The sequence below is a fragment of the Lathyrus oleraceus genome, chromosome 5 (genome assembly GCF_024323335.1).
Source record: "Lathyrus oleraceus cultivar Zhongwan6 chromosome 5, CAAS_Psat_ZW6_1.0, whole genome shotgun sequence".
Classification (NCBI taxonomy): domain Eukaryota; kingdom Viridiplantae; phylum Streptophyta; class Magnoliopsida; order Fabales; family Fabaceae; genus Lathyrus; species Lathyrus oleraceus.
Window position 1 is genome coordinate 572,206,864 of NC_066583.1, and position 72,089 is coordinate 572,278,952.

Below are 72,089 nucleotides of genomic sequence, written 5' to 3' on the forward strand. Positions count from 1 at the left end.
AATCAACAGATTGCAATAATCACAAAGAGTAACCTTCTTTTTCTTCTCAAGGATCTGACTATACCCTAGTCTCCTTAAAGACTTACAAAGAATAACCTTCTTTTTCATCTCAAGGATCCAACTATACTCTTGTCTCCTTAAGGAATCAAAAAAACAATTTGAATAATATTTTGTGTATTACAAGTTGTTTCTATACAAGCAAATTTTACAAAAATGATAATCAAACACTTAAAGAAAAGTTGTGTAGAAAAGTTGATAGTTTTTCACAAAGAAACAGACTTGTCAAAATATTATAGCACTGACATATTTCTTCAAGTCTTCAAGTCTTACTTATATAGCATAAGAAAAGACCGTTGAAGGGCAAAATGGGGAAAGCTCATAGAGCGGCTGTCCACTATTGGATGGTGAAATGAGTGATACTGCATACTGTCTTTCGCCCCCAAAATCAGTGACAAGTGTGATGTATAGTACCGTCCTTTTGCCCACGAAATTAGGTAGTGGAAAGGATATTTGATTTGTACTATGTACTATTTGATCACACAGTCATTTGATCTTATCTTCAAATTCATTGGCTTCTGAGGAAAATTGATGAAACATGAAATGAATAAACATAAAGGTGGATTCATAAACTTCAGAATCTTTAGTCAGAATCTTGATAACGTCAGTAGTCTGGCTTGAGATCTTTAGTATCTTTAGAGTCTTCAAAATCTAGAGTTAGAACCTTGATAACCTCAATCGTCTGACTTGAGATCTTCAGAATCTTCAACTACGTAACACAACTTCAGAAGCTTGTCATTCTTCAGGAGTTTGGTGATCAGAGTCACGTCCAAAAGCACGAACTGATAGAACGTTGCAGCAACAACATAACATCTCCTCAGAAGCAACTTTAGAAATGTACGTCATATACTCAGAATCAGAACTATCTGTTAAAGCTACACAATAACAAAATTTTAGGGTATCAAAATTGTTGTCACACAAATACAACATTGTTATCATCAAAACTCAAGATATAGATACATAACCAAATTGTGTTCTACCATATCCCCACGGATCGAAGTCGAGTTTGAATCAATTTTTCGACCCTACGGAATTTAATTATACATATGTCATTTAGCCTTAAAAAATTGTTAAAAATTGATTTAGTTTAAAATGTTAAAGCTATCTTTAGCGATTCATACATAAATATAAGCGTTAAATCTTGAAAAGGGTGGTTTAACGTCCACTTTCTACCAACTAAATTGTTTAAAACAATTCGATAAAGAAAGATCTTTGGGGGGTTGGCATGTCACATAACTCAGCACTTTCTGATTGTGGAAGGAATATATGGGTGCGGTAGTAGTGAGTGAGAACCTTGCATGGTATATACTTTGTGTGTATTTATATGGATTTCTTTACCACATTCATCATCGTTTTCGAATAAATACTTAGTTACTCTAATGTTTGAATAATCACTAGTACATAGTTGACCTAATATATGTTGGATCGTGATGTTATAACCCTACTTTATAATTTGTTTCTTAAAGATGAATTAAATTAATCCGACCTTTAAACTAAACCCTTTTATATTTATATAATTTAAAAATTATTTGATATCACGTTATTTTATTTAACATATAGTAAGTTATTTTAAACATATGTAAATACTAGCAATTAGAATATATATATCAATAATTACTCAAACTATTTGAAATTTTATATAGATAATAATAGATAATTCAATTGTTGAATTAATTTTATTTAATTTATGTAAAGAGTTATTAAAGTAAATCAAGTTTGATACTCCCCCCCCCCCCTCTCTCTCAAAATGTAGGTGTGTAGTGAGAACGACTTAATTGTGAGGTGAAGGAATAATTATTATTAAATCTAATTATGTAGCTAAAACTAAAATATTAATGCTCAATTTTAGATTTATTTTCATTTTTAAACAGAAACGATACAATATGTTATATATATATATATATATATATATATATATATATATATATATATATATATATATATATATATATATATATATATATATTGTATGTAATCTTTATATTATCACTACAATAAAAAGCATATTTCTAATATAATATTATATCAGTTAAATATTTTATCAATCTGAAAATAACAAAATTTCGATGATATCCCATCAATTAACATTTTGATCAAGGGATATATGTTTTATTTTTATTTTTAAAAGTGGGCTTTTGAACTATTTCCTCAACCTTGGATTTTGGACCAATAGAAAAACTTTTTTTCCCCTCGAAACTCTACTTTATTTTAATTTTAAAAAAATAGTTTTAGCTATCCCTTTAGTTGATAATGTTGGTACATAAGATGAAGAAGATAAAGATGGAGGAAGAGAGAGAAGATAAAATAACAAACTTTCACTACTCTGTTAAAACAGTTACAGCAAAATGGCTGCACACACACTGTACTACAATACTCAGTGGATACAACTGTTGACAGCTACAGTACTATATATAAACAAATAATAATATCACGTAGGCGAAATACTAAAATATTGAATTACCCTTCAACAACATCCCTTAATTCAGGATTTAACTAATCAAAACTAATAATACCAATTTCATCCCTTAAGTGGAAAAATTGATTAGTCTTGATCGCTTTCGTCAGAACATCTGCCAACTACTTATGGGTGCTACAATGCATAACTTCTAGCACTTCATCTGAAATTGACTTCTTAGAAAATGATACTTAGTCTCAATATGCTTGTTTCTCCCATGCAGTAGTAGGTTCTTGGCAAGATTGATTGCAGACTTGTTATCAATCATTAGTTTCATAGGCTTGTTTACCATGATCTTCAGATCCTGTAGTAAATTCATAAGCCAAAAAGTTTGACATGTAACCACATCACCTGCAATATATTCAGCTTCACAGGTTGACAAAGCAACGATTGATTACTTCTTGGAACACCAAGAAATAGGACTTCCCAAATACTTAAGCAAATATCCAGGAGTACTTCTTCTGTTAACTTTGTCTCAATACTGATCAGAGTCTGAGTAACACATCAGCTCTGAATTACTCTTCTCTCTAGAAGGGAACAAAACTCTATACTTCGGAGTCCCCTTAATATACCTCAGAATCTTGACAACATCTTGGTAATGAGACCACTTCGGTTTACTCATGAACCTACTAACAATTCCAATTGCATAGAAAGTATCAGGTATGGTATTACACAAATATCTCAGAGAGCCAACCAACTTCTTGAAAGTTGTAGCATCTACATCATCATCTTCAGAATCATAATCCAATTTGTGATTTGTTTCTGCAAGTGTGACAACAACCTTACAATTCAGCAGTTTGAATCTCTTCAGAAGCTCATGTTCATATTTTAGCTGATACAAAATAATACCTTTCTCAGAGTACATAAACTCTATCCCTATGAAATATGTCATCTTTTCTAGATCAGTTATTTCAAACTCATTCATCAGCACCTTATTGAACTTAGCTATCTCATGTTCACAACTCCCTGTTAGCAATATGTCATCAACATAGAGACACACCAGAATCATATTGCATTCAGAAGTATGTTGAACATAAACTCCAAATTGCATTTCACATTTTCTAAAACCTTGGAGCTTGAAAAATGAATCAATCTTCAGATTCCAAGCTCTGGGAGCTTGTTTCAGTCCATACAAGACTTTATGCAACTTGTACACCATCCCTTTCTGATTCTTTTTCACAAATCTAGGAGGTTGTGACCACATATACCTCTTCTTGCAATGAACCGTTCAGAAATGCATATTTCACATCCAGATGCATCAAAGGCCAAATCCTGTTAGCAGCTATTGCAATCACCAGTCTGATTGTCTCATGTCTCGCTACAGGATCAAACACTTCAAAGCAACATAACCCAGGTTTCTGTAGAAAACCTTTTTCCACTAACCTTGTTTTGTGTTTTCCAAATGATCCATATGGCTTCAGTTTCTACTTGAAAACCCATCTGATGTTGATGGATTTCTTGTCCTTTGGAAGCTCAGTCAACTCTCAAGTCTTGTTTCTTTCTATAGCCTTAAGTTCTTCTTTCATGGCCTTCAGCCACACTTTCTTCTTAAGCGCTTCTTCAACACTGACTGGTTCAGAGTCTACTAACATGGCTCACTAAATGACTTCTCTTTCAGAGTCTATTTCAGTATTTTGCAGCATGTCAAACTCTGCAAACCTTCTTGGCATGCTTCTGATTCTTTGTGGCCTTTGAACATGTTTAGAATCCTTCGAACGCTGGAACATTATCAGATGCTGGAACCCCAAAAGTACCACGTTCAGAGGCATGATTGTAACATCCTAAACCCCGCACATAATTTATCGCGTAATTTAAATATAAAATAAAACCACGTAGGGTGTCACACATTCATAACACACATGACCTGCTCTGTAACACGGGTTTCAACAGTAAATTTCAATACACACATTTGTAATAAGGATGTTTACACGACATTCCACTTATCTAAGTCATACATGGGATGTTTACACGACATCCATCTCATCTGATCGGTATTATATATTCACATAATAAGACATTCATAACTTGTCACTGCATGCTCACTTCCATTTTAAAGTATCATCGCATTGGAACTATCATCACAACTATGGAAGATAAAGCAAGTAATAAAATCTAGTCCCAACTTCAATTGTAATAAAAAAATAAGAGAGTTATAATCAATCAACTCAACATATTAAGAATTATCAACAACAAAATTAGTCTTATACCTTTAACATAATCAGACATAAGGAATAATATAAGCGTTTAACCCAACCCGATGTTACATAATCAGAGCAAGGTACCACTAGTAAAAGCGAAAAAATAAAGAAGTAATCCAAGAGCTATCTTCCACTCACTTCAGCAAAACTACTCTTAAGTATCTGCACGATGTCCATGTAAAGGCAACATTCAAACAGAAGGGCTGAGAATTCACTTTAATGATAACGATATAGAATGAAGAATAAAGTACAACATCTACACAATCATGCGCAACAATATATCATATTCTTACATCCAAATCATAATCAACAGCATACACGACAATTTCTCAATTATCATCAGCATCATACAAAACACATCTCAATTATCATTAACATCATATACAACAACATATCATCCAACAACACATCAATAACAACCAATGCAAATGCAACACTTATGCAATATACTCAACACCGACTATACATGCATGTGGTACCAAATATGAACACTCAGGTTCATCTCACTCCATGATCCCTACCATATGATCGGTTCCCTCTTGGAACCGGAGCACACCAAAATCGCTACCATCACCATAGGTAACGCTTCACTAATCCCCCATAGTAGGAATTAGCTACTCACACTCGATCCATCATAATGGGGTCGAGGCTCACCAAAACTCGTTACCATCAACATAGGTAACGCTTCACTAATCCCTCATAATAAGAATTAGCTACTCGCACCCGATCCATCACTATAAAATCGAGGCTCACCAAAATTGGACCGAAGCCCGTACACCAAGATGCATGACTCTCAAATAACATGCATCAACACAATAAGGTTCACCTAAAGGATCCACACACACATCTCATCATTTATACATCACATTATTCATCATGTAACAAACAATTCATGTTACCGCATGAATAATATCAACAAACAGAGGCCACTCATCAACATCTTAACATCATCGACATGACAACATAATTATCACACCACGATATTACAAAAATGCAACTACTCATCAACCAAACGTATAAACCAATACATTTATTAACATACTAGGCATGTTAATATTATTAAAACATATCAACAACCACTACCATGTTATAGGTATGATCATTATCTCTCTAACACTTCAAACGACATGAAAATCAGACTTACGGAATAAAAGTTATGACCAAAATCGTCGGGATATGTCAATAATTCATTAACCGAACGTATGAACAAAACTTCACCAACATATTAGGCATAGGAATAATACTTAAACAATTCACTTATCACTATCATGTTATATCTATGAGAGTTAGCTTTCTAATACTTCAAACACCAATCCAAAATGATTCACGAGTTGAAAGTTATGATCAAAACCGTGCACGAAGGTGTTACTAAAAAGTTGTTGTTTTCTAAAATTTCCAACACAATTTTCATCTTTTTCAACCCCAAAAACGTCCATGAAATAATCACCAAAATTATTTTATCCCTAAAACAAAGTTATATCCCTCTATTTCAGATATCTAACGCTTCAAATGGCACTCGATTTGGACTTACGGATCAAAATTTATGGCCAAAACGATTTCGAACGAAAAACACAAAAAAAGGCTCCCGCGTTGAGCGCGATCGTGACGCACAGAATGCAAAATTTTATGCGTTTTTCATCGTTGGAGGCCTTCCGGACCTCCGATTTCGATTCCATAAAAAGACAAACGCTCAAAAAATTACAACCCATGCAATACTCTAATTATCTAAAATTAATTTACAGTTTTAACACTATTAAATCATTTAATCATAGTTTTAGGATTATGCCTAAAACCTTCGAAATTGCAACAATGGTGGATATATGTTCAATCATAAAAACAGAAAAATACACGCACATAAGGACATGAAATCCATCATATAATCATCATATAAGAACCATCATATCATTCAAATTCAAAATTATGAATCAAAACACTCAATCCTAAGAGGATTAAAGGTTCCTCCATTCTACCCTTCTACCATACTCATTACTATTGAAACAAGTTCCCGCCCTTACCTGAATTCCTTGAAAAATTCTAAATTGAAACATTCACTCTCTTCCCTTGATTACTTTGCCTCTTGCCTCTTTTCTCCTTTTTCTCAAATGTCACGTACTGTGAAAATCTCCTTAAACCTAGGTTTCTCTTAACTTTTTATTTTTAGGGTAAACTTTTCCAAATCACCAACTTGGTCCAAACTTAATTATCTCATATTCCTTCCTCCCACTAACTTTGTCAATTTCTCATATTTGTCCCAATTATTCTATCTTCACTAACTAATAAGATAAAAATAAATAAAATATTATTTTTAATTATCAAAACAATTCTAAATTATTCTACTTACTTCTATACCTCTAACTCAAGGATACATGTTCTGCCAACACCCAGCCATAAAATAAATCATCAAAATCCATAATTCAAACAATTAAAATATAATAAAATATCTAATACAAAAATGGGGTGTTATAATGACCACCTTCAGAGTCTGGAATATTCTCGGAGTGTGAATCTCCACCAGAGTCTGAATCATCATTAGAATCTGGATCAAAATCATATTCATCTTCAGAGTTAGACTCTTTTTCAAAGTTAGACTCGCCTTCAGAGTCATTTTCAGAATCAATTTCCGATTTTGAATCACCTTCAGAGGCAGATTCTCCTTCAGAGTCAGAAATCTCTTCAGAAGTTAACTCAGGTGTTAACACTTCACTAGAGTTGGATTAAGATTTACTTCAATCTCATGTTTCTAATTCTTTCACAATGACATATATGTTGAGTTCAACCTTGTTAGTGACAAAACATTAGACCTTATAGGAACTTGTACTGTGGTACCCTACAAGCAACATAACTCTGCTTCTGTCATCCAACCTCATTCTCTTAGCATCTGAAATATGTTTGTAACAAACAAAACCAAACACCCTCAGTGGGAGCACAATCATTTTCTTAGTGTTATATGTGGATGACATATTACTCTTTGGAAATGATGTGTCAGCAATGCAAAGTACAAAGGTTTGGCTATCTGATAAGTTCTCCATGAAAGACTTAGGAGAAACATCATATATCTTAGGAATAAAGATTTATAGAGATAGAACCTAAAGGTTGCTTAGACTCTCTCAATCTATGCACATTGATACCATTTTAAAAAGGTAAAACATAGAAAGTTCCAAACGAGGCTATTTTCCTGTAGGAATTGGAGTTACTCTCAGTAAGGATAATTGTCCTAAAACTCCAGAAGAGAGAGAGAGAGCACATGAATAGAGTACCATGTGCTAGTGTAGTGGGAGCTATCATGTACACCATGACTTGTACACGTCCGGATGTCGCTTTTGCACTGGGTGTAACTAGTCGATATCAAGCAAATCCCGGTGAGGAACACTGGAAAGTAGTTAAGTCTATCATAAAGTACTTAAGAAGAACTAAAGACCAATTCCTAATTTATGGAGATTCTGAACTGAAACTAAAAGATTATACTGATGCAAGGTTTGCATCTGACAAAGATGATAGCAAATCTATTTCAGGTTACATTTTCACTTTAAATGATGGTGCAGTCAGTTGGAAGAGTTCCAAGCAAGCTACAATAGCAGATTCAACCACTGAAGTTGAGTATATAGCAGCAAGTGTGGCTGCTAAAGAAGTTGTCTAGATGAAAAAGTTCATATCTGAACTTGGAGTGGTTTCGTCAATAGAAGAATCTATACCATCATTATATGACAATAATGGTGCCATTGCTCAAGCAAAGGAACCAAGGTCACACCAGAAATCTAAGCACATTCTTCGAATATATCATTTAATAAGGGAAATCATTGAACATGGTGTTGTCAGGATTGAAAAGGTGGATGGAAAGGAGAATGTAACATATCCATTCACCAAGGCACTTGCCATAAATAAATGTTTTTGACAAGCACACGTTGAAAATAGAATTGAAATACATTATCAATTGACTCTAGTGCAAGTGGGAGATTGTTGTTAACAATTAGATATGTCTAAGACCTAATTGATCATGTAATAAAATTTGGAGTTAATAATATATTTTATCAACTTATTTATTGTTTATTCAAATAGTAAATTTGATAAATCCTTGATTAAAATTATACACTTTTTATCATGATACGGATTATGATAATGAGAAATAAGTTTTTTTTTATAAATCTAAATCGTTCTTGATCGTATAATTATTGAGAATAGGATATCAATAATTCAGAAAGATCAATATATATATATATATATATATATATATATATATATATATATATATATATATATATAATGGTCTTAATTGGATAAAGATTAATATATCTCATTTATTAATTTGCATATATAGATGATGCATATGTTGTTATGATCATTGAACTGGCTCAACTAAGATTTTTAATGGTTAATATTTATCTTAATTTATCAATAGAAAATTCTCAAGAAGAAATATAATAATTTTCTTTGACATGAGATTATCATAGTGATTAATAAGTGATTTATTGTATTTTGATTCTAGACACTTAATACCTTAGGGTGCTAGTTGAAAGGATATTGGATATGAGTAAATGCTTGTATAATTAATGAATAATCAAGATGAGATCCATCAACTCTTGGTAATGAGTTTGAGCTCTGTGATAAAATTAAAATCTTGGCAAAAAAAATTGAATGAAGAGAAGAAATGAGTTTCTTAAGTCATAGATATTAACTAGAGTTAAGCATAGCCATAACGAAGGAAGAAAATATTATACTATTTTTCTAGTGGTTCTTGAAAGTTAAATACTTCATATTATTCGGATATTAAGGAGTATTGCTAGATGCATACCTTAATTAATATATTAATTTGATTATTATATTATCGGTTTAGTATTGAACCTATCGGATCACACACAAATGAATTTTCTGATTTTGACTAAAGAATTATTTTATTACTCAATAATTAAATTATAGAATTTAATTAATAAAATAAAATATTCTAAAATGAAATATTGCTAACACTAAATTAAAATGATATAAAATAAAATTGAGCATATTTATTTGATTTGAAATGAATTATATATATATATATATATATATATATATATATATATAATAAATGTATGCAATTGTAAGCTTTGGACAAAATTCAGTATACTTGTGAATGTTTCAAATTCTTAAAATAGAAGTTATATATATACAAATACGATTATTATGTGCTATATATATATATATATATATATATATATATATATATATATATATATATATATATATATATATATATATATATATATATATATATATATATATATATATATATATATATATATATGTATGTATAATATGTCGTAATTATATGATAATTACATGTAAATAATGGTGGAATTTGAATGGAAAGAAAAACCATTTTTTTAATTAACACGTATAATTATTTGATAAGAATATGAGGTCTATAAGTACAATATACTATACACATTTTGTTTAAATTTATTTATTTTTTCGCTGGTCAAAAGTTGATAGTAGAAATTGGTCTCAGTATATATACACGTAGAGTTTTCATAAATTTGAAGAAATTTTCATGATTCAAGAATTGATCAACATATAGACTTTAGTACTCTATTTGAACAAAATTAATATAATTTAGTCGTAAAATAGATCCAAATATGTGTTCTGAACACAAGTTTACTTCAAAAACTAACTAATTCTTCACTTGTGGTTCATTCATTAGAATTTCATGTACTAAAATTTATTATTATTCTATTTAGCAAATTGTTGTAATAAATTATAACAATTAAGAATTTTGAGTGTGTTTTAAAATAATAAAAAAATATTTAAAAGAAGATTAATTTTTGAATTCAAAAATAAGCAACTTATGTGTGGTAGGTTTGAATTCAGAAATAAGTAACACTAGTGAAGAGTTGCAATAAGTTTGAATTCGAGAATAGGCAACACTTCGTAAAGTGTTGCAGAATGTGAAACAATGTAACATTTAAAAATTATTATTGTAGGCGAAACAATGAAACATTTAGTAAAAATGTTGTTGTATTCGAAACAGTGCAACATTGAAAAGTGCTGATGTAGGCGAAACAATGCAACATTTAGTAAAAGTGTTGCTGAAAATATTTGTTTCATCAAGGGTCGCAACCTTACGAAACAATACCATTTTTGCGTATAAATTGAGCATTCCAGATTCATAAAAACACATTTAAATAAAAGTCTATCTTTTTCACACAAAATTTCAAATTTCATCTTCTCTACATTCGAGTTTTCATCGGTCTTGTGCAAACTCGAGCATAAGTTGAATTATCTTGGATATTTCTATGTTTCAACTCTAAGACATTCGAGAATGTTTGAAATACTTATAAAAAAAAACAACATCATTTACGATTTTAGTCTCGATCCATTTAATTTACAATTAATTTTTCAACAATCTTATAAATATAACAAATAATGGTAACCGAAGCATTTTCAAGTATCAAAATAACAAATAAAAAACACTAAAAGAATGAATATAAGAAATTTCTATTATCGTTCCGGTATTGAACTTATCTACAACTTGTACACGACAAACTAACTAGGACATGTGTGTTCTGTTAAATCTATGGAAGATTGAAATAAATTAAAGTAGAATATATTTGTATCAATTTTGGTTGCAGCATGGAAACAATAAGTTAGCATTTTGCTTCTTCAATTATGGTTCCTTATATTTTTCGGAGGTAAGAAGCCGCTGATGTATATCTCATTGATGTCTTTGGTTTATTATCCTTCTCGTATTGTTTATGTTTATAATTTATTTACAGCAGTGTCTATTGAATGTTGAGTCACTAGTAAATTGATGAAAGTCATCACTTATAGGAACTTAGTAACTCAAAATTGTAAAGGAAGAGAATTATGGAGTATTATATTATTTATTTTTGAGGTGAAAAGTGTGTGATCTAATATTAAATTGTTTGAGTGAGAAACGTGTTTATAAAGTTATTAAATTAATTAAAATTCTGATTTTAAATTATGCAATTGAACTTGGTTTGAGATGCTATATGAATAGTATGTTTGGGCTCAATAAAATTCATTATTATAAGTCACATATAAAGATCATTTTAAGATGAATCATGATTTATATAGATTTTTGAATTTGGAGTCGAATTATTGAATCCCAAGATGTAAAATTTTGAAAACCTTATCACGGAGGATAAGAAATTCGAGATTCCAACAAATGAAAAAATCTCGTGAGGAAGATTTTCTATGGATTGTTGAAACACAAAATCGAATGTTCTTCATGGATTGTTGAAATACAACCCGAGCATAGGATAAGCAAGAGAGTCGGAAAGACTAAGGATCTAGGACCGAACAAAATTGATTCTCGACTTATTTCTTTTATCTAGTAGAAGGAAATAGTGAGATTTTTGTTCATAAGATTTCTATTAATCTTCAAGTGGAATATGATCCTAAGATTTATAAGGAAGTAGTAACTTCAAGAGACTTTTCCTATTAGAAGGATGTTGCTACCCAAGACGAAATGAATTCAACAATGTCAAACCATACATGAGAATTCGTTGATCTACCTAAAGGATCAAGACCTATTGGATGCAAGTGGGTATTTAGAAGGAAGTATCATAGTGATGATGCATTAGACACCTACAATGATAGATTAATAGGCAAGGGTTTTAGACACACAAAAAAAGTGTTGATTATTTCAACACATATGCACTAGTACCAAGCACAATGAAAACTAGAGTGTCGTTTGCATTAGCTTATTTGCATGATCTTATAGTTCATCAAATGAATGTCAAAATGACATTACTAAATGGAGATCTCAATGAGGAGATTTACAAGGAGAAACTGAAAGGTTATGTACTTCTTGATAATGAATAAGGCGTACAAACTTGTCAAAACCTTATATGGATTAAAACAAGCACCGAAACAATGACATTAAAATTTTGACTTTTTCATTGTAAAATTCACCAATTAAGGGGGAGACACACAACTTAGGAGGAGACAATATTTTGCCATCATCAAAATGAGAAGATTGTGAGGAATACATCTTATATCTATATCAATTTTGACGAAGACAAAGATTATCAAAGAAGAAAAGGATCAAAAGTGTCATGCACATCAATGATGAAGTCGATCAAGAAGGTTTAACATAGAAATTCAAGTGAATATTTGAGACAAGTGAGCATAACTAAGGTACTCATTGTAATTCATACTATATTACTTTAAATTACTTAGAATTTCATCTCTCACTTCATCTAAAAACCTTCTTGCATCATCATGTATGATTATCTAAAACACGTCTTCATCTAATTCTTGTGACAAGTGTTTGTACACAAAATTGTGTGACAATATTGTAATATTCTTTTGTCTCTATGTTGATTACATATTGATTATAGCAACGAGATGAATGAAATTTTAGAAACAAAGAGGTTTCTAATTTCCGCATTCAAGATGAATGATCTTTGACTAGTTGGCACACTTTGGGGATCAAAGTAAAGCGAAATAGTGGGGGTTATTAACTTAGTCAAACACATTATGTTGAGAAAGTATTTAATAAACTCAATCACTTACATTTCAAGAAAGTGGGTACTCTGTTTGATTCTAGTGTCAAACTTCAAAAGAATGATGGAAGAGTTGTGGCTCAGTTGGAATATGCAAGTGAATGCAATGTACTAGACCCGACATAACATTTACAATTAGTAAAATGAGTAGATTTTACTAACAATCCAAATGGTGAGCACTGGAAATCCATCATTGGAATTTTTGGCTATCTTATGGAAACTAAATTTCTTGGTCTCCATTATGGTAGATTTCTTGTAATATTAGAAGGATATACTGATGCGAGTTTGATATCAAGTGTTGAATATTATAAGTCTGCATTTATGGATATTTACACTAGTCGGGATGCAATTTCTTGGAAGAGTAAGAAACAAATATGGATCACTCTCTCAACCATAGAATCAAAGTTTGGGGCTCTTGCTTTCGATGGTGAAGAAGTTGAATGGTTAAGGTACCTTCTGTTGGAAGTTCCATTGGCTAAAGACAAATTTTCAAATGTGTTGATACTTTGCGGTAGTCAAACCACTTTATCTAGAGCATACAAAAAATGTATAACAAAAAGTCTAGGAAAGTAGGACTTAGACATTCTTTTGTGAGAAAAATTTATTAAGGATGTAATCATTTCATTTACATATATACAATCGAATTATAATTGGTTGATCCATTTACTAAGCCATTGGCCAGAGACTTAGTAAAGACAACCCAATCTTATGTTAATAGAACATTAACTTCAAGATTCAATGGGTAACAACAAGTCATTGATTTGGATGTTTGTAAGACATTTGATAATAATGTTGACTATTTTAAATTGAGGGTTGAGGTTTCCAAACTCTTAATGAAGTTCAATACCGAGAATAAGTATCTCAAGGAAAGTGATACAATATGAACTTCACCTATGTGAATTTAGAGATGGTGTCGTCTCAAAGTGAGAGCTGGAGTTTCTCTCATGAAAAAATCACGAAAACAGGAAAAGCACATGACCATAAATAAGTCTTAGGCGAGATATGTAAGGGAAAAACCATTAAAGAATGTGTGTAAGGCAACGCCAATCTAATCATATGGATTAATGGTTTAAAAGCATTGCTACCTAACATTCCGATTAGACTTTTGCGTTGTCCTCACTAAGGTTAAGTTTTAAATCAAAAGATACCTAATTGTATTAATATTCTTTATTTCTCTTTTTCTGGAATTAATCTTGTCATTATTAGAATAAGTGGGGGATTGTTGTAAATTATTAACAATTAATAATATTGAGTGTGTTCCAAAATGATAAGAAAATATTCAAGTGAAGATTAATTTCTGAATTCAGAAATAGACAATACGTGTGATGTGTTGTAGTAGGTTTGAATTCAGAAATATGCAACATTAGTGAAGTCTTGTAGTAGCTTTGATTTCAGAAATAGGCAACACTTCGTGAAATGTTGCAGAATGCAAAATAGTGCAACCTTTGAAACTGTTTTTGTAGGCGAAACAATGCAATATTTGGTAAAGTGTTGTTGTATGCAAAATAGTGCAACATTTGAAAAGTGTTGATGTAGGCGAAAGAATGCAATGTTTAGCAAAAGTGTTGTAGAAAGCGTGTGTTTTATCAAGAGTCGCAACCTTATGAAACAACACTAGTTTGACCTATAAATTGAGCATTTCGAATTCAGAAAAATACATTTAAAAAAATAGTTTATCTTCTTCACACAAAATTATGAATTTCATCTTCCCTACATTCGAGTTTTCATCGGTCTTCTACAAACTCGAATATAAGCTAAATTATCATGGATATTCCTACGTTCTAATTCTAAGACATTTGAGAGTATTTGAAATACTTATAAAAAAAGTGATATCATTCATAATTCTATTCTCAATCTATTTAATTTACAATTGATTTCCCAACAATTGTGATGCACTTTGTTGTACCCCTAAATTTATCCTCCCCTTTCTCACGTATGTATCTAATCACTTGATCAGGAGATGACTTACATACATCCATAACTCATCCACATGCATCATTCCTCATGGATCCAAAGGAATCTTGGGCCCATGAAGCTAGGACTCACACATGTACCAAAGTCCAAAGGCATGGGTTGATCACATCATCAGCATAAGGAATGTGAAACCTTAGTGAGGATAGTGAAGGCTGGATTTCAACAAAGGTATGGCCAATCCTCTGGGGTCTTCAAAGCCCTAATTACTCAAGACATGATGATGGATCCTATGGAGCCTCTCTGAATCCAGGCTTGGCCATCAAAACCTTAATGCAGGCTCATACATTGGAAAACTTATTGTTGAATGGTTTTGTTCAAAAGACTTGCTTGAGGAGTATGCCTCATGGAAACCCTAATCAAGGAGAGATTGGTCTTGATGGACTATGTGGCTTGGCTTTTCATCTAGTAGCATCCATAACCCTAATGTCACCCATTTTTCACCCATTGTCATCAAGGTACATGGTCTAGTCTTGGTGTGGTTTCATTTGGACATGGGTCTTGAATTTAATCCATCTTAGTCTCAAAGTCCTTTTGTTTGTCCATTTGATTGTTGGTGCATCTATGGTCTTGGTCATCCAAACAGCCAAAAACCTATTATGTCCTTGAAACTAAAGCATTTGACCTCTATTTATAGCAAAAGATGAGTGTTATTTACACACTTGAAAATACTTCCAAAATTGGCAATGCAATGTACATGCTTGCACGGGCGTGTACAGGCCCATGAAGTAACTCTACTAGGTCCACAATCAACTGAAATAAGGTCTGAATGAAGCTTGGATTGCAAGGCAAATATATTTGAATGTTTGAAGCATGATTCTTGCCAACTGATACAACCCTGTTTAAGCCATGCGCAAACCCCTTAAAGTTTGTCTAAAATGAATGAATTATGACTCTTTGGAAATCTTAGATTAAGAGGAACAACTCTTATGTTGAGCACTTTTCCATTTGGAACTTTTATCATGGTGAATTTTGAGGTGGAAGTTTGGAAATTTCAACATGTCAAAAAAATTTCTAAGTGTCAAGCCACATGTTCAATTATTCCACCTTGCCTAACTTTTTATGAGAGCTCCAAATGAGAAAAGTGTCTTCATCAAAGTTGTATCTCTTTCAACAACCTTCAAAATGTCACAAATTTGACATCATTTGGATTTGGGATGAGTGAGTTATGCATTTTTGAAATTGAGGAAAATCACTTGTTCAATGGTATTGGTCCAAAATGACCTATAATGTATCCTCATATAACATGCTTATAAAAGTTAAATTAGTTCATACTCCAAACATCAAAGTTGTAGTAGACACCTTGAATTAGATTGTTCAACTTATAAATCTTTCATCTCATAAAAATTGAGCAAGTTATGGCCTTGTGAAGTTGACTTTCAAATTAGGGTTTAGACAAAATGACCTATAATGTTTTAACATAGAAAATGACTTTCCAAGCAAAATTAGATCTAGACTTAAACATGAAAGTTGTTTGGAATGTCATTTAGAGTAATGTTTCTCTTGTAATCATTTTAATATGATACAAATTGTAGGAGATAGGGTCTAGGGGGACCCAGTTTTGATTAGATGAATTCATCTGGCCAACCACCATCAACCAACTTGCTAACTTGCAATTATCTTGACTTTTTAGGCTTATGGTAGATCATATATGCATAAGATGATGAAACTTTAAGTGTCCCTTGAGAAATTTGATCAATTGGTGAAGAAGCTTGTTGAAGAAGTTACTCAAGATACCTAGATGAACTAGGGTTTCCAAGGTAAACCAACTCCAAACTCTTGATCAAAATAACATGTAGAGATCATGGAGACTCATATATAATGCCTAGAGCAATTATGGATCATTCCTTGGTTGTGCTCTTAGCAATGAGGGTCTTAAACCCTAGATATGAACTTGACAGATCAATAGTGATCATGCCCTACCTACAAAAGAGTTAGGCAAATACAAAGACATATTTTTGGTATTTTGTTTAGTGAAATGATAAAATACAAGTATGATACAATCACATGGTGCTTGGTGATCTCTCCCAAAACAAACCCAATGAAAGAGGGGTAAGGAGGATGCCAAAGTATGATCCTAATGCTAATGCATATGATGAGATTGCATGAGGGATCTTAGGGTCAAAATTGGGGTCTTACAGTATGATGGGATGTCTGGTGATCTGGCTGACAAAGATGAAAACTTTGTAGAGAAAAAAGATCAATCTACTGACATAGTGAATATATAGGATCTGGACTCTGATAAAATTCCCATTGGTCAAAGACTGGCTCTAGTAATAGCTAAAAGGTTGAAGAACAGAAAAGGTCAAGCTATCGAATCCTCCAGCACGCCCTCCAAATCTCTCTAGAGAAGAAATAGTGTTATCCCTACAAAAAGATGGAGCAAGGTTGTTACTCCTATTTCTAAGAAGAAATCTCTTAAGAGGAAGGAAGTTCCTTCTGAGTCTAGTGAATTTGACCATGATGTCGAACACAATGTTCAGGACATCATTTCTATTGCCAGAAAGCAAGCTTCTAGGAAGAAGAATCCATCAAATATTCATGAAGTTCCAATTGACAACATTTCCTTTCACTCAATGGAGAATGTATAAAAATGGAAATTTGTTTATCAAATAAGATTAGCACTGGAAAGAGAACTGGGCAAATATGCTTTTGAATGCAAATAGGTGATGAGTCTGATTCAAGGATTAATGAAAACTGTAACCGGCTTTGGCAAGTGTTATGAAATGCTTGCTAAAGAATTTATTGTGAATATCTATAAGGAATGTGATAACAAGAGGAGCAAGGAGTTTAGAAAAGTGTATGTTAGAGGAAGATGTGTGGATTTTTCTCCTGAAATCATAAATAGGTTTTTGGGCAGAAATGAAGAAGAACAAGCTGAAGTGGAAGTCTCCGACAATTTTATTTGCAGAGAGATTACTGCTAAACAAGTAAAGGAATGGCCAAGGAAAGGGAAGCCGTCAGCAAGTGATTTGAGTGTGAAGTATGTTGTACTTCACAAAATTGGAGTTGCTAATTAGGGGGCAACTAATCATACCTCCAACATTGCTACATGATTCGGTAAGTTCATTTATATTGTAGGGACCAAGTCATGTTTTGATTTTGGATCATATGTATTTGATCAAACTACGAAGCATGTTGCCTATTTTGCTGTGAAGATGCCAATAGCCTTTCCCTCATTGATCTGTGGTGTTATACTGAGACAACACCCAAGTATTTTAATCAGTTCTGACAGTATCTGCAAAAGACATCCTCATCTATCATTACATTATAGGCTATTCACTGGGAAACATGTTCTAGATATTGTCATGACATCTGACCAGAAATCTTCCAGGCCTACTACTAGAATAGGCATCCTTGTTGATCTAAAAGATACCTGTAAGACCTTGGATGAAACTATCAAAAGTTGTATTAAGAGGAAGAGAATGCTTGAAATTTTGATAAAGGCCTTGTCTGATGAAGAAGGAAATTTGAAAGGTGATGGAACGTGTGAAGAAGATGCAAATGAAGAAGGTATTGATGCAAGTGATGATGAAGAAACTACCAACAATGATGAGGATTGAAGCACTCTGATTTTGGTTCTTTTGTATGTTGATTGCACTTCTGCTTTTTTTTATGGGTTATGCCCTTAATATTTATTCATTTTTGTAGTGATCTTGGTCTGTAACCTATCTTTTGATTGCTCTGCTAACTCTAATTTTTGCTTGCGTTTGTCAACTTTTTGGCTAAAAAGGGGGAGTAGTTGTGATGTAATTGTGATTGATTAGTTTTGTAGTTGTTTTGATTGTTTGTTAGCTTGCCATGTCTCTTGCCCACTAAGGGGAGCACATATGGAGGGGGAGCATCTCTTGCCCCTGGATCTGCTACTCAGGGGGAGAATTTTTTTGCCTATGATGATAGACTTGTTTCAAGTGGGCTTCCGGTGTTAGTAATGTTAGGAAAAATGTCTTGACATCCTGACTAAAGAGAATTTATTTTTCTCTTAAGCAGGTTCTTCATGTGAGAGTTTATCTCTTTGGTGTGAGGCAATGTTCTTTTCTACTGCGCCTGCCTCTGGTGTTTTATGGGGAAATGATTTTGTTTTTTTTTATGCTTGCATGGTGTTTTGCCGATGTAATCCTTACCCTTTTTCTTGTTGGTCTATGAAAAGGTTGTTTTAGCCCAAATTTTCCAAAGGGGGAGATTGTTAGGTCTAGTATGTAGTGATTGGCTGCATTTTGGAAAAATAAGTATTCTAGTAAGATGTTGAACAATATGTCCTGACATGTTGGTTCAACATTGGAGTGTGGCCTGTTTTAGTATCTTGTAAGATTTGTTTCCTTTTTTGGGATATCTGAAGATACGTTGAAGATTTAGTTCACGAAATATATGAGTCAAGTAGAGTGTTTTCTAAAAAGCAAAAGACTGTTTTTCCTTGACTTATTTACGAAGTAAAGATGTCAAAACATTTTAGAAAACATTTGATCTGATTGAAATCAAATTTGAAGAAGATTGAGCAGAGTCCTTAGATCTTATATGAATCAAGCCTAAAGACCATGTCATTCTATTTCTATTTATAGATCGTTTCTAAACCTAAGAAGGCATCGAAGCAACGCTGAATATTATTTGTGTTAGGGTTTAGTGTCTTTGAATTGTGTGAGTCATTCGAGTATCTCCTTGATACTTGAATTGGACTTGGTTTATTAAGTTGTAATTGTCAATCCCTCATAAGCTTTTAAGCAAGAGTGGATTATATTTTCTGATATATGTTGTTGTCCCTGTTGTATAGTTGAACGGAAGTGAGAGGGGTCTCATATCTAGGAGAGTCTTAGATAAAAACGTCCACAAGTAGAGATTATGTGAGAAATTTGTAAAATTCGAGGTTGTTTGGAACTTCAAATTAATTCTGTGTTAGTGGATTTCCTTCCCGGATTGGTAGCCCTCAGATGTAGGTGGAGTTGCACTGAACTGGGTTAATAATTGCTTATGTTTTTTTCTTTCGTGCGTTTATTTAAATCCTAATATTGTTTGTGGTGTGACAATGTGCTGACCCTGGTGTTGTGACTTCGTGTGCGACATCCAGGTTCTGCATACCAGAATTTCACTTAAGATTTCTAAGATGTACAAAGATAAGAAATCTTAAGACTTTATGCAATAACGGTTATAAATAATAGCTCAATGTTATGCTAAAGTTATTGTATTGTATAGGTGTAACCTTCCTTCAAATCTTCAGCTTCCTTTTATAGAGGCAGATAAAAGAGTCGTTGGACGGTTGAGCATAAGAGTTAACTTAGTGAAGAAGCATGTCAAGAGAGACGTTGGAGGATGTATCTGGTTAGAAACATTGTCCACTAAATAAAGGCATTGTTCATAACACCTTTCAAAGTACAAGGTATATACCAAAAGGTAGAACATACTTAATAGGTCACATAATCATTCCTTGAGCCTTGCAAAACAAAACCCTAGTTGGCTCTCTCTAGAAATATGGCACTTTGATAAGACTTGACTGCTTTGGGTAAAGTGTATATATCAGAGACACCTTTATCTTTCAGAGTTTATGTTGTCATCAGAAGCTGAAACTCTATGATCAGAGTCTGAACTTCAGAGACCGAACCACCTCATTCATAGTTTGAACCTTCAGAGTCATCAAATTCTGATCTTCCAGAATAAAAGATACTTTGCTTCTCCACGTAGGCTTTTAATAGGGTATATTTAGAGTTGAATACCAATCTTGTGATCATGCATACTTAAACATATGGTTGTATACCCACTTGTTCTTTAAGTACTTTGTTATTATCAAAACCCAAGAGATATGAACAAATCTTGTTCCAACAATCTCTGAGACCAAATTAGAAGCAACAACAGAACTTGATCTGGAAATAAACTTAGTCCTTAAAACTGAAAATGTGGGAGAATCAATTCCCGCGCAACCTAAATTGATTTCACCATACCTATATGTAATGTCTTATTGCGTCAATCTTTTTAATTTTACACTTCGATATTGATTATTTATGCTTGTTTTTTTGCCAAATATATGTCTCTTGTTTATTAGGGTGTCACACAATGAGGTAGGTTGTGGCTGTTTTTTGAATCACATGCTACTAGATCATGGTCTTTTTAAGACAATTTTATATCAGTTATTCATTTTATAAGATGTTAGAGAGTTCAATATTATACACATAATCATGTTCGGTATTAACGAATGTCTATGATTTCAGGAATTCAATATTGTACACGGACTCTTGCTAGCACTGTGACTCAGTGAGAGACCAAGCTCACCACCATGATTCATGAACAATCTCACTGAGCTCTCATTCGAGGTAAATCTCGTGTCAAATTTCTCATTGCATTCGACGATCTAAGCAATCAATATCTCAATAGGGTTTCCAGAGCTACATATATTATTTGGTGGACATGTTTTGGAGGTCACCAATAGGATACAAGAAGTTTTATCTATTCAGAAAGAGCTTTTGATAAAGGTTAAACACACCCAGGTTCGTTAATTTCCCCGCCTCGATGAAAATTTGATTAGGTTGGTGTTGAATTGATGGATTTGAATTTCTTATGCGACATAGTGAAGAAACCCGTGAATGATAGGTGAATGTGATAATATTGCTTTGTTGTGTTATTTTTTGTTGACATTATGTTTGTGTTTTGGTAATGGTGTTGGAACTGAAGCCAATACCAACAGAACTGAATGTGATGGCATGATTTTTTTATTAGAGGATTATATTATTCAAATATCTCTAATTGTGTTTATTGATTATGTGGATTTGTTGCAGGCTTTACCTGTCATGTTTTTAGGAAGAAAGTTGGAGGTCCCTTGTTAATTGTCATGTGGGATTTTGTAATGTAGCATGACTTAGGGCGAGGTCTATAAGAGAATCAATCGATCAAAGAGAAATAAAATAAAAAATGTTTTATAATTTTAGTTGTTAGAATGGAAAATGGTCTAATGAACCATAGGTTTTGATGCAATTGAGAATTTTGGTGGTTATCATTTTCTTTTTTCTTGATTGTGTAATTTTGTTGTTAAATGTATGTTTCTCTAAATGGATGTATTGTGTTCTCATATGGGTTAGTTTGTATGGGGGATACTGGTGATGGAAAAATAAAATGTTGAAAAATGAGATTTTAAAATTGGATTTGTGAGGTCATTGTAAGTTAATCAATAGAGTTGCCAACATGTTGATACATCATAATATGTTAATAACCAAGATATTACTATCCTGGTGAGTGCTTGAATTGACATACTAAGTTTACTACAAAAAATATTTCTGGACAAGTATGAGATAAGTCAATCTCACGATCAGGTTTTGATATATTTCTCTATCTATCACTTAACCAGCTTTTGAGGCTACATCTTTGTAGTAGTTTTATTGGGAATTTATGATGCTTATGTACATACGTTCTTTGGGTTATGGATCTCTATGTTTACTTTTACTTGACAAAAAATTTGTATGACATATTTTAGAATATTAGGAAGCCCATGCTACCATGCTTATCAATCTCTGGTGTTAATTCAAATATCATGCATGTTTACAACTCTTGGTATCAAAAGAAGTGAATTCATTTGAGTAATTTGTTTCCATATTGAACCATCTACAAAGGTGAATGTGTTGTATCCGTCTCAACCCCTTAACTAATTGACTTACGAGACCATTAAGGTCAGGCCCACATTAGCCATTTTGAATTTTGACTTTAGCGTCGGTTAAGCCCACGCTAAAGACTATTTTTTGAATTTTGAAGTTTGACTTTACCGTGGGTCAGACCCATGCTATTGAATTTTGTTGACTTTTGAAGTTTGACTTTAGCGTCGACCGGACCCTATAAAATATAATTTGGTGAGTTTTGAAATTCGACTTAAGCTTGGGTCATGCCCTCACTACTATATATTGTTAACTTATGAATTTTGACTTTAGCATCAGTCAACCCACACTAAAATTGATTTGTTGACTTTTGAAGTTTGACTTTAGCGTGTGATCAGGCCCACGCTATTGTATTTTGTTGGCTTTTGAAAATTGACTATAGCGTCAGTCAGCCCAAGCTAAATATACTTTGTTGACTTTTGAAGTTTGACTTTAATATGAGTCAGACCCACACTATTGTATTTTGTTGACTTTTGAAGTTTGACTCTAGCGCTAGTCAAGCCCATGCTATTTTATTTTTGTTTACTTTAGTTCGTTCTTTTAACATTGGCCTCAACTTAGCCTCAGCCTCGTCGCGGCTATCTTAGACATGACTCTCTTTGAATGACGCTAATTTGTTACCTTCTAGGCCATTTAGCATGTCCTCGACACCAACACTACACTGACGCTTAACCTGATGTAGCATCGATTTTTCTGCTTATAGCGTTGGAAACGGCCGATACTAAATACTATATTTCTAGTAGTGAAAATGACTACAGGTGGACTTGCAAACACAAGGGCCAAAGAACGAATCACTAAAACTAAATTTCCTATTACTAGGACAGTACTTCTACAACACAGGAAAAAGATAAGCTAACATAAAGGAAACAAATTAAAACATAACAAAAGGAGAGAATCCTTTCTAGCCAACAACAAACCCCATTCTACACGAAGTAAACTAAACAAACAAACAAAAACAATAGTTACTCAATTTGTCCTTAGTAGACTAGCATGTAAATCACCGCAAACAAATTATAAATGACTACATACGGTGAACTAAAATGAAACACTAAGGAGGGACTTTTAATTGAGCTTACAAACATTCAATTTAAATCAAATGTAGAGAGTAACTTCAGTAGGAAAAATTTGATGCATGCACTTTGAATTGAAACTAATATTTTCCTCCACTATCATTTCCAATGAACAATATTAATGTCAATCATCTTGCTACAACCTACATTTCAAAAAAAAGAAAAAATTAAATTATGAATTCAATATTTAAAAAGGCTTCTAATTCCTATTAATGGACATAGCTAACACATATTAATAGTCAAGAATCATTATGTTACTCTCTTATAAAATTATTTATAATTGAATAAGAATTATAGAGTAATACAAAATAAACAAAGGAAAGTGATGGTTTTTAATGGAAATTGGAGACTGAAGTTGAATTGAACTTTAAACCAAATAGCTAGTTTTATTATCATAGAAATTGAAAAATGCTGGCTGTGGGGTTCAAACCCACGAGCACTTATGTGCAGAAGATCTTAAGTCTTCCCCCTTAACCTCTCAGGCAAACCAGCCTCATATTAGAACTTGTTACAAATAATAAGATATCTAAATAAATTCTATAATATGCATAGTTCGATTTTCTGATGGAATAATCTTCAACTAAAAGCAAATTTTAAAACAACTTTAATATTACAATTCCACAAACCTAACAGAAAAATAAATATTTTCAACATCAAATAAAATTACCTCACATTCATTGATCATTAAAAATTGAACATTTTATATTATCTATTCTATTTTTATATTGGATCATGTATTACATAGTGGTCAATGCCCGAGACTCCACACAAATTTAAGTAGAAGCTCAATTAATCTTTCACCCTACAAAAAAAGTATTAGATAACCATTTTTTAATACCAGATAAAAACAAATCCTTGAATAATAGGAATTGTCTCGATCTACTAAGAATAAAACATGCATAAGCTCTCTCTAATTTACCCTTTTTAAAATTTTACATTTACACTAAAATATGCCTATATATGTAATTGATTAATACGCAATTCATGTCCAATGACATGTTTTTTTTTCACTCCATGACGAATTTTTTTTTCATCTCTATTCCTCCTCGTTCTTCTCTGTTGTTGACATTATTATCCATTTGTGCATATATGATTTGAAAAATGCTGACTATGGGGTTCAAACCCACACACACTTATCTGCAAAAGATCTTAAGTCTGCCCTTTTAACCTCTCGAGCAAACCAACCTCTTGTAGAATTTATTACAAACAATAAGATATCTAAATAAATTCAATAATATACATAATTTCATTTCTCGACGGAATAATCTTGAAATAAAAACAAATTTTGAAGCAACTTCAATATTACAATTCCAGAAGTCTAACAGAAAGAAATATCTTCTCCACATCAAATAAAATTACCTCACATTCATTGATCATTAAAAATTGAGCATTTTGTACTATCTATTCTATTTTTATATTGGATCATGCATACATACATAGTGGTTAGTGCCTCAGTCCACACAAATTCAAGTAGAAGCTCAATTAACCTTTCACCCTACAAAAATATTAGATAACCATTTTCTAATGCCAGATAAAAATAAATCCTTGAATAATAAAAACTGTCTCAGGGTACTAATGGATGAACCGTCTAAAAAAAATACATTCAGGTGAAATTAAACTCAATAAAAGAGTACATCAATCAATCAATCCAACTTCATCAATAAATTCCTTAAAACATAAAAAAAAAAGTATTCATCTCGCACAAAAACGAGCACTACCTCTTCAACAAAAATCTCAACAAACATACCACTTATTACTCTCATTTAAATATATGATATTGCCAAGATGATCTGGCAAGTCTCCATTCCCATCATTTTCATGTGGAGCATATACATTTGTTAAAGCCATTATTTCATAATATTTCCATTTTCAACCTTCACTAAGCCGTGATGAATACACATTGAATACTCCACATGCATCAAATTAGGGTTTCACAAAGTAAGAATCCCTCAATCTACCATATGATGTTTGTAACATAACCCCACATAATTTTATCCACACAATACTTCACACAAAAAAGTCATCTTTAATTTCCATCTTAGTTTTCCGTGTACAAACTAAATCTAAACATTTATCTCTAATCAAAACTATAACCCTTTCTTATACATCACACTAGTGAGCTCTCTAATATTATAACTCGCCTAAATATAATTAAACATTAACTTTCAAATAGCCAAATAACATAGTGCCATATTCAAACTTTAACCTTTAGCCTTTATCCTTGTCCCTTTTTTTCTTCTTTTTTTCTTTCTTTTTACTAAATAATACTCTTGTCTCTTTCTTACATATACATATTTCTCTTTCCTATACCACCTTTATCATGTTTTAAGTTAATCCATTAACCCTCATTTCCTCCTAACATCTTTTGCAAATTTGTTTAAATTATTATTTAATAACATCTAATGTTTTTAGTACCAAAAGAACCACTTCCGCTAGAAGAAGAATAACTTAGTTATTTGTCATGTTTCAAAAGAATTCAGTTTCAGGTTTTATTTCGATCCTTTGTATTCAGAAAACCATTATTTTCCTATTAGTCATCCTAGAAAACTAATTCATATTTGGCATTCTAGCAAACTACTTTTGCTTCTTGAGGAAATCTGGTGGCTAGATTTTGTACGTGCAAGTATACACGGTCAAATTAATCGCAAGTGATAAGAAAAAGTATCAATCTCATAAAGATTGTATTAAGTATAATGATTTCATACAAGAAGTTGTAAAGTAAACATGAGCAAAGGTAATAAAACAATGGTGTGTATCATGTGGTTAAGGAAGTGGAAAAATTAGAGAAGATAATTAAGGTTTAACACAGAGCGAACGAATATGTTGGACAATGTTCCATATAATGAATTCATCTAATGTATGATTTTGATATGTGTTTTCATGACATATGAGGTAGGAACACGATCTTATGGTGGATATCTATAACACCAGTAACATATGCAGTAAACTAAGGGGACAAATCTATAAACCTCACTTGAAAGGTTAATGCATGTCTTGGTTGCATTCTGAATGTCCTCTGTGATTGTAGCCCTTTATGTCTAAAGTAGTTAATCTAGTGAATATCTATATCCTACTTTTTCCAATCATATTTACTTATGAGTTCCACTTGTCAAAGGATCTCTCAATATTAATAAGCTTTTATCTACTCCCAAGGTGGCCAGACAAAGGAATAAACATATGACATAAATTCACATGAGTAAAATATATCAAAACAATTCATTCATAACATTCAAAAGATTACTAATTCATTAAACTTCACATTATCTAACAAAACAAGTTTAGCTCATAATGAGAAAAATAAGCACAATACAGAAAGATCTTAAGTTATACATTCCTAAACAAGAAGATAGAAATGATAAACCTAAGCGATGTCTTCCGTCACGCCTCCTAGTGACTCTCTATCTTCCTTTATTTCACTTTTGTAGAATTTTCCAACTTTCAGAACTCCTTTCTTCATTGCATTGTAGGTCTATTTATAGAGGTTTTCCAACTGCATATTATCTTTTTTTGGTTCTTGGGCCTTTATAATGATCAATTAACTTAATCCCAAAGAATAAAGCATATTTCTTTATGTCCTACTATGATAGTACACTGCACATGGGAGACAACATGACACTGTGGAAATAATACAACAATGGTACAACAGCAAGAGGCCTTGATGGCTTTTTCAGAGTTTTGCCTTGTAGCATTTTCATTCTTATCCATTCATTATCTCCTTTGTCTTGTAGCATTTCATCCTTATCCATTAATATACTTCAATTCAACCCTATTTTCTTCTCAAATCTCTGCCATGTCAGTATTAGCACTAAAGTTGAGAACTTATACCAGCATCTTCTAGCTCAAGGCCTACTGAATGGTGTTCACGGATTCCTGGCGTGATAGAACTCGTCGCCTGAGCTAATTCTGTACAAGCACAAAACACATAAAATTGACAAAAGAGAGCACCTAGTGTGCTCTATCCTAAATTAACTAAAGCAACATAAAACATAAATAAATGGAAATACTTAAGTTCTAATCTACCTTAAAGTTCAAGTATAAAAGGCTTAAGTATCTCACACAAAATGAGTTATCACACCCCAAAATTTGAATCATTACCTTTCCTCAGGTGATGCAACATATAACATCATAAAGAAATAACAACTACACAAAATCTTTAAATCACCAGCATATTTCATACAACTAGAATATTTCTCAAAGGACTATATCTAAACATTGGCATAACTCAATCTTTATCATATATTAGCTCATTTGGTATGTGTGTGTGTGTGTGTGTGTAACTCATCATGTTGCCTGTCATGCCAGAAGTATTCATTCAAGATAATTAGCATAAATCCTAGTATGGTTGCTCTATCATATGGTCCAAGATTTCATTTTTCAGTTTCAACAGGGAAATTAACTAGCTTTCTGTTTGTATTAGCTTTTTGGTTCATTTTGAACTTAGGGATTCTACTTGCATCACTTTTATTAGTAACTTTTTTTTGAGTCTCCGCATTTTCACTTGGCAGGATCTCACTTGTAATGAGTCCAACATGTTACTAATGGTGAAGACATTCATTATTCATCCAGTTTCTGGCACAAGATTTTTATTTATCACGTTCTTTGGCATTTTCAATATTTTTTTGCACACTTTTGTGTTTTTTTAACATTTTAGTAAATGCATTAGATCCTTGTGCTAGCCTTATTTTAATATTGTTTCCTCCCATAAACTAAATCCTACAATGAATTGTATTCCATACTTTAGAGTAATTCAAACTTCTTAACAGACTAACTACTTTTTTGACTACTTCTAACGTGACATGGGTACCTCACTAAATCATAATTTATGCATTGATTTCCTATTAAGACTTTGTTTCCAAGATTTTTCAACTTATCCAATAAAAAATCTTCTAAAATATTTTTGAAATTATACTGATTCAAGACTTGGTTAATCATCATTTCTCTCCTTTTTTTTAACACACATTAACACCGAAAAAAATTCATTCATTCAAAGAAAATTAAAATAAAGCAGCAGCAAAAACGTGTCATATCCCCAAATTTAAAGCAAGAACAATGTTCTCACAGTTAGCCTGATGGGTTATGGAACGACAAAACAAGACAGTAACTAAGAACATAAAAATTAAAATTAATCATGAAATGGTTGATAGGTTAAGTGAGAAATACCTGTGAGGCTACAAGCCTACTGGTTTTCCTCATTCCAGATTTTTGGGATTTTTCTCTTCTTCCACAGTTTCTCTACTTCCTTCATCCAACTTTGTTCAACCTCGGGAGGCATGACAGAGGTCGTCTCTTGGACAACAACATCCTTTAAGTTCAAATTCTTTTTCTTTAGTTTTGGGGAGAACTGTAATGAAATATTCATAAGTTACAGAAGTGGAATATTATGTTTTGTCATATCATAGGCCATCTCTAGAATTTCATACTTTTAAAACCAAACAGTATTGGGTGGCTTTGGTGGAGGCCTTCTTAAGACACCTTCCTCATTGAGTTCTTCTTCTTTAATGAGCATAAACTCCCCCAAAAAATGATCTTCCTTGGTTTTCTTTATCCTTTGAGGGAATGATGGAGGTGGTATTTCTTGAAAAAAATATTTTAAATGCTCTAGGTTCTGGCACGTCAAATGGTGCCTCTATAGTTGCAGGTGACATGACAGAAGACACCCCTTCTACATATCTGGATTTGATGAATCAACAGTTTATGTGACAATAATGGGTTATGTTGTTTTAGTTTCTAGAGTGTCTTCTTCTAAGATTTCATACAACTTTGGATCCTCATACTCCTATGAGCTTAGAGTAATAACGGTTTGACCAATTTGAATCTCCAAATTTTTTATACTCTCCTCTTGAGCTTGAAATTATGACTTTGTTTCTTGCATGAAAGTTATCAAAATAGACTCCAATTGGCTGGTTCCATTAATTGTCACACTTGCATTAGGAGCATAACTAGGGTGATTCATCCATCCTTAACAAGAAAAATCAGTGTCATATATCATGATATTTAGTGGTACAGTAATTGTCACATCAGGTGGCATCATAAAGGACTTCAGCATGTTGTGTATTTCAGCCAGTTGAATAGTCAAAACAGTGGTTTATTTGACCTTTATTCTGGATAAATCAACCTACGTATGCAACACTTTTGCACACCTATCGTGTCACTAAAAGACAGAAAAGATTAAATGCTCAAATGTAAATTTTACAAACTTCACTAAAAAATTAAAATCTTAATGAAATAATCCCCGACAACGACGCCAAAAACTTGGTGGCTAATTTTTGTACATGCAAGTATACACGATCAAATTAGTAGCAAGTGATAAGAAAAAGTATCGATCCGACAGAGATTGTATTAAGCATAATGATTTCATACAAGAAGTTGTAAAGTAAACATGAGCAAAGGTAATAAAACAATGGCGTGTGTCACGTGGTTAAGAAAGTGAAAAAATTAGAGAAGGTAATTAAGGTTTAACACGGAGCGGACGAATATGTTGTACAATGTTCCATTTAATGAATTCATCTAATGTATGATTCTGATATCCATTGTCATGACAAATGAGGTCAGAAAGTGATCTTATGGTGTATCTCTATAACATCAGTAACATATGCAGTAAACTAAGGGGACAAATCTCTAAGCCTCACTTGTAAATTTATTTGATGTCTTGGTTTCATTATGAATGTCCTCTATGATTGTAGCTTTTCATGTCTAAAGTAGTTAATCTAGTGAATATCTCTATCCTACGTTAATCATATTTACTTATAAGTACCCCTTGTTAGAGGATCTCTCAACATTAACAAGCTGTTATTTACTCCCAATGTAGCCAGGCAAAGGAATAAACATATGACATTAATTCACATGAGTAAAATATATCAAGATAGTTCATTGATAACATTCAAAAGATTACTAATTCATTAAACTTCACATTATCTAACAAAGTAAGTTTAACTCATAATGAGCAAAATAAGCACAATACAAAAAGATCTTAAGTTACACATTCTTAAACAAGAAGATAGAAATCATAAACCTAAGGATGACATTTTAATCACTTGTAATTTGTTAGTCAGCAAGCGACATCTTTCGTCACTCCTCCTAGTGACTCTCCATGTTCCTTTATTTTACTTTGGCATAATTTTTCAACTTTTAAAACTCCTTTCTTCATTGCATTGCAGGTCTATTTGTAGAGGTTTTCAAGTTGCATATTGTATTTCTTTTGTTCTTGGGCCTTTACAATGATCCATTAACTTAAGCCCAAAGAATAAAACATATTCCTTTATGGTGTTCTATAATAGTACATTACACATGGGAGACAACATGGCACTCTGGTAGCACTGCAGCAGTAGCAGCAGTGGTACAACAACATGCCTTGATAGATTTTTCAGAGTTTTGTCTTGTATCATTTTCATTCTTATCCATTCATTCTTTTCCTTTGTCTTGTAGCATTTCATCCTTATCCATTCATATTCTCCAATTCAGTCCTATTTTTCTTCTCAAATCTCTGCCACATCAGCATTACCACTGAAGTTGAGAACTCATACCAGTATCTTCTAGCTCAAATCCTATTGGATGGTGCTCACAGATTCAAAGCGTGACAGAGCTCGTCACCTGAGCTAATTCTGCACAAGCACAAAACACATAAAATTGATCAAAGAGAGCACCTAGTGTGATATATCCTAAATTAACTTAAGCAACATAAAACATAAAAAAAATACTTAAGCTTTAATATACCCTAAAGTTCAAATATAAAAGGCTTAAATATCTCACATAAAATAAATTATCAAACTCCTATGAATTTTCTGTCGTGGTTCCATTTTTGAAAACCATGAAAATAAAATATATTAAATGCACAATGGTTAAATAATGCTTCATATAGATTATTAGTTCTAAAATGGTTCATAACAATAATAAAAAATTAAACAAGTGGATGTTGAACAATAATTTGAAAATATTTTAGCATTTCGATCTCATCAAAATCTCTAGGCGAGCAAGAATGCTTGCAAGGTGAATTGAAATAGGGAGCAAAAGTCCTATAAAATTTTCAAAGTCGTGAAGCGAGAAGGTTGTTTCATGAGGCAGACACAATATGTCATGAATGCATCCTTTAAAGTTACTTCATATTTGACCTCTCATTGCTATTGAAAACACTTAATTTTCTAGATTTTGATATTGATCATCCATTCCTTCTAAATCTTTTAATATACACATTAATCCGATTTTCACATCATAAATTAGTCACACTACGACCTAAGATACCACATATATGTATTTGTAGTAGTCCTCATTGCACCACACCAAATGTTTGGACTAATAGACCATTTCATGTCCACGCGATGAAGGAAAAGATGTTTATGATATGGAATCCCCTTCAAAATGTTATGTTAGGGAGGTCGATGTTGTGGTATTCATATTCCAAAAAAATTATTATCTTGAATTGCACAAGGTTTTGATATAAGGACCATGATTTTTTGAGATGCACATGTTGATCTTAAGGGAGGGAATACAGTAATATTATAGTGCAAGTTTCTCTGAACACAATTTAATTTTTGGTCTAAGTACATAATGTCCCTGCAAGTTTAATGTGTAGTCCATGATGCTGCTTGTCATGCTAGAAGTATTCATTCAAGATAATTTTCCTAAATCCTAGTTTTGTTGCTATATCCTATGGTCCAAGATTTCATTTTTTCAGTTTCAGCGAGAGGGTTAACTAGCTTTCTATTTTTATTAGCTTTTTTGTTCATTTTGAACTTGGGGATTCTACTTGCATCACTTTTCTTAGTAACTTTGCTAGAGTCTCCATTTTTTTGCTTGACGGGATCTCACTTGTAATGAGTCTAACCTGTTACTAATGGTGAAGGAATCCAATATTCCTCCAATTTCAGGCACAAGAACTTTATTCATCATGCTCTTTGGCATTTTCATTATTTTTTTTTCACACTTTTGTGTTTTTTTTAATATTTTAGCAAATGCACTAGATCCTTGTGATATCCTTACTATACAAGTGTTTTCTCCCCTAAACTAAATCCTACAATGAATGTTATTCCATACTTTAGAGTAATTCAAACTTCTTAAATGGCTAACTACTTTTCTGACTACTTCTGGCATGACATGGGTACCTCGCTAAATCACAATTTGTGCATTGATTTCTTATTAAGACTTTGTTTTCAATATTTTTCAACAATCCAATGAAAAATCTTTTAAGATATTTTCGAAATTCTACTGATTCAAGACTTGGTTAATCACCATTTCTCTCCTTTTTTTAACACACATTAACACAGGAAAAAATTCATTAATTCAAAGGAAATTAAAATAAAGCAGCAGTAAAAACGTGTCATACCCCCAAACTTAAAGCAAGAACAATGTCCTCACAGTTAGCCTGATGGGTTATGGAACGACAGAACAAGACAGTAACTAAGAACATAAATTAAAATTAATCATGAAATGGTTGACATGTTAAGTGATAAATACTTGTCAGGCTACAAGCCGACTGGTTTTCCTCATTCCAGATTTTTGGGATTTTTTTTCTCTTCTTCCACAGTTTTTCTACTTCCTCACCCAACTTTGTTCAACTTCGTGGGGCATGACAGATGTCGCCTCCTGGACAACAACATCCTTTATGTTCAAATTCTTTTTCTTTAGTTTTAGAGAGAAATGTATTGAAATATTCATAAGTGACAGAAGTGGAATATCGTGTTTTGTCATATCAGAGGCCATCTCCAGCGTTTCATACTTTTTAAACCAAATTGCATCTGGTGGCATTGGTGGAGGCCTTCTTAAGATACCTTCCAAATTGAGTTATTCTTTTTTCTTGAGCATAAACTCCTTAAAAAAATGATTTTCCTTGGTTTTCTTTATCCTTTGAGGGAATGATGGAGGTGGTATTTCTTGAAAAAAAATCTAAATGCTCCAGGTTCTGGCACGTCAAATGGTGTCTCTATAGTTGCAAGTGACGTGATAGAAGACACCCCTTCTACATATATGATTTGATGAATCAACAGTTTGTGTGACAATAATAGGTTGTGCTATTTCAGCTTCTAGAGTGTCTTCTTCTGACATTTCAGACAACTTCGAATCCTCATACTCCTTTGAGCTTAGAGGAATAACAATTTGACCAATTTGAATCTCCAAAAAATTTATACTCTCCTCTTGAGCTTGAAATTGTGATTTGTTTCTTGCGTGAAAGTTATCAAAATAAACTTCAATTGGTTGGTTTCATTAATTATCACACTTGCATTAAGAGCAGAACTAGGGTGATTCATCCATTCTCCACAAGAAAAATAAATGTCATATGTCATGACATTTAGTGGTACAGTAACTGTCACGTCAGGTGGCATCATAAAGGATTTCAGCATGTTGTGTATTTCATCTTGTTGAACAACCAAAATAGTGGTTTGCCTGACCTCCATTATGCAGAAATTAACCTACGCATGCAACACTTTTGCACACCTATCATGTCACCAAAATACAAAAAATATTAAATGCTCAAATATAAATTTTACAAACTTCACTAAAAAATCAAAATCTTAATGAAACAATCCCCGACAACTGCGTCAAAAATTTGGTGGCTAATTTTAGTATGTGCAAGTATACACAGTCAAATTAGTAGCAAGGGATAAGAAAAGTCAAATTAGTAGCAAGGGATAAGAAAAAGTATTGATCCCACAGAGATTGTGTTAAGCATAATGATTTCATACAAGAAGTTCTAAAGTAAACATGAGCAAAGGTGTAAAACAATGATGTGTGTCACGTGGTTAAGAAAGTGTAAAAATTAGAGAAGATAATTAAGGTTTAACACAGAACGAACAAATATGTTGGATAATGTTCCATTTAACGAATTCATCTAATGTATGATTCTGATATGTGCTGTCATGACAGTTGAGGTCAGAACATGATCTTATAGTATATCTCTACAACATCAATAACATGTGCAGTAAACTAAGGGAATAAATATTTAAGCCTCACTTGTAAATTTAATCTATGTCTTGGTTTCATTCTGAATGTCCTCTATGATTGTAGCTTTTTATGTTTAAAGTAGCTAATATAGTGAATATATATCCTCCTATTTTCAATCATATTTACTTATGAGTTCCACTTGTCAAAGGATCTCTTAACATTAACAAGTTGTTATCTACTCCCAAGTTGGATAGACTAAGGAATAAACATATGGCATACATTCACATGAGTAAAATATATCAAGATAATTCATTCATAACATTCAAAAGATTACTAACTCATTAAACTTCACATTATCTAACAAAGCAAGTTTAGCTCATAATGAGCAAAATAAGTACAATACAGAAAGATCTTGAGTCAGCAAGCGACGTCTTCCATCAAGCCTCCTAGTGACTCTCCATCTTCCTTTATTTTACTTCTACATAATTTTCCAACTTTCAGAACTCCTTTCTTCATTGCATTGCAGGTCTATTTATAGAGGTTTTCCAGCTGTATATTGTCTCTCTTTGGTTCTTGGGCCTTATAATAATCCATTAACTTAAGCCCCAAAAATAAATCATATTCCTTTATGGTGTACAATGATAATACACTGCACATGGGAGACAACATGACACTCTGTGGCAGTGTTTACCGTAAAAGTTGGTAAACAACCGTTGATCTTACCAAAATTTGGTCACTTACAGGATCGATTAGATTGATCCTAGGACATGTGCTAATTGTTTAAAGTGAATTGTAGTAAATACGAATACTTCGACAGTATTGTGATGACAATAATGAGTGAACTATTTAGACAATAAAAGACTAACACAAATTAAAGAGAAAGATTGTAAAAGAAATGACGATAACTAGTAGCAAAGAAGAATATTTGAAATAAAGGAGTATTTCTGGAAAAAAAATAAAGATAAATTGTATTACTTCAAAGTAACTGACAATGGTGTAAAAAAAACGTACATTTCTTAATTTACGGTTCCTCTTTCACACGGGTACTTGGTAAATTTTACAGACTTTGTACACACTTTGACACACATTGATCCTAACACTAAGACCTTCTATTTATACTAATTGAAATAACCGTTTCCAACGGTCCCTTAATCACGTCGAGACAAATGGCACTTTGCATGGATGCAACTATCTACTATGCTCCACGTGTACCTTCAGCAGTTTCAGATAAGAACAAAGTTCCCTCCTTTATTTGAATTTTGAATCTCCAATCGAAATTGTCTTCAAAATATTAAGAATATTTCTAAGTCCTAACTGCACACTGGCCCTTCTTATCCAGGGGATTTCGAATAGATCTCCCTAATATCATATTCGGTCGAAATTATGAGCTAACAAATTGCCCCTCCAAAATTTTACTTTCGACACATAAGAGAAAAAGACATCTTTTGAGAACATATTTCGACGCCTTGGACAACTCTGGCACATTGCCAAATGTTCCAATGTTGCAAAACTTTTCAGTTTCTCCCAGCTGTTGGTGACGTCAGAGTCATCATTACCTTTTTCCTAACCATGTCTCTTCAGCCCATAACTGAATCTTTTCAATCATCACATTTTCTAGACTCTAGGAAATCGTGGGTTTAGACATTAATTACCACCACTCCATCACACTATCCAAGGAAGACATGTGTCCCACTAACTTATCAACCATCAATGTTGGTTTGAAGCGTTTTTTCTCCCAAGCATGCTTATAAAAGCCAAAAACTTACCAATTTCACTTTTTCCGCTTTCTGAACTTTCAAACACTCTAGTTATTCATCCTCAAGCAATCTTTAACCAAAACCCAGACTATCTTTTCCTTTTCCAACTTTCAGCAGAGATGGCAACCTCAAGCAAAACCCCTAAAGAAGTTAGCAAAGCTATCAAGACCAAGGCTGTCAAATCAAAAGCTTCCAAGAAGATTTTGGAGCTTACTCCTTTCACCATATTACCTAATCCAGTAATGATGGGTAATCAACAATATATCCCAGAATCCAAAACGGAAGAACAACGCATGATCTACGCTTCCCAGGTATTTATCCTTGTTTCTGTTTCTGGAAAAACTCATGCATTATCGGGGCCTTTGACTAATTTAGACACTGATTTTAGCAAGCTTAAAGAATACTTTCCCTCTTACCATAAATGCAAGGCCATAGGGCAAGCGAAAAAACCTAGAGTTGAACTAACCGCTGCTAAAAACCCAAACACTAGTGAAACCATAGATTTGAGGTTCATGGACAATGGATTTAGAGTTTTTCGTGTTACCCCCTCATTCAAAGACCCAACAGATTATTTGGAATGGTTAAAGAAAATAGATAAAACCAAAGCCCAAAACTAGAAAGACATGGGAATTTACGACCTGATAATGTAGTCGAAGGTTGGATTGAAGTATAGTGCATCCATGTTGGTTTCTTCACTGTATTTTTGAGATAGTACACATTACACTTTCCACCTCCCATGTGGCATGGCCACACCAAAACTTTTCGACTTAGCCGCTATCACTGGGCTAAAACCCACTAGAAACACGTACGACCCTTAGATTGATTATGAAGATACAATAGCTTTTTCGACCTCTAGAGCAGCGTATTCGACTCACATTGCACACTATCATGACAAAGACACTTACACTGTCTATGATGTGGAACACATAGCTTTCTTAGCTTTGTGGTTGTCTCACTCTATATTCTGCTCGAAGTCTCTGCAAGTTGCCAAAAAGTATCTCACCCTGGCGAACCAATTACATGCAGAACATAGTGTTTGCCTAAGTGAAATGATATTGGCAAGCCTTTATGAATCATTGAGTGATGGAGTCACTCAATTGAATAACTTATGTGAAAGAGGGGATCTCCCCCTCTCTGGTCCCTTTTGGTTATTACAACTCTCGCTTAATGCCACGTTCGAGGCAAGTCTACTGAATAAAGGCCTCGTTGATGAAGAAGTTGCGGAAGTAAAAAACAGAGGACAATCCCTTCGACCAAATTTCATGGGCTATACAATGATGTTCGCCAAGCGCCATGTATTTACTTCGAGCATGGCCCCCTTTGTTGCTAGAAAGTATGGTCCGAAATGGTTTACAAGGCCTTTCCCATCTCCCTCCAAAAAATGAGAGACAGAACCTCTACTAATTTGGGAAGCCTTTTTGACCCCTAGGATATTAACCCTTCGACTAAACCCATCAAAGGTTCAGGTTACTTTGATCGCCTATCAACCCAACCTTGTTACTCGACAGTTTGAGCTAATCCAGGCTCTCTCGAAGTGCCTGTATGATAAAAAGGGTAGCCTCCTTCTCTACAACACGGTCCATAATGAAACCACCACCCTTAAGCAGATAGCCAGATATACTGGCAGGACCCAACTCACTCCTCTCAACTTCGACCCTAACTTCCTATGCACTCGAGATTTTGGGAGATGGTTGAACATATACTATACTGAAGAGTTCTATGATGTCTCTTCCTTTATCCAACAATTTGACAAAGATTTTCTTCTTATGCAGGAGAGAACCAAAAAAGGTACTTACACGCTTATCAAATAAATCCAAGCTTTCCAAAATTACTTTGAAACTGCCTATAGGCATGATGATCTTAGTCGAACCATTCGCGAAACAGTTGTCACGCTCAAAGAAAAAAATTCAAAGGAAATGGAAAATCTGAAAATCCCTTTGTACGTTCCTCACGAGAAACGCTACGAAATGGCTTTCAAGTTGTTTCCCCCAAGATTTCCTCCACTGCCTAATTTTGACTTTAGAGTGGCCATTGCCCCTCCATTCCCAGACTGGTTTATCTGTGGGGACTCCATTAAGATCCTTCGACATCAGTCCCAGAAAAAAGCCCAGCGGGTGGTTACGACTAAGCATACTCTAGACAGTTTCAAAGGGCATCTTCATATAGGGATCAAAGATGTTTGCATCGAATCGGACATATATGAAGTTGTGACATTAGAGGTTTTTCTCGAATCAAACCCCTCTATTAGGATATTTACCCTTATCTTACACTAATTGCTCTATGTTATTTTCTTTTAACCACCAGGGTCCCACCCAAGAAACCAACAATCAGAAGGTCAGTCGAATTGAAGACTGAGGGGGGTAGCAACCCCACAAAGGTATATCTTCGTCTTGCCCTTTTTTACTTTTTGTTATGTTTAATGGTACTGACACTCCAATACTCAATTCAGGCTGCTCAAAAACCTCCTCTAACCCCCATAAAAATCCAAAATAAACCCACAGAAACCCTTGTCATAATAGATTCTGACGAAGAGGATCTATCACCTATGCTCGACCTAACCTCTAGGAAGAGAAAACAGCAACAAAAGATCATCGACACCTTGAGCCAGCCTCCAACAAAACTTTCCAAGAAAAGGCCTTCTGCACTTACCATCCAAGAGCCTACACCTAAAGACATGGCAAAGATAGCAGCGACTCAAAGTGAAAGTGATAACTCCAGCCCTGGGGTCGAAGGAGACAAGGTAAAACATACTTCCCTCTATCTTGATTAGTAGATTTACTGTCTTTCACTACTCATTTTTTGATTGTTTTGGTTTCAAGATGGCGCGGGCATTGTCGTTCGAACCAAAGCTACAACTTCCTCTGCGCCATCTTCTATAACAGATGTCTTAAATAGCGCTGGCGAACTCGCCTATCGACCGTCATTTAAAAAAACCTCCATGAGTGAAATCAATCAGCCCCTTTCGGGTGAGCTTGATACTTCACCACCAAAGACCACTACCCAACACTCTCACACCAGCGGTTCCGATCATGAAGCTAATTCGAACGAAGAAGAAGACGATGTAGTGAACCAAGATACCATGGTGGTGGATGAAGAAGTTTAAGCTGGAGACAATCCTGGAGACGATTCAAGCAATGTCGAAGGAACAGTCGATCCCCAACAAGAGGGTAACGATGGCGAAGATACAGTGATGGAGGAAGAGGACGAAGGTAACCAGACACCAGTCCCCATTGGTGACGATGATGGAGGCTTCGAAGAAGGGGGGAATAATGACGAGGGTGCGAAGACATAGGCGAAGGACAGGCTCAAAGTTAAACTCTTGCCGCTCCAACCATTGCAACTATTCTAATAGGGAGAGTTTCAACAAGTAGTACTAGGGGTCTCTCTGCAGAAGAACTAGCTATTCTGAAACGAAGTCAACCCCATGAATATCTAAAAGTTATGTTAAGCTACATGGGAAGTTCTTCTGAGAAAAGCCTTAGCACTGCTTCGACATCTGATGATCAACCTTCGAGTACGCCTGCGGACGAAGTGCTTTCAAAAATTAAGGAAAATATCTTTAAGGGTGACTTGTTCCTGCTCCTGTTGGCTGATCCTTCTTCCCCCTTAACCTTGAGGGCTCTTCTTAATCAAGTCAATTTGCTAGAAGCTTCTCCTGAAGTGGCTAATGTTATCTTAGAGATAGGCACTATGATCGACCAAGTTGTCGAAGATCATAAGTTATTACCTCAACTAACAGGAGATGGAACTGGAGTAGACAAAACAAAAGAATAAAGAGAAGATCGAAGGCCATGATCGTGATATTGCTTCATGGACAAAACAAATAGAAGAACTGCAGGCAAAAATCTCTAAAGTCGAAAGAAGCAAAAGTGAACTCCTGGAGTTCGATGATGCTTTGATGGCTAAAGAACTAGAATTCGGCATGAAGTTCATCGAAAAAGCTTGAAAACTTCAATATGAAATCAAACTTTTCCGGCCAAAAAGGTCTTTATGCGAGAAATGTCTGGAACTTCTCAAAGCAAAGTACCTTTAGATCAAGGCCAATCTTCCTTTTTAGTTTTAGTATCCTTTCCATTTTTGCCTATTTTGATGTAATGAGTATAAGTCTTAATTGTAATGAATATTAGCCCTTTGGGCCTTTAAATCAAATGCAAACCATTTTGGCACCTTTTACCATATTGGCTCTACTTAACTTATACACAATTACTCATTTCTTTTCTTTATCTCTTGGAGTGTTGGCCTATACTTTTTCAAACATTTCCCATTTACTCTTAAGATTATCTTGTCTTCATTAGGTTCCTCAATCTCATAGGCACCATTAGAGAACACTTGTAAAATTTGAAAAGGGCATTCCCACTTGGGTGACCACTTCCCTAAGGTCTTATCCTTTCGATCCATTGGAAGGACAACTTTCCAGAGTCTTTAGGCGAAAATGTTTTGATTTTTACCTTCTTGTTATAAGAGTTCTCTACTCTCTTCTTCTGCCGTTTTAATAACTCCAAGGCATTTAGTCTTTCTTCATCTAGATAAACTAATTCATCTAACATCATGTTCCAATATGACTATGATGAAATTTCATAACGCCTTTGAATTCTTGTGGATTGTAGGAAAATTTCTACTGGTAGAACTACATCATGATCGAAAGTCAATCGAAATGGGGTCGAATACGTGGCTTCCTTGGGAGAAGTATGACATGCCCACAAAATCTGATCTAAAGTTTTGTGCCAATTTCTAGGCTTCTTCCCTACATGCTTCTTAATCAAACCAATAATCACCTTATTAGCGGTTTCGACCTGTCCATTAGCCTGATCATAATATGGCATCAAAGTTAACAATTTGAAAGCCATTTCTTTAGCAAATTCTTGCATCTTTCGATCAAGTAAATATTGACCTTTGATCTGTTGTGACAGTCTCTGGGATTCCAAATCTATAAATGATATGTTTCTGGATAAAATTGATCACATCTTCCTGGCTTACATTTGGTAAAGGTATATCTTCGATCCATTTCGTAAAATAATCAATGCCCACCAGGATATACCTCTGATTCTTAGATGATGATCGTCGAATTTCCCCAATTAGATCCAAAGCCCAACCCCTAAATGGCCAAGGTTTGATTATAGAGTGCAATTCGCTCGTAGGGACATGTTGTATTCCTGTGTGTACCTGGCCTTCTTGGCATCCTTTTGCAAATTCGATGCAATCTTTCAGCATGGTAGGCCAATACATTCCTTGGCAAAATAAGAGTCATTTCAGCTTATGGCCAACTTGGTGTGCCCCATATGCCCCACTATGGACAGTCGAAGGGTCTAAATATGCCTTTGACTCACTAAGGCATTTAACAAAACTCCCTCAAGAGACTTCTTGAACAACTCCAATCCCAAAAGAAAATAACTTAACGCTCGATGCCTGGTTTTTCGATCAGAAGACGCTGTTGGATTCCGTAGATATTCCACTATTGGTTTCCTCCAATCTTTGTCTGTCAGATTGTCTATTGCCAATGTTTTGAAGTTTTCTTCATCAGCGTATCCCAGCTTTATCTTTTCTAAGTCTGATGGGGCTAATCTGGTTGATACAACTCTTCCTTTGACTTTGATGACTTTTTGTAGTTTTTCTTTTGAAATTTTGTATCCATACACAATTTGAGCCAAATCATTAGCCACTTGATTTTCCAATCGAGGTATATATCGAATTTTAGCCATCTCGAATCTTTTTAGCAATCGACTAGCTATTCTGAAGTACATAATTAAATTCTCCTTGATACATTTGTATTCTTTTGTGATCTGTTTTATAACTAACTCTGAGTCACCCATTATTTTGACTCGAGTTGCCCCCAATTCCAACAATATTTCAAGTCTGGCTATAAAGGCTTCATATTCAGCTTCATTGTTCGAGCAGAGGCCCTCCACTTTATACTTGATTTTTGTTGGAATTTTATTAGGATAAATCATTACAACTCCTATGTGTAATACCTCAATTTTGACCCTAAGATCCCCTATGTTATCTCATCATCTGCATTGGCTTTGGGATCACACATTGGCATCCTCCTTACCCCTCATTCATTGGGTTTGTATTGGGAGAGGTCACCTAGCACATTTAATTGTGCCATACTTTGTTTTTCATTATTTACTAACCAAAATGCCAAAAATATGTCTATGTATAGTTTGTTACTTTTGTAGGTAGTGTGTGTGTTCACCCATGCTCCATCAAGCTCATATATAGGGTTTAAGACCCTCAATGAAAGGAGATCAATAAAGAGATGGTTTAAATTGGTTCTAGACATCATATATGGATCCCCATGGTCTTCACATATCATTTTGATCGAGAATTCATCAAGAGTTTGAAGCATGTTTGCCTTGGAAGCCCTGATTCATCTGGGTATCTTGTGTGACTTCCTCGACAAGTTTCTTTATCATTTAATCAAATATATAAAGGGATACTTCATCTTACATAATATTACTCATATATGATCCTCCATGAGTCCCAAAGATCAAGACAATGTCAAGTTTACAAGATGGTTCATGGTGGTTGACCAGAGAAAGTCAATTGGTCAAAACTGGGGTTCCCTAGACCCTATCTCCTACAATTTTTGTCATATGAAAATTATTCCAAGATAAACTTTACTCCTTATGACATTACAAACAACTTTCATGTTGAATTCAAGAGCTATTTTTGCTTGGAAAGTCACTTTTTATGGTGAAAGATTATTGTTCATTTTGTCTGAACCCTAATTAGGAGGTCAACTTCCAAGGACCATAACTTGCTCAATTTTTATAAGATGAAATCCATTAAAGTTTCATGATCAAATTAAATATGTTCTTTTCAACTTTTGTGTTTGGAAGAAGTTCAAATTCAACTTGAAAATACATGTTCCAAGAGGAAACATTATAGGTCATTTTGGGTCATTACCATTGAACAAGTGATTTTCCTCAACTTCTAAAATGCATAACTCCTTAATTCCAAATACAAATTAGGTCAAATTTGTGATAAAATTGAATAGGTTTGAAATATCTACAACTTTGATGAAGGAACGTTTTCCATTTGAAGTCCATAGCAAAAGTTATTCAAGGTGGAAGAAGTGAACATTTGGCTTGGTACTTAGAAAATTTTCAAATATGTTTGATTTTCCAAACTTCCACCTCAAAATTCATCATGATCCAAGCTTAAAATGGAAAAGTCTTCAACATGAAAGTTGTTCCCCTTGATCCCGCCTTTCCAAAAAATCAAAGATCACCTCATTTAGCCAAAGAATGAAAGACTTGCACATGGGTTCTTTTCAAGGGACCAATTGGATGACTTTCACCTTCACATTTCAAATTCAAATGCATGGCCATATGACATTATTTCAGCATGATACACAAGCATTTTTGGACCTGAATACATCACTTGATGGGCCTATCACACACCCATGCAAGCATGCAATAAAAATTGCTAAATTTGGCAAAATTTGGAAGTGTGTGGAAATGAATCACATTGGCTATAAATACAACCCCCATGGCTCAGAATTAAGAACCTCATGCCCAAGCTTTGAACCTGTAATCCAAAACCTCACCATTAAAGGATAATCTTGAAGGTTTTCATTTGAAAATCGAGCTTTAAATTTCATTCTATTTTGAGATTGAAACTCCAAGAGTCCAAGCCTCTCTTTGATCTTAATCACCTCCTACAAGCTTCTGAAGTCAAGCCAAGCACAATTGGGACCAAGATCAAGCAAGGTTGAAGCTCCTTCGAAGGTAATTTTTCAGAATTTTCATCTCTTCGATTCCCTCAATTCTTCACTATTCTTTGTGATTTTTGGTTGGTTGAAGTCCTACCAATGTAGGCAACAAGATTGAGTTGCTTTGAGGTCAAATAGAAGTAACACGGTGCATGATCCTCAAAATTCAAATCCCTGTATCTTTTTATATACTTGGAATTGGAGAAAATTAAGGCCAGATTCGAGCTCCTGAGCATTTTTTCTTTAAATCCATGTCCTTGTTTTTCATTTTAGTGGTGGTTGGTGGTGGACTTGTTCGGTGAGGTCCACCAGAGAAGAAGACCGGGGCTAGGGCTTCGATGATGTGTTGGCGTGTCCAAAGCCATTGGATCATGATCTCACGTTTTAATCTTAGTCATCTGTTTTGATTACCAACCATGTCACGCGTTTGACTCAAGTGTTGGTGGAATGCGCGCTTCGGGCCATCAGATATGTCACCTCAATTAATGAGGGAGATCTGATGGCCTTCATTTTTTTAATTTCCTTTTTATTTCTTAATTTATGTTTAGTTGCTTTATTTTGTTTAATTCATAATAATTTCATTCTTAATCCAAAAAACATGGGACTTTCACCAAAAATCTTTAAATATTTTTTTCTTTTATTTTCTGAATTAAAATTATTTTTTGGATTAATTTTGATATTTTTCATGAATTAAATGTTTTTGTGCATATTTTAAATTGTTTAAAAATACTTCTGACTTTTCAAAAATAATGAAATTTTTTGTCTAAGGTCAGTTGACCTTGTTTGACCTAGGATAAATCTCTTGGCCATTTATTTGGAGTTTTTAAGAGGTTTTAGGTTTCGACCAAACTAATTTGTATTTTAATGCATTTTTAAATTGATTTTTAATTGATTAATTGTGTCAAAATTATATTGGGCCATTTTTATGGTCTTGTTATGTTTGACTATTTGTTTGGGCCTTGGTCAAGGTTGATTTGAGTTTTGTTGGATTAAAATCATTGGATTTAGGGGATTGATGAAATGTACATTTCATCTCCCAAAATGAATGAATGATTTTAATTTGATAAAATTCCTCCCGTGATCAAATTGTGTTTCTCTCATTCCCTTCCCCCTTCATCTTCATCCCCATTCTTCCCCATTCCTTTCGTTGACCAGTGAAATCTCAAATATCCTAAGGCTAATTGGTTCATCAATGACCTTGTGTCAAATGAACCAATACAAGTATGGATGAGATAGGTATACCCCTTTTGATCTTTTCTTTTAGTGTGTGGTATGTTTTAGGAGTTTGATTCATCATACCAAATCTCTAACATGCATTAACACCTAAATTTTTATTGTCCGACCTCAGATAGTTGTGACTTCTACATAAGTTTAATTATGATTGCTTCATATAAAGCTAAATTTGACCATAAAGGCATAACATTCTAGTAAGTAAGATTGTAAGTCTCCCATCTTTCATGGTATTGTGTGGAAAGTTGGCCTTTTTTCCTTCCTATGGAAGATGTCTTGGTTCAAGGATTCATGCTTGTGAATAGATGGTTGAGTGTTCTACAAAGAATTACTTAATCAATTAAAAAGCAAAACACTACTAACATTCAATTAATTTTGACTAACATTTGACTAACTCTTATTAATATTACTTTACTTTATACAATTTAATTTTTAGTCATTTATCATTCATTGCCATTTACATTTCATTTAACTTGTTTATGTTTATGTCATTTTTCACTTTGCTCATTTGAGCTATATCTTGTGATTGTATATACTGTTTGTCCATTTTGATTTTGTGTGTGGTCTTAGGACCTTAAAACACCTAATAAATAACAAAAATCCTAAAAAATGTTTGGTGGACTGTTAATCTTGATCTGAACTTCTGGACTTAGAACTAGGCAACCTTCCTTGTGCAAAAAGGACTTGGTCAATGCCAACATTCTGAAATCAAGTTATTATGAACTGAGCCTTCATCTGATGCAAGTCTTGGGATGTGTTTTAGTTCATCTGCTACATTTTCTTGATGTAAACTGTTATTTTGATCTTGTGTCTAATGCTTTATTCTGAGTTAACCAAGGAGTATTTCATTTGGTACATGAGAAGACAAAGAAGACTGCTAGCTATGGGAATCGCTTGCTTGGATGTGGCTATCTTTATTTGATGCCTTGATCTTTATGATGTCTGATATTGCTAATTGCCTGATTGATTATTGCTTGATTCGAAGTCCAAAGGGAAAATGGGTTTCTATATGACATTCTTGTCTGTTGGATTGCATCCCACTGGTCAGATCTTTTCAACTCTTAACTTTTAATTTTATGCTTAGGATTAGTCTCTTCATCTCCTCCCACTTCTTAAATTTCAAAATCTCTCCCCTTTTTAAAAACTTGCTTTGCTTGTGATTTTAAACTTAGACCTTATTTCAATTAGAAACTTTGGCCTTATGCCATTGAATTTTTGAACTCCTTTTTCTTAAATCAAACTTGTAAATAAATCTAATCATATGGACTTAAAATTTCAAAAAGACAAAAAGAACTAACAATTTCATTCAAACCTTTGGCCCCTTAGTGCCATTCTCAATGAAATTTTTGTTAAAATCAATTCACCAACTTTGAAGTTTTTACCACGAACTACGAGGTTTTGATCCATCATTTTTATGTTGGTACGTAGGCACAAGTTCGAAGGTCTTGTCAAACACAAAAATATAATCAATGAATTCTTTTCTCATCCCCACACTCTATTTTTCTCAAACATCTTTTATACCAAAAACACATACGCACATAAAAAAGGGCTCCCTAGGAGTACCTAGGACACTTTGGATGCTAACACCTTCCCTCTGTGTAACCAGCCCCCTTACCTGTAATCTCTAGCATTTTATTAGTTTTGATTTGAAAACTTCTTATTTTTGGCTTTTGTTCGTACTTTTCCCTTTTTCCTTTGGAAAAAATAAAAGTGTGGTAGCGGCTCTGGTTTTATTGATGTCAAGCTTATCCATAGCTTGATGGTCATGAATTTACCGCTACACTATGCTTGTTCCATCTTTGTGACTAGACCCATCGAAGTATAACCTCCAAGCTTCTAATTCGAAATAGTCCAATGCATTCGCAACTATGGAGTGGTCGACTATAAAATATGCTACCATTTGTCCCTTAACAGCTTTTAATGGCATATACATTAAGGAATATTCAGTTAACGTTTAATGCTCACTTTCCAATTCGACTGTGCAAAATTGGTTTAGACAACATATGTTTAATGATGTCGAAATGAGATGAAACATAAACATCAACAGGTTTTATATAGTGTTTAAACTTTGTACAAGAGAAATACAAGCATAAACACAATTTTTCAACTATGTTATACCCAGTTTCTGCATCATTTAAGACCCTACTGAGGTAATAGATGGCTCTTTCGACGCCATTATCATCCTCTTGAGCCAACAAGCTCCCTAAAGTCTTGTCAGATGTAGATATGTACAATCTCATACTCTTATTTCTACAAGGCGGTGTCAGGATTGGTGGATGACTCAAGTATTCTTTAATTTTATCGAATGCTTCTTGTTGAGCCTGCCTCCATTTGAATCCTTCCTTGTTTAGTCGAAGTAATGGTGAGAAAGCTTGCGTCTTCCCACTAAGGTTTGAGATGAATCTCCTTAGGAAATTGATCTTGCCCAGTAGTGATTGCAATTCTTTCTTTGTTGATGGCGCTTTCGCCTCCATTATAGCCTTGGTCTTATTCTAGTTTATCTCAATTCCCTTTTTGTGGACCACAAAGCCTAAGAAATCCCCTGCCTGCACACAAAAAGCGCATTTGAGAGGATTCATTTTTAGACCATGTCTTCTCATCCTTTCAATGGACCGTCGAAGATGGTCTATATGGCTCTACCCTGAAACAGACTTAATGACAATATCATCTATGTAAATTTGCATAAAAGTCTCTATGAAATCATGAAAGATCGAATTCATTGCTCTCTGGTAGGTTCCCCTAGCATTTTTCAAACCAAAAGGCATTACCACCCATTCGTATGTGCCTAAGGCTCCAGGGCATCGAAATGCTGTTTTTGGGACATCCTCTTCTGTAATAAATATTTGATTATATCCAGAGTATCCATCGAGCATGCTGACATACTGATGGCCTACAGCGGAGTCGACTAGCATTTCTGCCACCGACATTGAATATTCATCCTTTGGGGTTGCAGTATTTAAATCTCTAAAGTCTATGCAAATCCTCAAAGTACCATTCTTTTTAATAACATGCACAATATTAGCTAACCACTCGACATACCTGGTTGTACGAATGAAGTTACAATGAAGAAGCCTTTCGACATCCTCTTTGATCTTCGAGAGTATTGCAGGTGCAAATCGCCTTGGGTTCTGCTTGATAGGCTTCTTTCCAGGCTTGATTGGCAGCTTCAATTCGACCAGATCTCTGCTTAAACCAGGCATCTCATCATAGTCCCACGTGAAACAGTCTTTGAACTCCTTCAACAACTGGGCTACTTCGACTTTGAGTTGAGGGATAACATTGGCGCTAATGTAAGTTGGCCTTTTTATCAATCCCTCTCCCAAGTCTATTTTCTCATGTGGATCTTGAGACAACATTTTAACATTTGTTGCCAATGGATCCTTCTCGAAACCCAAAGGCTCGTCATCATAGATAGCGTCGAGCCTCTGGCCTTGATCTTTGTTTTGAACCTTATTAGGTGGCATTGGATCAAAGTCCTTTCCAGGACCTATTTGATGAGAATCTTTACTGGCTTCGACAACCATGTTTTTTACTTTGGCCTCCAAGGCCGATTGCTGCTTGTTTTCGGCTATGTAAGCCAAAAGCCTTTTTAGCACTTCGAACTCAATCATCAGCACTAAATTTGCTTCCCTAACCTGTGGGTTAAAATCCCGACGCTCCTAAGTACCCAAAGTCGTCTTTGCCTACCACTTCTTTGTCCCAACGAAAGTCATTGTAAGGGTGCAACGATAGGGAATAATAAGCATTATCGTCAGTAGTGAATGCAAAATCGGCCGAATCACATGGAGCGATATTGGTCAAGTGCTTATCGAACTGGCGTCTGTCGGTATGGTTGATAGGGGTTTTGAAGTACCCTTGGTCTGCTTCTTTATTCTCCACAATACCGTTTGGATGCCATATGATGATTCGTTGGTGCATTGAGGGTGGCACAGCCCCGACCCCATGTATCTATTCCCTTCCAAGTAACAGATTATAGTTGGCCTTCGTCTCCACAATCATAAACATTGTGGATCTTGTGACCGTTCCTACGGTTAACTCGACCTGGATGACACCAAGGGTGGAACCCACTTTACCCTCAAATAATTGTAAAGCACCATATTATGAGGTTTGGCATTTGTGTTGTACTTGCCAATTTTTCTCAGCATGTGATGCGGAATCAAATTCACGGTTGCACCGTAGTCCACTAAGATTTTATTAATGGGGACATCTTCGACCTTCCCAGTAATGAAGAGAGGCTTAAGATGACTCTTCATAGCCTCGTTGGGTCTCTCGAAAAAGGCATTTTGCTCCTCGACGCAACCATTATTCATCACGTAGTAGCATACTGGCTTATGAGCAGCCATTTCTCTTTTCGTATTATTGTCGGTATCTTTGACCTCTGTGATTCGGTCAAACTCCCTGGGCATCACAGACATCACACCGACTAAAATATCCAAAGAATCCTCTGATCTTGAGTCAAAATTATTTATCAACATTTCGTCTTCAAGATCTATTCGATCATATTTTTCTCTAGCCGCCTCTGCTGGAGTATTAAATGTTATTTTATCGAAGCTTAAGTCATCCTTTTTCCTTGCAGGCACATTGGTGATAGACTCAACTTTGTCTTTTTCGCCAACATCCCTCTGGGCTTTCCTCCTCCTTTGTTCCCTTCTCCATTGAGACCTTGTCATAATGGGGTTTTTCCCTTTATAATTTTCAGAGACATGAGAAGTTTTTTTATCGGCCTGAAATTCCCTACGATAAGCTAATGACGAACCTCTATCGACTTTGAAGCTCTGCCATTTTCCTTGGTCGTGTTTCTGGCCATCTACTGACTTTACCCACTTCCCATTTGAAGCTTCTGCGTTGGGTTTGAAAGAAATGGGTTTAGTAGCATGACCCTTTCGTTTTGCTTCACCAAGCTTCACCATCGGCCGTCTTGGAACATAATATCTCCTTGGGTCAAAAGCCCTTATAGGATGAAAAATTGTTGATCTTGAAAAACTTGGTGACCCCCTTGGTGTTTCGCCCTCCTTACTCCCTCGAGGTTTTGGGCCGCCTTTTTGTCGAACACAACACTACACCAGAGGCATAACATAACTTCTGATTGCTTCTTCTGGCACCTCCAGAGGAAATCCGACAGTGTTTCATCCTCTTTGGGGAAGGCTATTTTATTATATTCTTCCTGTTGACATTCATTGTCAACTTCCATGGAGGTCTCCTTGGATATGTCGACCATATTGACCTCCATGTTGACATCTTCAATGATGTCCAACTTCTGGAATTATAATTGAAGGCCATCAGTGGCCTTATCTATCTGCACGAAACCATCAGCGGTTTCCTTGGTGACTATCATCAGGTTGGAATCTTCAGTTATTCCAGCGTCGAAGACATTAGCGCTCTTGTTGGTGGAATCTCCCATAGCTTCCTGAATGAAGTCATTAAAGAATTCATGATCAAGATGTTCAGAAATCCTAACCATGATAGGTTCATTGATGAAGTCCTCAGTGACTTCGGTCATGTCGAAATCGTTAGTGACTTCGACCAGGTTCACTTCCTCTAGCTCCGTATAGTGGGCATCAGCCACTTGTAGAGGATCAGAGTCGATCTTCATCTGGCTCCGAGATTTGTCTCCAAACTTGAGTCTCCCTTCTTGGATAGAATTCTGCACAAGATCCCTGAAAAGAAAATATTGAGATGTTTTATAACCCAGAAAACTATGGTACTTGCAAAACCCTCTTTTTATTTCTTTGTTCTAAAGGAGACACTTTAGCACCTAGGGGTACTATCATTTGACCATCCTTAACTAACAAATTGAAGATTTCGTCACATTTTGTAACGTCGAAAGTATAAGTTTTCTTAGGAAGTTTATCATTCTTTTCTGGTTCAATAGGGTTTTTTCCATTCGACGGGGCCAAAACCTTGCACGCGTAAGATGGCCTTTGCTTTAACTCAGCAAGGTCGATTTCATTTTCGTCGAAGTGTGAAGGCCCGTTATAGGATCCTTCGCCATCATTGCTGAAATCGACATAAGCTACTCTTTTATTCTTATTTGCTCTAGCCTTTTCTTCCTTCAAGCATTCTAACTGTCGAACCTTATCAACCAGTTGGGCCGTATCTCTCAAATACTGGATATCTAACTTCTTCCTAATAAAATAGTCAGGGCTCCCAGTGACCATTTCGACAAGTTCATACTCTGGCACTTGCATAAAACGTCTGGCTTTGAGTAATCGAAGCCTATTCAGATAGTCATCAATTGGCCCAATAAACTTTCGTTTAATACTAGTCAATTCCTTCAGACTTATCTTAGTTTGTCCCATGTAAAACTGCTCATGGAACATTCTCTCTAACTGATTCCAAGTATGAATCGAACTTTGTGGTAAGGTGGTGAACCACGTGAAGGCATTCTTTGTGAGAGAACTTGGGAAAAACTTTATCCTAAAGTTTTCGTTGTTCGAAATGTATCCTGCCTCGATTAAATATTTAGCCACATTTTCGACAGTGGATTCAGTAGTATCCCCAGAAAACTTAGTGAATTTGGGGATTTTTGTTCTAGGGGGTGTTTCTGCCTGTAGGATATATTCCGACAAAGGTGATGTATAATTTGGCCTTCGAAGGTCCAAGTTTACCCCATTTCGAACCATAATCCTTTTGACCATGGCTTCTAGATTATTATATGTTGCCATATCATCATGTTGAATCTTCCGTATGACATTATCGACATTTTGGTTTCTATTCACCATTACTAACATTGGCTCCCTTTCTCTAGGGATTTATGGTTCGACCCTAGGGGGTCCGACTCCTACTTCCTGATTCACCATCTCTGGTTGCAATTAATTTTATGGGATTTGGTTGATAGTAGGGTCTTCTTCGAAGGTTGCTCCCTAGTTTTCCCTTACCCAATCCCTCGAAGGGTGTCGATGAGGTTGTGGTACACCCAGGAATTCAAACATTCGCACCACCTGTGCTATCAGCTGTTTATTCGACTGAGCCGTATTTTGAATCAAAGGATTCAATACGGTGGTCAATGTTTGGGCAAGCATTTGGACCATCTCATGGTTGCTTTCGTCCATCTGTTATCTCCACACTATTGCGGAATTATTAGTAAGGCTAGGTATTTGTGTCTGGTGTCTCAAATCTGAAGATTGGTTTTTTCGACCCACGTTAACCCCATACCCTTGTACTAGGGAGTTTATGTTAACTACTGGTTCTGAGAAAGTCGAGGCAGCGTTGTGTAAACTTGCCATCACTGAAGTTGGCAATATTGTTGTTCTCGACCACCAAATGATATAGAGAAACCATGGGGTACCGAAGGCCTATTTAGAACATTTCCAATCGGTGGTGGGTGTGAGGAGGCCCCTAGGCCCAATGTAAGTTAAAATCAGTTCAGTATGGGGAATCGAATGCGTTGGCATCGAACTTGCCATAGATGAAACTGTTTTAGACACGTGCATTATGGTCGTGGTCTCCCCTATCGAAGAATAAGAGGGTGGTATATTACTGGTTGATGGATTTTGAGAATTTTGGTTATCTGGCGCATTTAAATTCGCCATTCTCGTAGTGGATTTCCCCTTGGTCTGTGTTCGTTGGTTGTGGCTACTTTACCACCCCTTAATAACATACAACGAATTCTTTCAAAAAAGGAGAAAAAGTGAATGAATAAACAGAATAAAAAACAATTTCAATTTTCTAAAATGTTAGCACTGTCCCACCGAGTGTGCCAATTTGTTTATTGTGAAAATTAGTAAACAATCGTTGATCTTCCAAATTACTAAATTTGGTCACTTACAAGATTGATCGAGTTGATCCTAGGACATGTGTTAATTGTTTAAAGTGAATTCTAGTAAATATGAATACTTCGACAGTATTGTGATGACAATAATGAGTGAACTATTTAGACAATAAAAGACTAACACAAATTAAAGAGAAAGATTGTAAAAGAAATGACGATAACTAGCAGCAAAGAAGAATATTTGAAATAAAGGAGTATTTCTGAAAAAATATAAAGATAAATTGTATTACTTCAAAGTAACTAACAATGGTGTAAAACAAACATACATTTCTTAATTTACGGTTCCTCTTCACACGGATACTTGGTAAATTTTATAGACTTTGTACACACTTTGACACACACTGATCCTAACACTAATACCTTCTATTTATACTAATCGAAATAACTGTTTCCAACGGTCCCTTAATCACGTCGAGACAAATGGCATTTTGCATGAACGCAACTATCCACTATGCTCCACGTGTACCTTCAGCAGTTTCAGATAAGAATAAAGTCCCCTCCTTTATTTGAATTTTGAATCTCTAATCGAAACCATCTTCAAAATATTAAAGAATATTTCTAAGTCCTAACTGCACACTGGCCTTTCTCATCCAGGGACTTTCAACTAGATCTCCCTAATATCAGATTCGGTCGAAAATCTCTTCACATGGGATTTCCACTTTGTAACTCTAAAATGGATGTCGAAATTATGAGCTAACATGCAGCATTGTGGCAGTAGCAAGCCTTGATAGCTTATTTTAGAGTTTTATCTTGTAGTATTTTCATTCTTATCCATTCATTTTCTTCTTTATCGTGTAGCCTTTCATCCTTATCCATTCATGTTCTCCAACTCAACCCTATTTTCTTCTCAAATCTCTGTCACGTTAGTAGTAGCACTGAAGTTGAGAACTCATACCAGCATCTTCTGGCTCAAGGCCTGTTGGATGGTGTTCACAAATTCCTGGCATGACAGAACTCGTCGCCTAAGCTAATTCTAAAGAAGCACAAAACACATAAATTTGATAAAAGAGAACACCTAATACGCTCTATCCTAAATTAACTAAAGCAACATAAAACATAAATAAATGACAATACTTAAGCTCCAATCCATCCTAAAGTTCAAATATAAAAGGCTTAAACATCTCACACAAAATGAGTTATCAAACTCCTATTAATTTTCTATCGTGGTTCCATTTTTGAAAACCGTGAAAATAAAATATATTAAATGCACACTGGTTAAATAATGCTTCGTATAGATTATTAGTTCTAAAATGGTTCATAACAATAATAAAAAATTAAACAAGTGGATGTTGAACAATAATTTGAAAAGATTTTAGCATTTTGATCTCATGAAAATCTCTAGACGAGCAAGAATGCTTGCAAGGTGAATTGAAATAGGGAGCAAAAGTCGTGAAGCGAGAAGGTTGTTTCATGAGGCAGATATAATATGTCGTGAATGCATCTTTTCAAGTTACTTCATATTTGACCTCTCATTGCTATTGAAAAACACTTAGGGCTTGTTGATTTAATTTCAATTTTTTATTTTTAAAAACTGTTTTATAAATTAGATTTAAGAATTTTTTTTAGGATGAAAACAAAATAAAAATTTATTTGGAAACTGTATTTTTTAAAATTATTTTTGAGATAATAAAAGAAAAAACGTGTTTGGTTGATTTGTTTTTAAAAACTAATTTAAATATTGTTTGATTTTTACTTTTAGAAATAGTGTGATTATAAGTAAATGATAAACAATAATCTATATTAAATAGTTATTAAAAAAATTATAAAATTATTTCTTTCAATATGTATAATAGGAATCAATTATGTATTAATTAAACTAATTTATTTATTTTAATTTAAAATTTTAAACAATTATTTTACAATTGAGAAAATGAATAATACACACCAATAACGATTATATACCGCTAAATCAGATTGAATTTTTTTAATTATTCATATGATATAGTAAAATGATATATTTCAATTGGATGACCATGTAAATTACACGGCCAGGACATCTCCATTAAACTCTTTATAATTTATTTTAATTTATTGTAAAATACTCTTTGCAAGTTAATTGTATTCCGATCATATCATTTTACTTGTGTTTTTGTTAATTTAATTTGTTTAAAAAGGATAAAATTTATAAATTATTATTTTATAATTTTATTATATTTTATTTGTTTTTTATAAGTTAAATATTTTTAATGTGATTTTACGGACTCTGCATGTAAAAAAGATAAACAATCACAAAGAATGATAATTGAATTTTATTAAAAAAATAAAAAATAGACAAATATATAATATACATGTTATAAACATGAAAATATTCAACCAATTAAAATGTGTTCTCTTATGCAAATGCAATATTTTTCATTTGTTGAGTTCTTCATGTGCAAATAATTTTGTTCCATATAAAACACAACAAAAACACATTTTCTATTACAAATTCATATTTAATAAATCAATGTAATTTCGATCATGCCATTAATGAAAATTATAAATTTCCATGTCTTTTCAGTTTTTGTGTTTTAAAAATTCAAAAGCAAAACAACTTTTGGTTTTTTAATTTTTAGAATTAAAAAACAAAAACAGTTTTCAAAACCACTTTCTTAAAAACTATTTATCAAATGAGTTTTTAGTTTTCTAATTTTCAAAAACTAAAAAATTGTTTTTGAAAAGGGAATCAAACATGCCCTTAGTTTTCTAGATTTTGATTTTGATCATCCATTCCTTCTAAATCTTTTAATGTCCATGTTAATCTCATTTTCACATCACAAATTTGTCCCACTACGACCTAAGATACCACATATATGTATTTGTAGTATTCCTCATTGCACCACACCAAATGTTTGGATTAATAGACCATTTCATGTTCACGCGATGAAGGAAAAGATGTTTGTGATATGGAATCCCCTTCACAATGTTATGTTAGGGAGGTCAATGTTGTCATATTCATGTTCCAAAATTTTTATTATCTTGATATGCATAAGGTTTTGATATAAGGACCGTGATTTTACTAGAAAACATTATTTGAATTTGTGTTTGGGTATTTTTAAATCTGTTGGACAAACATTTTACTCCAAGCTATCCACTATTATACCTTGCTACCCTTTTGTCCAATGTTATGCTAATAGAAGTGGAAACTGATGTTACCTTTGTCCAATCCTCAAAGAACCTCAAAGAACTTGGCCAAAATAGAAGGATCGTACTCAGATGTGGTCATCTTGAATTTGATTATTTCAATTACATGTGGATTGGATATTTCTACAACTAAAAAAATAGAGAGGAAAGGATCAAGTGTACTAGAAAATTGGAAGTTTGACTTTAGCGTGAGTCAGACCCATACTATTGAATTTTGTTGACTTTTTAAGTTTGACTCTAGTGTCGGTCGAATCCAATAAAATATAATTTATTGAGTTTTGAAGTTCAACTTTAGCGTGGGTCAGGCCCTCGATACTTTATGTTGTTAACTTATGAATTTTTACTCTAGCATCAGTCAGTCCATGTTGAAATTGATTTGTTGACTTTTGAAGTTTGACTTTAGCATGAGATCAGGCCCATGCTATTGTATTTTGTTGACTTTTGAAGTTTGACTTTAGCATGAGATCAGGCCCACGCTATTGTATTTTGTTGACTTTTGAAGATTGACTCTAGCGTCGGCCAGCCCACGCTAAATATAATCTGTTGACTTTTAAAGTTTGACTTTAGTGTGGGTCAGGCCCACACTATTGTATTTTGTTTACTTTTGAAGTTTGACTCTAGCGCTGGTCAGGCCCATGCTAAACAGCCGATGCTAAATACTATATTTCTAGTAGTGAAAATGATTGTAGTCTAGTGCACTTGCAACCACAAAGGCCAAATAACGAATCACTAAAACTAAATTTCCCATTACAAGGAATATTACTTCTACAACAGAGGAAAATTCAAATGGGCTTTCACACTGGTATTGCTAGACTTGCATTTATCGGCCCTCAAACGAAGTTGAATATAACTCTTAGCATGTTATTTCATATGATGATGGCCTTGTATCTCCTCACCAGATAAGACGCGAGGGGGCATAGGAATCTCGACGCGGTTAATTCCTTCACCAACGTTTGATATTATGGCATATAATGAAGTTTATAGAGAAGTTACTTTCTCCAACAAACTCCTAGATACCCTTTCTGAGTCATAATCATAAATTAGGGGTATTCTTTCTGGTCCTATGTGATTGCTATTATGAGGAAGAATATGAGAATTATGGGATGTCCCTATTATAGATGTATATGAAATTTCAACTTCAGAATCACTCATGAGGTCAACTAAATTATCACTCACACTGATTAGAAAACAGGAAATGCTTAATATAAACACTTGAGTTAGGATGGTACCTGGTTATGTGTGTTAGAACAAGATTTGGTTCTGCATCTATACCTTGAGTTTTTATGATAAAAATATTGTATTTGTGTGAGAACAATTTTTGTATCCTAATGGTTTGTTATTGTGTAGCTTTAACAACTAGTTATGATTTTGAATATGTGATGTGCAACATCATCAGTTTCTTAACCATGTGTTCTAAATCCTCTTTTGTGCAAGTTACTAGAAGTTCTGAAAGACGTCAATATTACTGATGCAATGTTCTTTCTGCTTCTGAGTTATTTCACTCATCTGAAGCTTCTGAGGAGACTCTATGTTGTTGCTGCAATGTTCTCTTAATTCGTGCTTCTGGACGAGATTTTGATAACCAAACTTCTGAAGAATTACAAGCTTCTAAAGTTATGTTATGAAGCTGAAGATTCTAAAGATCTCAAGTCAGACGATTGAAGTTATCAAGGTTCCGACTAAGGATTCTGAAGACTCTGAAGATTCTGAAGATACTGGAGACCTTAAATCAGACTACTGACGATGTCAAGGTTCTGGCCCAAGGTTCTGAAGTTTCTGAATCCATCTCTCTATTTCTTCACTTCATGCTTCAATCAACTTTCATCAGAACCCAATTAATTTGAAAATAAGATCAAAATGGGAACGTGATCAAATAGTACATGGTACAAATCGAACAACCTTTCCTTTACCTGATTTCGTGGGCAAGGACACTACTATACATCACACTTATCACTGAATTTATGGGCGAAAGGACAGTACACAGTACCATTCCTTTCCCATCCAACAGTGAATAACTGCTCAAAGAATCTTTCCCCATTTTGCCCTCTAACGGTCACATGCTTATGCTATATAAGCATACATTTGGAGACTTGAAGAAAATGCTGGTTGCACAAGTATTTGACAAGCTATTTTTTCTTTGTGAAAAGCTATCCTTCTTTGTATACAATTTTCTTTAAGTGTTTGTTAGTCATTTGTGTAAAATCTACTTATGTAGAAGCATATTTAACACACTAAATATTCTTTAAACTATTTGTTTGAGTCCTTAAGGAGGTTATCCTTGAGAAGACAAAGAAAGTTGTTCTTTGTGAGTCCTTGAGGAGACTAAGGTTTAGTTGGATCCTTGAGAAGACAAAGAAGGTTGTTCTTTGTGTTTATTGTAATATGTTGATTATAGTGGATTAATTCCTTGTGTATAAGGCAAAATCACCTTGGCGGGTGGACTGGATTAGCTTTGAGTTCAAGCGAACCAGGATAAAAATAGTTGTGTTTTTATCTCTTTATTATTAACTTGTTAGTGGTGTTTTTATTTGGAAAAAGTTTTTGCTTGTAAAACCCAATTCAAACCCCCATTTCTTGTGTTTTTCGCAACATCAATTGGCATCAGAGCTCCGGTTCTGATTGTGATAAAAAGTTTTATCAACACCTCACAGTGTTCAGTATCGATTCAGTTGTGTGAGAAACAATGGTTGTTGCTAACGTTGTTAATAATAATGATAGAGACAATTACATTGGAAAACTACCTATTTTTTATGGTGAGAAATTTGACTACTGGAAAGATAGAATAGAAAGTTTCTTTCTTGGTTACGATGTTGATCTCTGGGATCTCGTAGTCGAAGGCTATGTTCACCCAGTAAATGCTAAAGGAAATACTTTAGAAAGAAGTTTTATATCTGATCAACAGAAAAAAGACTTCAAAAATCATCATAAGGCTAGAACCATATTGCTTAATGATATCTCTTATACAGAGTATGAGAAGATAACAAATAGGGATTATGCCAAATCCATCTTTGACTATCTAAGAATGACTCATGAGGGAAACACTCAAGTAAGGGAGACAAAGGCCTTGGCCTTAATCCCGAAATATGAGGCTTTCAAAATGGAAGATGATGAAAAAGTTGAGACTATGTTCTCAAGGTTTTAGATGCTTGTCGCAGGGCTTAAAGTTCTTGACAAAGGGTATTATACAACTGATCATGTCAAGAAATTATTAGAAGTCTTCCCAAAAAATGGAGACTTGTGTGTAGCGGGAAATTCATGATCGTCAGGCTATTGACAAGCTAGAGATCAATTAACAAGAGTCGCCACCGCGCTTTTATTGTTTCCAAGGGAAAAGATAAAAAGTACGAACAAAACCCAATAAGTAAGAAGTTTTCAAATAAAAACTAATAAAAGTCAGAGATCACAGGTAAGGGGGTTGGTTACACAGAGGGAAGGTGTTAGCACCCAAAGTGTCTTAGGTACTCCTAGGGAGCCCTTTTTGTGTGCATATGTATTTTGTACAAAGTGATGTTTACAAACAAATAGAATGGGGGGATAAGAAAAGAATTCATTAATTATATTTTTGTGTTTGACAGGACCTTCGGCCTCATGCCTACGTACCAACATAAAAATGAGGGTTCAAAACCTCGTAGTTCGTACTAGAAATTTCAAAATGGGTGTGTTGGTTTTAACAAAATTTAAGTTTGAAAGGCACAAGGGCCTAAAATGATTGGAATGAGTTAGTTCTTTTTGGCTTTTTTGAAAGTTTAAGTCAAGTATAGTTAAGTTTATTTACAAGTTTGATTTAAGAAAATGAGTTTGAAAAGGCAATGGCATAAGGCCAAAGTTTCTACCTTTTTTAAAGTGGTCAAAGTTTTTAGAACAGAAGTAGTTCACACAAAGAAGATTTTAAAAATGGAGGGAGAGATTTTGAAATTAAATAAATGGGGAGAAGATGAAGAGACTATCCTATGCACAAAAATTTAAAAGTTTAAAGTTGAAAAGATCTGACCAAATGGGAGCAATCCAATAGACAAGTATGTCAATAGAAACCCAGAATTCCCTTAGACTTTTTAGAATCAAACAACACATAAATGCACAATTATATCAATCTTGAAGAGCAAAGACATCAAATAAAGATGGCCTCATCCAAGCTTATCCATTTCATGATCTTCTTCAAAATAGCCTATGTAGCAGATGAATTCCACAAGTCACAGGTTCAACATAACAGCTTAACAATGATCAATGTTGCAGATGAATCTGGAGAAATCTTGAATGATATATCAGATGAATTCAAATTGCAAGTTCTTGGTTCTTCAACAAATTGGCATTGTCCAAGTCCATTAGCAAAGGAATGTTGCCTAAATTCTAAGTCCAATTGGGAAAGATCAAACCAACGGTCCACTCAAAAGTCTTATAGGGTTTTTGTTATTATTAAAGATCACACAAACAAGCAAAGCAACAAAGTATATCACACAATATGGTCCAAGTAGACAAAGTGAAAATTATATTAACATAAACAATTAGAATTATATGTATAATGACAAATGATAATAGAATACTAAAAGTAAATTGCATTAAAAGTAAAAACTTGAAAGTAAAAGTTAATGGTTAGTAGTTAGTTTTGTTTTGCTTTTTTGATTTCAAGACATTCTTTGGAGACTACTCAACCCACTTGCCACAAGCATGGATCCTTGAACTAAAGCATCTTCCAAAGGAAGGAAAGAAGGCCAAGTTTCCACACAATACCATGGAAGAGGGGAGACTTACAATCTCACTAACTAGAATGCTTATGCCTTTTATGTCACAAATTTAGCGTTATGTTAAGCAATCGTAATTGGATTTATGTAGAAGTCATAACTATTTGAGGCCGGGAAATAAACTTTTTGTGTTAATGCATGTTGGAGACATAGTATTAAGAACTATGCTCATTAAACATACCACACACAAAAAATATGCAAAGGTGTGGCCTAATCTCATTCATACTCATGTTAATCTTTCAATCAACTAGCATTAGGACTTTGAGATGTCATTGGCCAATTGGAAATGAATGAATGAAGAAGGGGAATTAGATGAAGAGGGAAATGGATGAATGAGATCACAAATTGGTCAAAGGAGGACTTTTACCAAATTAATATTATCCATTCATTTTGGAAGATGGAATGTACATTCCCTCAATCCCCTAAATCCAATAATATTAACTTGACAAAGTCAAATCAACCTTGACCAAGGCCCAACAACAAATAAGAAACTCAAATAAGTCAATACAAATGGTCAACACAATTAAAATGACATTTATTCAATTAAAAATATTAAAATAATGTATTAAATTTAAATATGTTTTGTCCAAATCCTAAAATCTCATCAGAACACCAAATAAATGGCCATGAGATTTATCATAGGTCAAACAAGGTCAAAGGACCTTGGAGAAAAAAATTCATAATTTTTGGACATTAAAAAATATTTTTAAACAATTAAAAACAAATGAAAAATCAATTAATTCATGAAAAATGTTAATAATGATCCAAAAAATAGTTTTAATTCAGAATATGAAAGAGAAAAATATTTGAATTTTTTTTGGTGAAAGTCCCATATTTTTTGGATAAATATTAAATTTATTATGAATTATTGAAGAAAATGGAATTGAATGGAAATTCAAAAAATGTTAAAATACGTGGACCATCAGATCTCCCTTATTAATTGAGGTGGCAGATCTGATGATCCACAACACACGTTCCACCAATGCCTTAGTCAAGCGCGCTGTAACATGAGTAATCACAATGCACGGCTAAGATTAAAACATGGAGTATGGATCACACGGTTTAGACCAAAGACACATCATCACCGGAGCCAGAGCTCCGGTTGTCTTCTCCGGCGAGCTTCGCCGGACTGGTCAACATGAACCATCACCAAAATTTCAAACAGGGACATGATTTTAAAGAGAAAACATCACTGAGCACGAATATCACCTCCTTTTCTTCCAATTCCAACTACATTGAGAGATATGTGGAATTGAAAAATGAAGTTCATGATCTGAGTTGCTTCGATTTAGCCTCAAAGCAACTCAAACACCTTGCCTACATTGGTAGGATTTTAGCCAACACAATAATCAATAGAATTGAGCAAGAAACAAGGAGAATCGAAGAGATCAAATTTTCTGCAAATTACCTTCAGTGGAGGTCTGAGCTTGCTAGATCTTGATCTGAATCGTGCTTTGCTTCACTTCAATTCCTTGCAGAAGAAGAATGGAAAGGCTTAGTAGAATCAATGGACTCCTGGAGAACTGAATTCCAAAACAGTGGAGATTCAAGCTCAAATTCAACTGAATTTATCAAGGTTATCCTCTTAATGTGGAGGGTTTTCAATGGAGATTCAAATTTGGCACAGTGTGTGTGTTAATTCTGAGCATAAGGGCTTCAGTTTATAAATAAATTGGATGATATTTGCACACTCACTTTCACTTTCCAAAATTGGCAAATGATGAAAGCATGGTGCATGGGCGTGCATAGGCCCATGGAATGATTGTTTGAAAGTCCAAAATGAAGTTCAGATGCTTTGGAGATGGATTGGATTGCAAGGCAATTGAGCATTGTCATTTGAAGATTGATCCATGCCAAATGATATCAGCATGTTTAAGCCATGCGCAGCCTATGCATTTCTCATCCAAAATGCATGAATTTTAGCTCTTTGGAAAGGTGAGATCAAGAGGAACAAGTTTTATGTTGGACACTTTTTCATTTGGAGCTTAGAAATTGGAGATATTTGAGGTGTAAGTTTGGAAAAATTTGACATATCAAAAATTTTCTAAGTGTCAAGCCATATGTCTCAATATTCCACCTTGCTTAACTTTTTATGGGAGCTTCAAATGAGAAACGTGTCTTCATCAAAGTTGTAGCTCTATCAAGGACCTTAAAAATGGTCACCAATTTCATGTCATTTGGATTTGAAATGATGGATTTATTCATTTTTGAAGTTTGGAAAAATCACTTGATCAATGGTATAGGTCAAAAGTGACCTATAATGTAGCCTCATATCACATGTTCAAATAAGTTGAATTAGCTCTCACTCCAAACATAAAAGTTGAATTAGACACATTGAATTTTATTTTTCAACTTGGAAATATTTCATCTCATAAAAATTGAGCAAGTTATGGCCTTGGGAAGTTGACTTTCAAATTAGGGTTTAGACAAAATGACCTATAATGTTTCAACATAGAAAATTATTTTCCAAGCAAAACTAGCTCTAGGTCTCAACATGAAAGTTGTTTATAGTGTCATTTAGAGTAAGTTTTCTCTTGGAATAATTTCCATATGGTGAACATTGTAGGAGATAGGGTCTAGGGAGACCCAGTTGTGATCAGATGAATTCATCTGGCTAACCACCATCAACCAACTTGCTAACTTCCAATTCTCTTGATTTTCTTGGCTCATGGTAGATCATATATGCATAAGATGATGAAATTTGAAGTTTCCCTTAAGGAATTTTATCGATTGGTGAGATAGCTTGTTGGAGAAGTTGCTCAAGATACCTAGTCAAACAAGGGTTTCCAAGGAAAATCACCCTCAAACTTTTGAAGAAAACTTGATCAATATAACATATAGAAGCAATTTGGACTCATATATGATGTTTTATAACCATTCTTGAATCAATTCTTGGTTGTGCTCTTTGTTCATGAGGGTCTCAAACCCTAGTTGTGATCAATGAATCAATGATATCATACCCTACCTACAAAAGAGTTAGATAGATACAAAGACATACTTTTGGTATTTTGGTTAGCAAAATGATAATATACAAGTATGATATAATCACAAAATTCTTGGTGATCTCTCCCAAAACAAACCCAATGAAAGAGGGGTAAGGAGGATGCCAAGATATGATTCCAATGCTAATGCTTATGATGAAATTTCATGAGGGATCTTAGGGTCAAAATTGGGTCTTACACTATGGTAACTGCCTTGAAGCTGGAAAAGGATCTCAACAGCATCAGTATTTAAGAACTTCATAGTTCTTTAAGAAGTCATGAGATTGAGCTAGAATAAGATGAACCTCAGAAGAGAGGTAAATACGTTGCTCTAAAATCCAAGCATGAGAAGACTATGGCATATCAAGCTGAGGAAGAATCAGAAGGATCTAATGAAGACCTAGAAGATGATGATGAGTTATCTCTAATCTCAAAGAGATTCAACAGACTCTAGAAACGCAGGCAAAACGGTTAAGGGAAGTTCAAAGGAGTCAGAAGGATTACTGGTCGCTTCGAATCCTCGTTTGGATAAAAGAAGCAAGCTTCTGGAAAAAAAGTTATCTGCTTCGAGCGCAAGGAGCCAGACCACTACAAAAATGATTGTCCTAAGCTGAAAAAGGATAGAAAGCCCAAGAAGAACTTCTCCAAAGTTAAGAAGGGGTTGATGGCTACCTGGGATGACTCTGAATCTGAAGAAGAAGATTCTGACGAAGAAGACTCTGACAAAGAAAAAGCCAATGTTACACTGATGGCAACAACTGAGGAACCCATAAGCTTTGAGGAACTAGAAGACAAGGTATTATCAGAGTCAGAATCTTACTCCGATTCTAAAGAGGTGTTTTCTAACCTATCTCGTTCTGATATTGAATCATGTCTCTCTGAAATGTTGGAAAAGTACCAGAGCCTTTAGAGTAAATACAAGAACCTTAAACATGTCCAAGCAATTACTTCTGAAACTCAGAAAGTGCTTGAGGAATATGTAAGACCCCAATTTTGACCCTAAGATCCCTCATGCTATCTCATCATATGCATTGGCATTGGGATCACACCTTGACATCCTCTTTACCCCTCATTCATTGGGTTTGCATTGGGAGAGACCACCAAGTACACATTTGATTTTATCATGCTTCATTTTTCTTTGTTTACTAACCAAAATACCAAAAATATATAAATATATAGTTTTTTGCTTTTGTAGGTAGTGTGCATGCTCACCTATGTTTCATCAAGCTCATATCTAGGGTTTGAGACCCTTAGTGCAAGGAGTTCAATCAAGAAATGGTTCACATTGGCTCTAAGCATCATATATGGATCCCCATGATCTTCACATGATATTTTGATCAAGAAATCATCAAGAGTTTGAAGTTTGTTTGCCTTGGAAACCCTAATTCATCTGGGTATCTTGTGTGACTTCTTCAACAAGTTTCTTCAACAATTGATCAAATATTTCAAGGGATACTTCAAATTACATCATCCTACACATACACGATCCTTCATGACTCCCAAAAATCAAGATAATGCCAAGCTAGCAAGATGGTTCATGGTGGTTGACCAGAGAATGACTACTGGTCAAAATTGGGGTTCCCTAGACCCTATCTCCTGCCATTTTTGTCATATGAAAATGATTAATAGAGAAAGGTTACTTAAAATGACATTCCAAACAACTTTCATGTTAAATTCAAGAGCTATTTTTTCTTGGAAAGTCATTTTTTATGGTGAAAGATTATAGGTCATTTTGTCTGAACCCTAGTTTGGAGGTCAACTTCCCAAGGCCATAACTTGCTCAATATTTATGATATGAAAGCCATTAAAATTCCATGATCCAATTCAATATGTCTACTTCAACTTTTATGTTTAGAGGAAGTTTAAATTCAGCTTGAAAATGCATGTGCCAAGAGGAAACATTATAGGTCATTTTGGACCAATACCATTGAACAAGTGATTTTCTTCAACTTCTAAAATGAATAACTCCTTCATGCTAAATCCAAATGAGGTCAAATTTATGACCAAATTGAAGAGTTTTGAAATAGATACAACTTTGATGAAGGAAATTTTCTCATTTGAAGTCCATAGAAAGAGTTATTTAAGGTAGAAGAAATGAACATTTGACTTGGGACTTAGAAAATTTTCAAATATGTTTCATTTCCCAAACTTCCACCTCAAAATTCATCATGATACAAGCTTCAAATGAAAAATTGTTTAACATGAAAGTTGTTCCCCTTGATCTCACATTTCCAAAAGGTCCAACATCATCTCATTTGGCCAAAGGATGAAGGACTTGCGCACGGGTGCAATATGAAGAACCATTTGGATGATTTCCACTTCCACTTTTCATACACGATTGCATGGCCTTTCCACATGATTTCAGCATGATCCTCACTCATTTTGGACCTGATTACATCACTTGATGGGCCTATCACAAGCCCATGCAAGCATGCAAAGGGAATTTCTCAATTTTGCCAAATTTGGAAGTGTGTGGAAATGAATCTCCTTGGCTATAAATAAGACCCTCATTGCTCAGAATTAAGGACCCCATGCCCAAGCTTTGAACCTACAATCCTAAACCCTCGCATTGAATAATAATCTTGAAGGTTTTCTTTGAAAACCGAGTTTCAAATCTCCATCTGTTTTGAGATTGAAACTCCAATAGTCCATACCTTTTCTTGATCATAATCACTTCCAACAAGCATCTGAAGCACAATTGGAATCAAGATCGTGCCAGTTTGAAGCTCCGTTAAAGGTGAATTTTCAGAATTTTCTTCTCTTCGATTCTCCCTCAATTCTTCACCATTCTTTGTGATTTTTGGTTGTCTGAAGTCCTATCAATGTAGGCAAGAAGATTGAGTTGCGTTGAGGTCAAATCAAAGCAACTCAGTTCATGATCCTCAAAATTCAAATCCCTGAATCTTTTTATATACTTGGAATTGGAGAAAATTGAGGCCAGATTTGTGCTCCTGAGCATTTTTCCTTCAAATTAGTGTATTCATTTTCCATTTTTCTTGAGGTTTTGGTTGGATCAGTCTGGTGGCCCTCACCGGAGAAGATGACCGAAGCTAAGGCTCCGGTGGTGTGTTGGCTTGACCTGGACCATCTGATATGAGTCCAATGTTTTAATCTGAGCCATTCTTCCTAATTACCACGTGTGTACACGCGTTGACTATAGAATATGATGGAAGCGCACGCTTGGCCATCAGATATGCCACCTCAATTAATGAGGGAGATCTGATGGCCCTTGTTCTTTTGAATTTCTTTTTATTTTCTGATTTTTCATTTAATCCATTTATTTTGATTAATTCATATTAATTTCATTTTTAATCCAAAAATTATGGGACTTTCACCAAAAATCTTTAAATATTTTCCTCTTTCATTTTCTAAATTAAAATTATTTTTTGGATTAATTTTGATATTTTTTATGAATTAATTGTTTTTGTGCATATTTTAAATTGTTTAAAAATACTTTTGACTTTTCAAAAATTATGAAATTTTTTGTCTAAGGTCCTTTGACCTTGTTTGACCTAGAATAAATCTCTTGGCCATTTATTTTGTGTTTTGAAGAGGTTTTAGGTTTTGACCAAACTAAATTTAATTTAAATGCATTTTTAATTGATTAATTGTGTAGAAATTATGTTGAGTCATTTTTATTGACTTGTGAAGTTTGACTATGTGTTTGGGCCTTGGTTAAGGTTGATTTGACTTTTGTTGAGTTAAAATCATTGGATTTAGGGGATTGATGAAATGTACATTTCATCTCCCAAAATGAATTAATGATTTTAATTTGATAAAATTCCTCCCATGACCAATTTGTGTTTTTCTCATCTCCCCTCCCTCTTCATCTTCAATCCCATTCTCCCTCGTCCTTTCATTGACCAATGAAGTCTCAATATCCTATGGCTAATTGGTTCATCAATAACTTTATGTTAGATGAACCAATACAAGTATGGATGAGATTGGTCCATCCTTTGATCTTTTTTTCTTTTTGTGTGTGGTATGTTTTAGAAGTATGGTTCATTATATCATATCTCTAACATGCATTTTAGCATTCTAGTAAGTAAGATTATAAGTCTCCCCATTTTCATGGTATTGTATGGAAACTTGGCCTTTTTTCCTTCCTTTGGAAGATGTCTTGGTTCAAGGATCCATGCTTGTGAATAGAGGGTTGAGTGTTCTCCAAAGAATGACTTAATTAATAGAAAAGTAAAACTCCATTAATCTCTAATCAACTAACATTTAACTAACTTTTATTAATATTGCTTTTATTTTCAAGTCATTTACTTTATGCAATTTAAATTCAAGTCATTTACCATTCCATTTGTCATTTACATATCATTTAACTTGTTTATATTTATGCCATTTTCACTTTGCTCACTTGAGCCATATCTTGTGATTGTATAGATTTGTTTGTGTGTTTTGTTTGTGTTTATGGTCTTAGGACCTTAAAATACTTAATAAACAACAAAAACCCTAAAAAAATGTCAGTATGCACTGTTGGTTTGATATGAGCTTTTGGACTTAGAATTAGGCAACACTCCCTATGAAAAAGGACTTGGCCAATGCCAACATTTCTGAGACCAAGTTATTATGATTTGAGCATTCATCTAATGCAAGTATTGGGATTGGTTTGAATTCATCTGCTACATGGTCTTGATGCAACTGTTACTTTAATCTGTGTCTAATGCCTTATTTTGAGTTAATCAAGGAGTATGTCATCTGATACATGAGAAGACAAAGAAGATTGTTAGCTGTGAAGTTTCTTGCTTGGATGTGGCTATCTTTATTTGATGCCTTGCTCACCATATTACTATTTATTTGTTTATACTGCTTGCTTCAAAGTCCAAAGGGAAAATGGGTTTTCTATATGACATTCTTGTCTGTTGGATTGCATCCCATTGGTCAGATCTTTTCAATTCTTAACTTTTAATTTTATGCTTAGGATTAGTCTCTTCATCTCCTCCCACTTCTTAAATTTCAAGATCTCTTTCCCTCTTCAAAAAAACTTTCTTTGCTTGTGATTTCTAAACTTAGAATTTATTGCAAATTAGAAACTTTGTGTAAGAACAAAAATAGTTCTACAATAGATTCCATGATTTTGATGATAACAAAGGATGAAACCAAAAATGGCACCCTAACGAAAAGTTTCTAAGTGTGCAGGGTTCTAAAGAAAGAAGAAATAAATCTGATGATGTCATCAGATGCAAAACAAGATCAGATGCAAAATCTCAAGTATCAGAAGCATCTAAAGAGGAATCTCATTCAAGAAGCCTTGACTCTGGACAAAACTGCAAAGTATCAGAAGCATCTGAACATGAAGTAAAGTCTAGAAGCTCTGACTCTGAACAAATGCCTTCTGTAAATTCTGAAGTTATCAGCGCCATCTGAACTTTCAAGAGATAACATCAGAAGCTAGTTTCTCCAGATACACAAAGACTCTAATCAGAATTGTTAATCATGATGAAGTAACGTTTAAGCCAAGTTAAAGTTCTGCAAATGGATTTCCTCAATTAGAAAGAGACGTTAATCTCCACTTCCAAGAGAGAAGATACTAATTGTGGTAAGTAGTCACTTCTAAGAGAAAAAGTCTACTGCAGAAGCTATAAATGGAATGGCGTAACTACATCTCAATATCCAACAGATTCAACGCTACTTCAAATCTACTTCAACTCCTATAAATAAGAGAAGAAATCAACATTCAGTAACACGAAGAAATCACTAGCCAAAACTATACTGAAATCATATCACGCTCAAGAAAAACATCTTTGTTCTTCAAAGATTTTCACTAAGCTTTTGCTTATCAAGTGAAAAAATTTGTTCTTAAGTTTGTAATATTTGCTTTCTTAGAAGCACTCTAGATTACACATCTTGTATCTAATTTTTATTTGATTTCCTCAAGTGACTCTTTGCAGTCTGTAGACTTGAGAGGACTAAGAGATTTTCTTCTCTCTTAGGGGTTGTTTGTAATCTTTCAAGATTAGTGGATTAAGTCCTTGTTGAAGGCGAAATCACCTTGGCCGGGTGGACTGGAGTAGCTTTGTGTTATAAGCGAACCAGTATAAAATCATTGTGTGATTTCATTTTGCAAAAGCGCTTATTTTTCAAACAATTCAAACCCCCCATTTCTTGTTTTTCTCACCTTCAATTGGTATCAGAGCTCCGGCTCTGTTATTGATTTTCAAATCAAACACTTAACCGTGTAGAGAGATCCAGTGCGAGAAAAACAAATGGCCCACTCAAATGAGAAAGATTCTTACAATGCCAAGCCTCCTGTTTTTGATGGAGAAAAGTTTGATTACTGGAAAGATAGAATCGAAAGTTTCTTTCTGGGTTATGATGCTGACCTCTGGGACATTGTCACAGATGGATACAAACCTCCAACCTTAAATGGAGCTGAAGTTCCCAGAAGCAAAATGTCAGAAGATCAGAAACGTGAGTTCAAAAATCATCACAAGGCCAGAACAATACTTCTAAATGCTATATCATACAACGAATACGAAAAGATCACCAACAGAGAGACGGCTAAAGATATACTTGACTCTCTGAAGATGACCCATGAAGGAAACTCCCAAGTCAAGGAGACGAAGGCTCTGGCGTTGATCCAGAAATATGAAGCCTTCAAGATGGAAGATGACGAAGCTATAGAAGCTATGTTTTCCAGATTTCAAACTCTTATTGCAGGTCTTAAAGTGCTAGATAAAGGATACACGACTGCAGATCATGTTAAGAAGATTGTCAGAAGTCTGCCAAAGAAATGGAGACCTATGGTTACTGCTCTGAAGTTATCAAAGGATCTGAACAGTATCAGCCTTGAAGAACTTGTTAGTTCTCTCAGAAGCCATGAGATAGAACTAGAGGAGGATGAGCCTCAGAAAAGGAACAAGTCAGTGGCGCTGAAGTCCAGACCTGAAAGACGGAAGTCAGACAGAACCAAAGCTCTCCAGGCAGAAACTGCAGATACTGACGACTCTGAACCTGAAGACTCTGATGATGAAGAAGAACTGTCCTTACTAACCAGAAGAGTTAAGCAACTCTGGAAAAGAAGGAACAACAACAACTTCAGAAGATCAAGACCCAGAGGGGATAGATCAGAGTCAACTTCAAAAGGTAAACCTAATAAAGATATTACCTGTTTTGAATGTAAAGAAACAGGTCATTATAGAAATGAATGCCCCAAGCTGAAGAAAGATAACTCTAAGAAAGAAAGCTTCAAGAAAAATGCCTTCAGAACAAAGAAGGGATTAATGGCCACCTGGGACGATAGTGAATCAGGATCATCAGAATCTGACTCTGATGAACAAGCCAACGTAGCATTCATGGCTACCACATCCAGCAGCTCAGATGAAGAATCTGAAGAGGTATTTTCTGAACTTTCTAGATCTGACTTAGAATCATGTTTATCAGAAACTCTTACCTCTCTTCAGAAATTAAAACAAAAAGTTAAAAGCATTAAAGGCCTTCTTAAAGCAAAATCTGAAGAATGTAGTGAACTTGAGACAACAATTCTAGCACATGAAGATACAATCAAATCTTTAACGTTAGAAAGAGATGGAGCTAAAACAAAAAGCTTAAAATTAGAAGAAGCGTTGTCTCAAGCACCACAAACTTCAAATGAAATTATTTATAAATATGAAGAAGCCTTTCAGAAGTTTCTGAAGAGTGGAATAGATAGGAGTATTATGGCATCCATGATTTATGGAGTAAGTCAGAATAATAAAAGGGGAATTGGGTATGATTCTGATTCTGATAAAACTTCTACCAGTAACCAAATTAAATCACCTTTTTCATACCACTATACACACACACAAGAACACAAATTTAAAAATGCTAGAAGACCCAAAGTTGTAAGAAACTCTGGGAAAACTAATCTGAAAGGACCCAAGAGATTCTGGGTACCGAAAGATAAGATTATCTATGTTGCAGATATCCTATGCAGCAAAGTTCAGACACCAGTCATGGTACCTGGACTCTGGATGCTCGCGACATATGACGGGAAGAAAGTCTATGTTCCAAAGCCTGGAACTTAAAGACGCTGGC

The 72,089-nt window shown here is 34.4% G+C and overlaps 2 protein-coding genes and 1 non-coding gene across 3 annotated transcripts; 1 reads left to right on the top strand and 2 right to left on the bottom strand.

Annotated features, from left to right (window-relative positions):
- The first annotated feature begins 17,869 nt into the window (after window positions 1-17,869).
- Window positions 17,870-18,742, top strand: LOC127082143 (uncharacterized). Its single transcript, XM_051022367.1, has 2 exons — window positions 17,870-18,146; window positions 18,261-18,742. The coding sequence occupies exons 1-2, from the start codon at window positions 17,870-17,872 to the stop codon at window positions 18,740-18,742; spliced, it is 759 nt and encodes a 252-aa protein (XP_050878324.1).
- A 5,544-nt stretch (window positions 18,743-24,286) lies between these two features.
- TRNAL-UAA (transfer RNA leucine (anticodon UAA)) lies at window positions 24,287-24,369 on the bottom strand. The gene has a single exon. It is a non-coding gene; the product is annotated as a tRNA-Leu (tRNA).
- Window positions 24,370-50,716: 26,347 nt separating this feature from the next.
- LOC127082144 (uncharacterized) lies at window positions 50,717-52,175 on the bottom strand. Its single transcript, XM_051022368.1, has 2 exons — window positions 51,244-52,175; window positions 50,717-51,110 (listed from the first exon to the last, which is right to left on the bottom strand). Exons 1-2 carry the CDS (start codon window positions 52,173-52,175, stop codon window positions 50,717-50,719), a joined length of 1,326 nt encoding a protein of 441 aa, XP_050878325.1.
- Window positions 52,176-72,089: the final 19,914 nt, after the last annotated feature.

What these genes read in the sequence shown, in the direction of transcription:
- LOC127082143 (XM_051022367.1), top strand. Translation starts at nt 17,870, where the DNA reads ATGAAAACTGTAACCGGCTTTGGCAAGTGTTATGAAATGCTTGCTAAA. An exon ending in GAAAGGGAAGCCGTCAGCAA is followed by an intron (nt 18,147 to 18,260) that starts GTGATTTGAGTG and finishes TTTATATTGTAG; the next exon opens with GGACCAAGTCATGTTTTGAT.
- LOC127082144 (XM_051022368.1), bottom strand. Translation starts at nt 52,175, where the DNA reads ATGGTGAATAGAAACCAAAATGTCGATAATGTCATACGGAAGATTCAA. An exon ending in TGTGACGAAATCTTCAATTT is followed by an intron (nt 51,111 to 51,243) that starts GTTAGTTAAGGA and finishes TTTTCTTTTCAG; the next exon opens with GGATCTTGTGCAGAATTCTA.